The sequence below is a fragment of the Phocoena sinus genome, chromosome 16 (genome assembly GCF_008692025.1).
Source record: "Phocoena sinus isolate mPhoSin1 chromosome 16, mPhoSin1.pri, whole genome shotgun sequence".
NCBI lineage: Eukaryota > Metazoa > Chordata > Mammalia > Artiodactyla > Phocoenidae > Phocoena > Phocoena sinus.
In genome coordinates, this window is record NC_045778.1 from 51945241 (window position 1) to 52017329 (window position 72089).

Below are 72089 nucleotides of genomic sequence, written 5' to 3' on the forward strand. Positions count from 1 at the left end.
GCAGTAAGATCCTTTATTTTAATATATTTATTTATTGATTTTTGGCTGCATTGGGTCTTCACTGCTGCGCACTGGCCTTCTCCGGTTGCAGCGAGGGGGGCTACTCCTCGTTGTGGTGCGCGGGCCTCTCATGGCGGTGGCCCCTCCTGTTGCGGAGCACGGGCTCCAGGCGCACAGGCTTCAGTAGTTGTGGCATGCAGGCTCTAGAGCGCAGGCTCAGTAGTTGTGGCACACAGGCTTAGCCGCTCCGCGGCATGCGGGATCCTCCTGGACCAGGGCTCGAACCCATATCCCCTGCACTGGCAGGCGGATTCCCAACCACTGTACCACCAGGGAAGCCCAGTAAGGTCCTTTTATGCTTAGATGGGCAGAGTCAGTGTCCATCGCTCTCTACCAAAGAGTCCTTGGTGACACACTACTTCTAATCTTTAAGATCTGGCCCTCTGCTCACTGCCCTCTCCCCCTCTTCCCATTTAATTCTGGGAGAGTTATCAGAAATTGAACGCCTTCTTTGTGACATGCCTTCTGCGTGCACTGTTACTAATCCTAATAACAACAATGCAAAGAAGGTATTACTTCCACTTTACCAGTGTGGAAAATGAGGCACAGAGAAGCTAAGCAACTCGCCCAAGGTCACACAGCTAGTAGATAACAGAAATGATATTCCAACAGGTCTGATTGCTGCTCTCAATTAGTAAGTGAAAGTTACTGGAATTGAGATCAACATTTCTCTGCCATTTCACAGACTCCTGGGGGTGGGTGAAGCTCTTCAACATCCTGTAAGGTAATGTTTTCTTTTTTTGTGTGTGTGTGGGGGGGGGAGGTTATAAACCAATTGTAAGAAATACATTTTATATTGCAACCCTGAACACACACACACACACATACATATCCAAAGAATGGAAACAAAGGCTTCACAAGGCAACAGCTACTCTTATAGGTGCAGTACAGTCCAATTTTGGATTCAAAACTATTTTATTCTTTAAAATTCTGCTTGACCTACTAGACTGATTTTGCAACCCACTAATGCAGCTGAGTTGCTGCTTCAAAAACCCTGCTCTATTGAGAAAGCTGCTTAAACTGACACCAGTTTGCATGTCTGAGTGTAAAAGGAGGCAGGGCCAAGCTGGATCTTTTAAGGCTCATAATAATCATTTGTTTACTTGCACGATGTGTGTTTCCTAGGTCACCAGCCTGAGGGGAAAACTGGGATCAGAACCACAGCACAGGCTGTTCTTCTCTCTCTGTGCTTTCATCAACTCTCCCAGAATTGCCAGCCCCTCCTCAAAGACCCCTTTCAGTTTCTGAGAATGCCAGGGAAAGTCGCACATGCGCTCCCAAACATCTTCATTTCCCTTCTCTGCCGCTTAGGCTCCCTGCTGGGATCATTTGCCACTTCCTATGTCTGTGGGGCTGTCACTACTGTGGGACAGTAAGGGTGAGTTGCTCCTGGTGGAAAATCCAGTGATTCTGGTGATGTCTGAGCCATGGACCTGGATGGAGATACTATTGGTCTCATATCTCTATAGCAGCTCTGGATGCCAGAGCACTGTGTGTGGTCCCCATGGCACCCACAAGCAACGCCATGGTGCCCACCAAACTAGAGAGAACACTCTCTGTTACAGGGATCCCAAAGTAGATTCTTCTTACGCCTTCAAAATTACACATGTTCAGGGGCAATGGACTGAAGAAAAAAAATTTCCATCCCATGTTCAAAACCACCTTCTTTTTCTCCAGCCCTGGCCCTTATCCTTGGACCGAGCTTGGGGGCTCCTACTCTCACCCAAACTGGGAGAGAGTTCTTTCTTCCCCAGGAGGATTCTTGGTTCCCTCATGTGCAGAGACTCTTGGCAAGGCCACAGTCTGTCATCCTGCACAGAAGTGCCTGCTTCTTGGAGTGAATATACACTTGAGATAAACCCATTATTATTTGAGAAATTTGCTTTCCAAATATCAGAAGTTCCATGTTCAGAATTCAAGTCCCATTGCAATGATGACGATGATGATGATAAATCTTTCGTGTAACAGACCCCATGCTGAGCACTTTAGATACAGTATTGTCCTTCATTCTCTCAACAACTTTATGTGATATGTACTGTTATACATACTCCTCATTTTACAGAGGAGAAAACTGACCTAGAAAGGTTAGATAGCTAGCCCATGGTCACATGGCTGGCCAAGTGCAGAGCCAGCCCTGGATCCCCTCAGCTACTCCTCCAGAGCTGGAACTGGGCAGTGAGCCTGCCTCAGCCAGGCCTCCCAACCTCCCTGGGCCTCCTTCCAGCTCTGCTTTCATCCTTTCTAAGCCTGTCTCCCAAGGCCCCCCCGTAATGCACAGGTGGGTTGCCAAAACTTATATAAAGGCTTCCAAGCTGGTGGAAAGCCCTAAGCTTCTACCCTCCCACTTCCCACACCCTCTCTGTGCCCTACCAGGGCTTCCCGAAGGAGGGCAGGGAAGCTTGGTCAGCGACAGGGCCCCCTCCCCAGGCCCCGCAAGACTTCAATATAGGGACTCCCGTGGTGGCGCAGCAGATAAGACTCCACGCTCCCTGTGCAAGGGGCCCGGGTTCGATCCCTGGTCAGGGAACTAGATCCCACACGTGTGCCTCAACTGAGAGTTCACATGCCACAACTAAGGAGCCCACATGCTGCAACTAAGGAGCCCACGAGCAGCAACTAAGACCTGGTGCAACCAAATAAATAAATAAATAAATAAACAAAAGACTTCAATATAGCGGCAACCTGCCCTCCTCTCACTAGTTCCCTCCTCAGTCCAATTCTGGAACCTGTAATGTTTCTCTTCCCTAGATGAACATCAGCAATATGTTACTACACAGTTCAAATTGTGCCTGATCTTAGCGGGTGCTTTAAGTGAATAGGAAATTCAAGTCTGGGCTTTAAATGCCATAGCAAAAGAAAAAGTTATTGTCTTTTCAGAATGCCCATTGTAATTTCTCCTTAAAGAACCGCCCCCAACAACCCGCTATGGTCCTTTTTCCACTTGAACCGACAAACTGAACCGCCAGATAAATACAGCTGCAAAGTGAAGTTATGGCTATGATTTCTTTCCCGCATTCATTTGGTCTCCTGGCTTAACCAAGTCAAACATGAAAGACTGCTCACCCTTTCCTTGATGGCATCTACAGAGCACAAAGCCAAGGGCTGATCAAGCCATCTTGATAATCTGATACATTTGAAAGTGTATCAGAGGGGAGGGAAGTATTCTGTTTGCCTACACAGGTCAGTTTAACCAAGCATCTGCCAGAGTGTCACCCCATGCAGAGTGGTGGCCCTGCCACTTTTCATCTGTGTGACTGACCCCTCAGTACCTCAGTCTCCCCATCTGTAACACGCAAACACGCAGTGATTGGAGCCGAGCACTCTGAGGTCCCTAAAAGATCTCAGAGTTTTTATTCTATAGTTACAAAACATATCACTTACAAGTCAGAGAACTTAGGGCGTAGGTGATTGTTTGAATAAAAACCATCTTCTATAAAATTTTCGTCACATAATTATTTCACGGAGCAAGTTTCCACTGTGCACTCAAAGCAGGATTCAGTTTACAAACATCTGACTTGCAGCCAACTTTTGTGACACTTTTACTGTTTCAAGTGGAGCTTGCCCATAGGTCATGGTTTCTAAAATCACGGTGATAGACTCCCTTCCTCCATAGAGTCCTAGACAGCGAAGCAAGAGTAGAATGCATTCTAAAATCATTACTTCTCTTAGACTTAGTTTTTTCTTTCCTTGTTTTGTAACAAAACACACACACACACACACACACACACACACACACACACACACCAACATATTTACAAGCCCCCCAAAACTGGTTTAACGATAATAACCTACTGGTCCTTTTGAAACACAAACCATATCCTATCGCTCTGCTGCCTAAAACTCTGCAGAGGCAACGTTGGTTCTCTGGGTGGCGGCCAGGCCTTTGCAAATGCTGCTCGCTCCACCTGGAATACTCCCGCCAACTCTCTCTGTCATTCCCCCTTAACTTGGAACTCAGCTGGATCATTGCTTCTCCAGGGAACTGTCCTTAACTTCCTTTATGATAGCTCTGAGGAGCTGTTTGGAGTTTCCTGGGATGAGCATGTCCCGATCACGGCACGCCTCCGCGCCCTGTGGCTGCTCATGAGGGCACGCTTGTTGTTCACGGTGCTGAGCAGGGCGCTGTCCAGGCACTGGATTCACCCAGAGGTCTCTCCCTTCATGGAGCCTGCAGTCTTCTGGGTAAACAGACAGCAATCAAATACGGGAATGACCATGACTGCCACCGCCCTCCTGTCGCAGAGCTTCCAGAGAAGTAAACGAGGGGCGAGCTCCCTACAAGAGGGAAAGGTTAGACCATCAACGCCTCAAGCTCCATGCAGGATGAGTTTATGTCATAATCACATATTTGCTTAAATAGTCCTTGTACTCCTTTCAGTCTAAGAAGCTGAGAGAAAAAGGACTGTGGACTGACATCACTGGCCAACGGTGCCAGCCTGAGGGATGGCCGCCTGTGGCGTGGTAAGAAGACCAAGCGTCTATTCCTCCATCCTAAGCATCTCCACGCCCACATAGATTATACCTCCCTGCTCCAAAGCCAGGGCCTCTTGTTTTTCTCTTGTTTAAATGAGTTTCCTTCTCTAAGGGTACATCCTCTTTCCCATGATGCAGGACAGTAACATAGCCTACCATTTGGATTTTTTAAAAATAAATTTATTTATCTATTTATTTAATTAGTTTTGGCTGCGTGGGGTCTTCGTTGCTGCACGTGGGCTTTCTCTAGTTGTGGCGAGTGGGGGCTACTCCTCGTTGCGGTGCGCGGGCTTCTCCTTGCGGTGGCTTCTCTTGTTGTGGAGCACGGGCTCTAGGCGCGCGGGCTCACTAGTTGTGGCACACGGGCTCAGTTGTTCTGCGGCACGTGCGATCTTCCCAGACCAGGGTTCAAACTGGTGTCCCCTGCGTTGGCAGGCGGATTCTTAACCACCGTGCCCCCAGGGAAGTCCCTACCATGTGGATTTAATGTTTGTAATATTTATGGAACATCTGCATTATCATGCCCATTTTACAGACAGGAGAACAGATCCAGAGGCACCATCAGCTAGTTCATGGCAGAACTGGACCCTAAAAAGCCAGGTCTCTGGCTCTTAGGTTGGCATTTTCCCCCACCGTATCTCAGCCTCCTGGGTTCAGCCAGACCTTTCTAGAGCCCTGGAAACCAAAGTTGGCTGCCTCCTGCTGGCAGGGAGTTCCTTCCAGGCTTCTGGTTCCAGCGCTGAAGAAAGGGGAGTGTGAGAGGTGAGGAGGGCGGGTTATACACAGAGGCAGTCAACGAACTGCTTCTATCTCCCTCCCTCACCATGGGAGGAGGGAATGGCTTACATATGGGGGGGGGGAGGGGGCGGGGTGGATTATGAAAATCAATAATTTATGACAGTTAAGTGTCAGAAAAGTATTTACTCACATTCATTCCCTGAAAGTCACATTCTCCATGTGTTCTTGCTTGTCTTTCAGCGATGGCATCAGTCAGGTGGACTCAGCAAGAAATACCAAGGTTTTAGCCAAAAGCTGCGAAGGGAGAGAGTTTCATTTCACTTCCTATTTCCAGCCAGGGCTGGCTCCAAAGCTAGCTTTCCTTACTAGGTTGTTTGCCACATGAAAAGCAAATTCCCAAAGGTTTCTGAGATTGCTGAGATCCGATGCAAGATGACTGCTCCCACCCACCGGCCCACCCACCCACTAATAAGACATTATGCCATCCTATTTTTGGTAACAATTAAAGGGCTCCCGGTGCAAGCAGAAAGCTGTTTATTTTCTGTTACATCACTTCGCTTTGCCTTCGAAGGCTGGTCTGTGCTCAGTGTTTTCGTGGTGATGCAAGTCCGCTCTCTCCTCGAGCAGTTGGATCCCTCCCATCTCGCAGCACCTCACAGGTCTCTTCCCCGAGCAGTGCATCGCTGGAGCGAGGAGCAGCTCACGAATCAGCTGCAGGTCCCTGTTTTGAAAAGCAGAGAGACAGAGGCAGAGGAAAAGGGTGGACTCTTATGTGACCTGGTCTTAAAGCAAGACAATCACCATCTGAATTCCAGAAGCCCTGTTCATGTTTGGGGATATTTTTTCGACTGCATGGAATCAGAGAGAAGCCAAAGGATGGGAAATGCCTGCAACCCCCTGAAAAGAATTGCTTATTGCCTATGTCTCTTATCTGCGCTTTTGCTGACTGAGGGGAAGAAACCAGCGAAGCCAAAATGCCCTGCCGTGTGTACTTGTACCAAAGATAATGCTTTATGTGAGAATGCCAGATCCATTCCACGCACCGTTCCTCCTGACGTTATCTCATTGTAAGGCCCGTAAGCATTTTGGTATCTAATTTACAATTTAAAAATTCCAGCCGATGTATTTGGGGCTTTGTATGTATTGGTAGAAGGGCATGGGGAGAGATTCCTCTTGCACGCTTGGCCATTTGACAGGGCTAACATTTTGCTGCATTTAGAAATTTTGATTTTTATTAGCTGCTACAGAACATGCTTAGATATCTTCCACCCCTGAACATTATTATGAGAAACCTGTAGCAGATTCATCTCTCCTACTTCATCTGGGAAGGAACAGTATCGTATTTCATAAAAAATAGTGTCAAATAGTGACTGCTTTGCTAAACTGGATTAACATAAGGTTTGTTCTGTGTGTGTGTCTCTTTGTGTGTGTCTGTTTATTGTTTTGTTTTGTTTTCTTTCAGATCCTTTGTGAGATCTGGTTTTACTGAAATCTCAGAAGGGAGTTTTTTATTCACACCATCGCTGCAGCTCTTGTGAGAAATATTTATATCATGACTATTTTTAATATAGCATATATTTGGATAAACCCTCTAGTAAAACGATCTCAATATTAATTTTGTCAAATGTGATTATATTTCTGGAGAGGAAAGGAATATCAGTAAAGTGAGGTAGATGGGTTTGTTTGCGACTTGACACCAACGGTGCGGATTGATGCTTGCAATTGTAAATTTGCTAACCTGTAATGCTAGCTACTTTCATGGCTATTTATGAAGTTGTTGGAATGTTGCAACAATGATCTTCATTTCATTCCACCCTTTTACTTTCATTTTTGACTTGGGAACTTTGGTTATTTTACCCTGGAGTTTCTGAATTAGTCAATACAGAACCCAGCATAACATATGCGCTCAAGATGTTGTCCTCGGGGACCTGGGGCAGGCTGCTACTCTGTATGATTTACCATGTGGGGAAGAAAAATCTCAGTTCTTTCTAGGTAATTCCTTAAAATATTCATTCTCAAGTGACTGCTTTCTAATCTCATCTAATTTATAACTCATCCCTTTATAAGGAGGGAAAGAAAATATTAATATAGGATAGTGCAAAGGATTAGTCTTTGCTATGTGTTTTAAGTTAGCCATGAGGGAACCATATATTCAGTCTATGTCTGAAAATAGTCAAAAAATAATATTTGACTAAGAAATCAGATCTCTCCACAGTCATAATGTAACATGGATAATTTGTTCTGACGTGTAACGTTTGGCCATTGGAGTGTTAGTTCTTAGATCAGGACCACATACGGGGGCAAGAGGTCCCCCCCAACCCCGTTCTCAGGTGTCAGGCCACAGACTGGGTTGTAGTTACCGGTTCCAGGGGGGGAATCAGCCAAATGTCCATCAACTGAGCTGTAGTTATCTTAACTGCATGATCCTGGACCCAAGTTTTTTTGCTTGTTTTTGTTTTCTTGCCTTAATTGGCCATTTTGGCCGTTTGAGGTTTTATATACAGAGGCAAACAGCATGGATTTGAAATGCGAGAGACCTGTGTGTAAATCTCACCCTACCACTCCCTAGAAACTAAACGTGAAATTGTGTGCAAATAACTAACTCTCTCTGAACCTCAGTTTCCTCATCTGTAAAATGGAGGTGATGACACCTTGAAGAGTTATCAGAGATAAATAAGATTTAAGTAGATAAAATGCTTGGTATAGGATGTGACAAATGGTTACACATTTTATAAATGGTAGGGTTTTAACTTTTTACATAAAGCTAAAAAAGCTAAATAAAAAATCACTTAATCTATTGTTTCGTCTATATGAAATCCCCAAACTGGTTTGACTATTTCATTTCATAAACCTGATCAGGTGTTTTGACATTATGTAATAATGTTGGCTACTGTCCTTCTACTAGCTAGTGTCTTTGAATGATTAACAATTGAGCAGAATATTCCTAAGTGATTTATCTGTTTGACTGATGGCTAATAGTGTGATTAGGGGAAGTGTTAGTACATCAAACAAATTCAAAAAAGACAGTCTTTAGCACATAAAGGGGCAAAGTCTTCAGTGCTGGGATCCTTCCGTAGGATAAGAATTGCTTGTATGTGAGAAAGTGATCAGTTGTGCCTATGTTATTAATTGTTAAATACATAAACGGCTCATTTTAAAAGCATCCTTTTGTTGAGCTAAGGCACCTCTCTCTCCCCAGGAGAGTTAAATAGATCAGTCCTTAAAATTCGAGAAGTGTCAGTCGACACATACTACTCAAATGCCAACACTGGATGGGCATTAGCTGTGACACAGAAAGCCTGGATCAATCAACCTCATCAGTTAGCACCTCTCCACTTTGTGTTTCTGCTGGGTGGATCCGGCCTCAGCAAACACAGATGCTGGACAATGTTATAGAAATAGTTACCGGCTGCCGCAGGGTAATGTGATTACACGTATTTAGAATCACAGAGGAAAGCCAAGGAACTGGTTTTTAAATAGCCCACACGGAGTGTGTGTGCCATGCCCCTGCGTTCCATGCTCTGAGTTCCTATGGAACATGCCAGCCCTTATTTCTAAAAGCAGTTCAGTTTTCAGAAATAACAAAAGGGCGAGTAATTCTTGCCCTGGATGTCCTTACTTAACTCACACTGGCTAACCTCAACATGGCAGATCTGTGCCCGTGCTGATCTTATGCAAAATTGTCCAGGGTCAAAGTTTGTCTCTGATCTCCAGGATCCTGTTTCCTAAAGATTTTGCTCCCCATTCTTCCTGTCCAGTGTTCTCTGTTTCCTCCTGTCGTCGGGAAAGGGTCTAATAAGCGCATTTTCACTGAGGAGAAAATAAATGAAAAGGCTCCAAGTATGAATAGTGCCATAATCATAACAGTGGTGGGAATGCATGGCTCACAGACAGAAAGAGTTTTTCTGTAGGACAGGGCCATCCACTGCCCTGAAAACCCCACACTGGAACATGAAGACCCAGGGGTCTTATTTGCCTTTGCATGACTTTTGCCATCAGACCAGACCTGGATCACACCAACCATTGCTTGGGGTTTGCAATGAATTCTAATGGTATTCGTGACCGCGGATTACCAAACTGACCTGTCATATCCTGTGAAGGGAGAAACTTCAGAATCGATTCTGCTTGATTGATGTACAAAGGCAGTTGGTTTCTTGCTAAGTGGTGGAAAAGAGAAAAGAAATGACCCATTCATGTCGCCCACCCTAACAATCTGATAATTTCATTATGGCCCCAAATGCTTTTTCAGACCTTCTGCAGAAGGCATGATGAGAAGTACTTTTTGAAATGTCAGCCTGGGGTACTGAGGGAAACAGACGTAGTGCCTCCTTAAGTTAAATATAATGTTTTGGGGGAAAAGATCCTGGTAGGCCTTGGCTGGCAATGTGTGTTGGAGAACAAGAAAAACAAAAGCCCACACTCTGTAGAGAGGAAGAATAAAACTATCCAATAAAAATTCATCAGATTAGTTATACAATCCTATTTTTTTTAAAAACACCTATGGTTTTAAACAACAGCAACAAAACCTTTCCCAAGCAAATGTAATTTCATTCATGTTTCCATAGGCCTGCTGTGAAACATAACCAGTGGGAATGATTATTCATTCTAGTCTGTTTTTAGTGATAGGAGCGAGTGGTACTTGTAGCGAAGGCAATTTACAGAAATGTGTTTTCACACAGAACAGTCCTGTTCTTCTCAACCACAGACTAAAATCCCCACTGATGTAGGCTCATTACAGAAGTAAACTTTAAATTTAAGAGCATAAAATGTGGCCACATTGCCATTTGTTGATAAAATTTTTAATAAACTAAAGCTATCCAACTCTAAAGAGAGTTCTATTTGCAGGGAGTAAATTACAGGGTTAGGTTAGTATCTTGCACACAAAAAAAATCTTTATATAAGAATTTGGTGTAACCAGAAAAAATGCTATTTATTCCAGTGAGATTTGATCTTGTCTGAAGCAACAGAATTGATCCCTCTGGGGAAAAAATATCATCATTTCTTTTATTAATCCACAATCAATACATAAATATATAGCCCATAAGAAATCAAAAACTAAAAAACAGAAAAGCAAACAGCATGAACATGATAAATCATAAGTCCATCCTTACTAAGATTTTATCATTCAGTTCTTCAAAATATGATTTGTCCAGGGAAAAATATCCATAGCCTCTCTCACCTTTACAGCGATGAGCCTCTTTTTCTATTCCTCCTTATATGACAAATGTAAGAAACATTTAGCAATCTTTAGTGACAACTCAAGCCAAATCTATCAGCTAAGAGGGCTTCTGGAGGAATTATTGGCTGGTTATGGATGAGCATGTTTTGGTTTGTGCCCAGTTGATGGCCCACAAGGGACCAAAAAGTAAAAATTTCAATCACCTAGGCTGTTTTGTCTACAATCTGCCCGATGACCCATAGCTCTGATTTTTAACTTCTTAATTAATTAATTGTTGTGACTGTGCACACAGCCCTGTACAACAAATGTTTTCTCTGAAAGTGTATTTCATTCTCTCAATTATTCAAGCAAGAAACTTAGGAGTTACCTCTCCCTCATGTCCACTTTCAACAGGAAACAGCATGAGAATCTGCCATCTCCTCTTCACCCCAGGACCATGGCCCTAACTGAGGCTGCAATCACTGTTCCACAGGCTGCTGGGGAGCTTCTGCACTGGTCCCCCTGATTCCGGTCCCTATTCTCCCCACCTCCATCAGTGTTACCTTCTTGAAGCAGATCTCATCATGTCACCCTCATGCTTGGAAGCCTTTAATGGTTCCCTAGAAACAGAGAAACATCTGAACACCTGAGTTGGTATTAATAGAATTTGGCTATTTGTCTAGGGTCATCTCTCGCAGTATTGATCGCACACACACATACACACACACAGACACCCACACACTGTAAGATCCATCCATACCAGCCTGAAGTACCTCTATTTTCTCAAGCTCTGTAGATTTTACTGATGTCTATAGTTCTTTCTGTCATTTTTAGAGCTAACTGTGCTTGTGTCTGCCCTTGTTTCTCACGGAGGATTCTCAATAGCCAAGGTCCTAGAAAAGAGCCTGGATGTTATAAGCTTACTATATGTTTGTTGAATTCAGTTCATATTTTTATAGATTTTATACTAGAGATTCCTGTTCTCCTATCAGTAGGTAGTCTCGGTCATGTACCTGCTCTTTTGTATGTTTTGTATACACAATCAGATTTCATGTGAATTAATAGTGTGGACGTCTGGAAAGTGGGCTGAACCAAAAAAAAAACCATGAAGAGATATTTGTTCATGACATGATGTCAGACTTCTTCAACAGATATTTCCAGTGTACTGGAACTTAAAAGGCAAAGCATCCAAAATCTTTCTTTAGACCCACCTGCTGAATCCCTTTTGTTTCACTCTGATTTCCTCTAGGTCTTTGACAAGTACAAAATCATATTTGCCACTCAGGTTCTCTCCCAGGTTTGACTAGCCTCTCTCCTGTGAAGGTTCAAAGTCCCCCTTCATCCAGTCTGACAGGACATCCAAAGAAAACTGTTGGTTAAGCATTATTAAGATGAAGAGCAAATTTATGAACACAAAGACCGTATCATAAGGCAGCCATGATAAGCTCTCTCATTTTGTTCAAAATGATATTCAATTGATTGGTGAGGATGGTGACTCTTGCCCATTGTTGAGCCTATGGCTGATATAGGCTACAAAATGATCACAGGGCATTACAATGACAGCTGTGATGTCAAAATGGCTAACCCTGGTGAACTGGCAATGTGGCAAGTAGCAAAGAAGATAGGTTTTCTGGTCAAATAGACATGGGTTCAAATCCTCACTGTGCTGCTTCCTAGTTCTGTGATTCGGGGCAAGTTTAACCAAGCCTCATTATCTGCATCTACAAAGTGGGCAATAACCATAGTACCTGTTACACAGGATTATAGTCAGGATTCAATGAAACAGTACACGTAAAGCACTTAGCACGGCTCCTTTAACTCAATAAACATTAGCTTTCATTATAGTTCTGAAAATCACTTTAATTTGAACGACCTTAACATCAGATTAGCATCTGATTGTATAGTTTGGGTTTGCCTACAGTGCTAGCTTTAAAATTTTATTGTTCTACGCATAGGTCTCCATCAGAACCTGCTAAGAAATCTTTCTTCAAATACTTCTCACAAGGAACATGAACTATTTACCTTTCTGAGAATGGGAGGGGAAAAGAGAAGCAGAACCCTTTCACTCTTCCTCATGAAAAAACAACTGGAACCGTATTTTGTAAACATGTTAAGTTTTGTTAAAAATAATTAACACTGGCCAGTCTTCAGATGCGTAGTTTTGTGGTAAGATGGAAAGAAGCCTGAAGTAGAAGTCAGGAGACTTGGGTTTGAAATCCAGTTCAGACAGTAACGGGCTGTGTGACCAAGTATCCCTGGGCCTCAGATTTTATATGTAGAAAATATCAGAGATAGATTAAATTATGGTTCTCAAACTCAAATGCCCAATGGGGGCTGGGGTGATAAGGTAAATGAAGGAAACAGTTGGGTATAAGACAGTAGGGAGTGGTAGTGACTGGGGTAAACCAGACAAGACATGTCTTACCTAAAAATGACATCTTCAGTTTCAACTGATTATTGCTGACCACACATGAATATGCGGTCTTACTTTTTAAATTTTCAGGAGAAAATTTAAATTTGTTCAGGAGACCAAACAAAACATATGTAATTGGCATTTTGAGACCTTCATGTTCAATTAACTAAGGTCTCTTTCTGCTTAATAATTCTATTGTATTCTATTCTATTCTACAAACAGAGTACTGTTTGTAGGATAGAATACATAATATAGAAAATGGCCTTGTTAAAGAAAAGGACAAAATTTATTGTATCAATTCTAACAAACCAGTAAATTAGATTGTTAAATGAAAGAGCCTCATTCTATGGAATTGACTATTATAAAGTTATTATTAGAATAATAATGTAGCTTGGGAATAATAATTTCCCAAGCAGGTCCACTGGGACTTTACCAGGACCTCCCATGATGGCTGATGGTAAAACAATGTTTCAATATCCCTCCCATGGGGCAAGGACTGGAAAGGAATTGTTGAGCCCATTTACATGGCAGGATGACAGGTGTTTGCCTGTGTAAATTGTGATTAAAAAACAATGAGCCTTTAAAAAATAAACAGACTAGAATTTATATGCACAAGTAATTCCTGACTTGCAGAGAATTCCTTACAGGAGATCAGAGATTCTTCCTAACTTTGCTTCTATAGCTAAACACTTCTAGATCTTTGAGAATTGTCTTCACTGCCAGTTTACAAGTCATACAATAAAACCAGGCAAAGTTTTGTTAGGGGACATTTGTCATTTTTGTATTGCCTGATGCCAAGCACTGTTTGTGTCTCATTTTTTATTTCATCATCACAATAACCCTGTGAGGAAGTGTGATTATGTCCATTTTGCAGATGAAGCACTGAATCCTAGACGGGTTAGGTAACCTCGGCGATGTCACACCCCTCATAAGTCGCAGAGCCGGAGTGTAAACCCACATCCTCACTTTTAACTACTTCTCGCTGCTTCCTCTTGAACATGAATAACTGGGCTTAACTTTGCATAACTTTGTTCCCCAAATCGAATCGCCTCTCAAAGGGTCAACCTTTGCCATTAGTGAGGATATGCAGGGGATGTGTCCTCATTCCTGGAGACAATCGTTGACAAGCCCTTTGAAAGAGTGGCCCGCTGCAAGAACATTGAGTTTCCCTAGGGTTCAACTCTCTTTGTATGTGTAAACTCTGGTCTCCTTCCTTTGAAAGAGAGAGAGAGTGAAGAAAAGAGCAAATGGAAAGGGACTTATATACTTTAAAGTTATAGCTTAGACCAATGTTTTCTAAACTCGTGTCCTATAGAACAGTCGTCCTGGAAAAAAAGAAGAGTTCTGTGCTCAAATAAATTTGAGAAACCACTCATTCTATCCCTGCTTGGCTACTCACAATGCACCTTGGCTTAGAAAAGTCTCTGGAATTATTTTATGTTGTTTTCCTTTTCTTAACCTACAACAGGATATTGGGAATCTATGCCTTCGCTGTTTGCTTTATTTATTTATTTATTTTTAAAGAGCTTCTTTTTATTTTATTTTTATTTTTTTTTGTAATACGCGGGCCTCTCACTGTTGTGGCCTCTCCCGTTGCGGAGCACAGGCTCCGGACGCGCAGGCTCAGTGGCCATGGCTCACAGGCCCAGCCGCTCCGCAGCATGTGGGATCTTCCCGGACTGGGGCACTAACCCATGTCCCCTGCATCGGCAGGCGGACTCTCAACCACTGCACCACCAGGGAAGCCCTATTTTATTTTTTATTATTTTTATTATTTATTCATTTATTTATTTATTTATGGCTGTGTTGGGTCTTCATTGCTGTGCACGGGCTTTCTCTGGTTGTGGCAAGCGGGGGCTACTCTTCGCTGCGGTGTGGGGCTTCTCATTGTAGTGGCTTCTCTTGTTGCGGAGCACGGGCTCTAGGTGTGCGGGCTTCAGTAGTTGTGGCACACCGGCTCAGTAGTTGTGGCTCTCGGGCTCTAGAGAGCAGGCTCAGTAGTTGTGGCACACGGGCTTAGTTGATCCGCGGCATGTGGGATCTTCCTGGACCAGAGCTCGAACCCATGTCCCCTGCATTGGCAGGCAGATTCTTAACCACTGCGCCACCAGGGAAGTCCCTTGCTTTATTTATTAGCTTAATTATTTATACCTCAGCTTGTTCTAGAGAGGCTTGCTAACAGAGCTTGGGTGGGTAGAAAGAATCCTGTCTTAAAGGATCCATTAAACCATCTATCTCCATATAAGGAGTGACTCACTGCCAGGCTCTCTACCTGGTCAAGCAGCGTGGCACACTCTGCTTCTTTGGGGACCTCCCAGTGGAGCTCCATCTTTCAGAGGAAGTAGATTATCACTTGCAGCCCATTCAATAGGAAAAAACCCTTGAGCTTAAATTTACACTCTCACTATTTTTGTTTTGGGAGGATTCCCTCACAGCTATTTCCCAAATGGCTAATCCAGCATTTCCCTGGGTATACACCCTGTATGTAAAACTCAATGATAAAAGGGTCCCATTGTCAATAAGATTGGGGAGCTGCATATTTAAATCCCTTTTGAAGAGTCTCAATTTACTTAAGGATAGAAAGATTCGTGTAATTAGGAACCCCGAGTAACTTCATTTACCCACTTTCCCCAAATTTATTTGTCTGTTTTTTTCTGTTGTTGTTCATGTAAAACCTCTCAACCCCGTAAAGGCCTTGTGTTCCAGGGACTACACTAGGGGAACTACTGGGCAAGGCTTTCCTAGATTTGTAGCAGATACTGAGCAGATCTGATAGGACTAAAAAGAGGAAGCACTGTCTTTGTATTTTAAATGGAGACTATAAAACCTACATGACAGTGTTCATTGGAGGATTAAAATGAGTTAATAGATGGCAATCTGATAAAGATGAGGCTTGGCATAGAGTAGGCTTTAAATAAAATTTAAGTCCCTCCTCCTTTGTTTTTTAGGAGCAGGGAAATACAGACTGAATTTACAAACAACATCGGAAGGGTGGGCTGTTGACTAGTTATGCCAATGTCTATAAAGGAAAAGTTTTGACTATCCTGGGAGGAGAGGTAATGAACTATAAAACCAAAGGGGTGGGTCCATGCTCAAGCCTTTGCTAGTGTGCGTGCCAAGAACATTCCCCAGGGAATCCCTGCAAATCTAAAATCTACATTCTAAACCTGGCGCTGCTGCTGACAAAAGATGTGGCCTTGAATAAGTCACTTAATTCTGCAGGCCTCAGTTTTCTCACCTGAGGAATTGAATGGTATATCTCTCTAGGGTGCCCCCCCTCAGACTTATGAGAGCAAAAGTAAGGTTACTCTCCATCAATCCAGGTCAAAGAGGTGGTGGTCTACTTAAGGATCAGCTGAATTACACTGAAAATGTTTTCCAAGGATGAAAGTCAAAAAGAACTGTGACATAATGCGCTCATATGTGATGTTTCCCATTTTAATGCTTTCCTATCTTAAGAGCATATTTTAAAATATTCAGATGTAAATTATTCACGTGGCACATGCACTTAGAATGTGTGCATTTAACTAAAGTTAATCATCAGCCTATTATTATTTCATTCAACCAGTCCTATTCTTTTGGATAAAGGAGAATATTAGTAACAGCTCGCAGGTCTGAATCATTTAAGCAGAGGCAGCTCTAAACAAGTTGGCCAGCCCCTCCAGCTACGCCCTCGAATCTTCCAACAACTGTAACCCATGCATCTTGCTCTCTCATTTACATATATATGCACATATGCACACACAGGCACACATATGTACTTGGAAGTATGTTTACGCAACACTGCCCACGGCTGCCTAATTCCCTGGACAACGCTCATAACAGCTCTCTTAGGTAGGTGACAATCTCACTGGACCTCAGTTTCCCACTCTATATAACTAAGGTCCTTCACTAGAGCTAAAAGCTCTTCCAGCTCTGATATTTTATGTCTATGCTCTTTGCTGAGCGATTCCTTGGCAGAAGCATTGGAGACATGCTCTTATACATTATCTCATAGAATTCTTAGAATCTTCCAGGAAATCTTTTTGTTATTATCATTCCTATTTTAACAGTTGTTGAAATAGGTTTACCTCCTTGATGTACCATATACATACTAAGTGGCAGCCACAGACTTAGAAACCAGATTCTCTATTCTATGTCTAATCAGTGCCATCTCTAAGTGACAGCCCAATGCTGGCTGCCCACTCTTCTTCATCCAGAGTAGCCCTTACTGAGGGGGGTGGTTTATGGGAGAGCCCCCTAAATCATCCCCCCCCACAGCTGCAAGAATCTGCTTTGGGCTGGAAGATAAAATGCAGACCACTTGTGGAACAATGACAATTCTGATGGCAGTTAAGATGTCACGGGTGACTAGAGAGAGTCTGAAGAAGTGTCATTAGAGCCAGGGGGCCCTGATGTGACCAGATGAGCAGTCTGGTTTGAGACAAGGGGAGATTTTCCCAGCAGGGTTACTCCTCCCATTCAGCCATCTGCAGACCTGCCTCCCCACTATGCCCCACTCCTCATGTAGAGGCCATGCCTACTCTTCCATGAATGAAGCCTGCAGCGCTACAAGCCTGACGCATACATCTTTCAAGCTAGTTTAGGCCCCTCATTTGACAACATAGAGAGGAGAAGTGATGTGCTCAAGACCACAGAGGATTTATGGCCAAGTGGGAATGAAGACCCAGGCTTTGCAATTCCCTCTGCAGCATGTTCCTTCCCTGGTCCCTAGAAGAGGTGAGAAGCCAGGGCAAGAAACCGCCTCAGCAGCCCATCAGCCTTGGAATCGACACATGTCCCTCCTGCCCAGTTATTCTACTCTTGTGGACCCCCAGCTGGATGTTGGGCAGCCTTAGTCTTGACCTTCTAATGTAGCTAGATCCTCATTCTGTGATCCTCTGCTTCTTCCTTTACTTCTCTGTTGCTGATCCCAGCACTTGAGCTCCATGCCAACCCTATCACACACTTCTCTACCCCTTTTGAATTAAGTGCTGCTGGTCCTAGCTTTTCAACTAGGAACCCCCTAATAACCTTTCAGCCTTGGTGTTAATTTATTGCTTATGGAGAGGTGCGACCCACTCCTACAGACAGTTGAAAATAGGTAGTCAGAAGGAAGAACTGGAGCTCAGGGTTAGCAGACATTTTACAGATCTCATCCTCTGGTCTCAGTGCAATATTAATTTTAAATTATGAAAGCTTTAAAAAAAAACTATCATCAACAGGAAATTTTAAGAATATTATTCTAAATATTTGTTGAAATCAAATATGCAATTTTAAGAGATTACATTTAAAACTTACTGGATGCTTTACGTAGAGGTAAAGTTATTTCTAAATATTGATACTTTCATTTTAAATCAGAAAGAATAAAAACATTTAAAAAAAACAAAAAAACATATGAATTGAGCATGAAACAATACATATTCTAAGGAGCTCAAGAGAAAATAAATAATAAACAGAAAAAAAATAAATTAGGAAGCAGTGGGAATAAGTAAATCCAAGATTTCATTTTTGGAAAAACCCAATAAAATCGCAGACATTTGAAGGAAGTAATATGTACTCGCAAGTGGCGGGGCAGGGGAGGGCATTAATTATTCAACAACAGGCTTTGGCAAATTTGGGTAAATATCTAGGCAGGAATCAAGGCAATGTCTCACCTCACATCATAGATAAAAGTAAGTCCCAAATAAATTAGAGTCAAAAAAAAAAAAAGCTTAAGGAGGGAGGTTTAGGTAATATTTCATTAATATCAAGGTAGGAAAAAACATTTTAAGAATTACAGCAAAGAAAGAATATATAATAGAAGTTGATATATTTTGTTAAAATGTAAAACGTCTATATGTTAAAAATCATGATTCAAAAGGCAAATCATAATCAGTAGAGAAAAACTCAGCATCAAATAAGAAAGGAAAAGAATAGGTAATATCCTTAGTAAATAAAAGGTGCTTAGAAAGCAACAAAAATGGTCAAAGGACATGATTTCATAGAAGAAGAAACAAAAATGATAATACTAAATGTCAGTAAGGATGTGGTAAAAACAGGCGTTTTTATATTCAGAATTGAACATGTAATTTGATACAAGTTAGTAATAAACTAGAGACATACAAACCATATACAATCCAATAATGCTACTTTAAAAAATCTATCCTAAGTCTATTCTAAGGAAAGAATTAGAAATATGGAAAAATACTTGCATGAGAGGGTGGTTATGGTAGTGTTTATAATAGTGAAAATTGGAATCAACAATAAAAAAGTTAAATCCCGATATCTCCATCATACAAAACTTACTCATCTGTTAAAATTATATATTGAAAATGTATTGTCCTGAGAAATTATTCTTTTTTTTTTTTTTTTTTTTATGCGTTACGCGGGCCTCTCACTGTTGTGGCCTCTCCCGTTGCGGAGGACAGGCTCCGGACGCGCAGGCTCAGCGGCCATGGCTCACGGGCCCAGCCGCTCCGCGGCATGTGGGATCCTCCCAGACCGGGGCACGAACCCGTGTCCCCTGCATCGGCAGGCGGACTCTCAACCACTGCGCCACCAGGGAAGCCCCTGAGAAATTATTCTTGAAAAAATAAGTACATGAAAAGGAGGACACAGAACAATATAAAAATTATTATTCCAATTTTATAAATCTATACATGTATATATCATATATTTATTATATATACACATATTCACATCTTTAGGTAGTATGACTACAGTGATCTTTATTTTCTTCTTTAAGCTTTTCTTTATTTTCCAGAATTTCTACACTGAGCATATAGCGTCCTTAAGCAGAATACACCGAACCGCATTCAGATTTTTAAAATTCTTGACTTGAAAAAAATACAAGTTGACATGATCTTAATGTGACTTTAAGGCTGCTAACTTTGAGTAATTAATTCCTTTAAAAAAGGAATTTTGATTTAATTCTATTTCTTAAATCTGCATAAGCTGAGTAGTGTTATTATGGTTGTCTACCAGAATGTGGATGTTGTATCACTACGTGATCCGGGTCCTATACTGACAGACCACCCAGTGCGTGGAAAGGGCAGTAGACCAGGAGTCTTGGGCCTCATGACCTTGGTCAAAGCTTTTAACTATTCCTCTAGGCCTCAGTTTCCTCCTGCCAAACAGCTATTAACACCTACTCTACCACTTTCACAGAGTTGGTTCAAAGACCAAATAAGACAATGCAGCAGGAGTCTATGAAATACAGGCTATTATGGAGGCAACAATCATCATTTAAAGAATGAGCTATTGCCTGCAGGGTATTGACAGTTGATATGTATGGTCTTAAATGTCTTTCTTGATAAGGAAATACACACTCCCTCGGTTGCAGAGGAAGAAACTCCTCCCCACACCTCCTACACTCCGTTGTTTTCGTACTGCACTCATGAGACTGATGGCTAAGAGACCTAAGGGCACAGCCCTTGGGGGGAGGGTACAGAAAGGACAAGGTGCATCCCTGTGTCCACCTCCACCAAAATTCTAGGGAACAGTGCCTGCCTTTTTCCCTCTCTAAGAATAGAGGAAGTGGCAGAGACCTCAAATGTTCCCACAGGATCAGGGGCAGATGGCAAACTCTACATTATCTCTGCACCAACCTACTGGATGGCCACTTGGCAAGTGTATGGATAGAGATCTCTGATTTGCAGCTCAGGGTAACCAGTTCATTCAGACAGTACACTTATCCCCACCCACCCCTCCATGTGCTACTTTTGTGAGGGCAGTTGTCAAATCTGAGTCATATTATTGTGGACTCCTGCTGCCTGTAGTTATGGAGACGGGACAATCCACAGCACCTCTGTGTACCAGAGCAACTATTCCAGCCACACTTGCCGCAAGGAGCACAGGCCCCCTCGGTCACCACAGGTAAAGGAAGGCTATTGTGGCTCACAAGAAAGTTTACCATATGCAGCCCTGGTTGTGTGTAAGAGACACCTGGGGAGCTTTTAAATCTCTCATGCCCAGGCCACACCCCAGGTATAGAATTTAACCAGAATCCCTGAGGGCGAGAACCCGGTGTCAGTATTCTTAAAGCTCCCCAGGTGATTCCAAGTGCAACTAAGATTGAGAAGCACAGGTGTAGGATCTAACACAGATCTGGGCATCTCCCTGCTCCAGCCTTCACACACACTGCCCTTTGTGAGGTCTCCTCTGCATTCCACTCTCTTCTGAGTGTGCCTTGCACAGTCTGCCTGCCATGGCATGAGTTAGCATGCCATGCCTAACTCAACCCTAAGTCCTCTTTTCTCCTTCAGCTCCTCTGCTGGCTGGTTCCATCTGTTTGTGATTCCAAATCCCCAAGAAGGGGTTCATCTTTAGCCCAACTCACCTTTTTGAACCAGACTAGCTGGGCCATGGGATGCTGACTGACCTCAGGACCAGCTACTCTGGATGAAGAACGGAGTCCTTCTTGGTCTCATAACTTCTGAAAGGGGACAGAGGTCATGAGGTATAAAACCTGGCCACCCTGGTCTGCCCCAGATCTGTTTTGTGTGAAGATGGGGTGGGGTGACAGAGTTTCCCTTAACAGGGACTTTGGGATTCTTTAACACCTCTGGCTCAATAACAAATCATGATACTGAAATCAAACATTTACAAAGGAACCCATACAAATTAAAGATTGGCATTTTACCCCCTTTATAGCACAGGACCTTTTTAAGTTTTTTTAAGTATATATAGGATAATAAAATGGATAGCCTGCTCAACTATTTTTAGAATGTATGTATAAATTTACAAATCTTTGTCCATGGAATCCTTGTCCAAAGAAAATTACAATTGAATTTAGAATCTAGATATTAGAATATCTAGATATTAGAATCTAGATATTAGAATTTAGATACTCATTAGTATCTTAGCCAGAGGGATTTGTTTTAGCTTTTATAAGAAAACTTTTTATTGAAATATAATTTACGTAAAGAAAAGTGTGCATATCCTAAGCGTACATCTTGATAGTTTAAATTAAGACTTAATTTATTTTAGAGCAGTTTTAGGTTCACAGCAAAATTGAAGAGAAGGCACAGAGATTTCCCACAGACCCACTACCGTGACACGTGCATAGCCTCCCCCATCACCAGCCTCCTCCACCAAGGTGGTATGTTTGTTACAACTGATGAACTTACTTGATCGCCCAGAGTCCATAGTCTACATTAGGGTTCAGTCTTGGTGCTGTACATCCTATGGCAAATGTACAGTGACATGTATCCATCATTATGGTAGCATACAGAGTATTTGCACTGCCCTAAAAATCCTCTATGCTCTGCCTATTCATCACTCCCACCCCTGCCATGATTTTTTATAAAGTTAACACCCTTATAACCAGCACCCAGGTCAAGAAACCAAACATTATCATTACCCTAAAGACTCCCTTTGTGCCCCCTTCCCGTTACCACTCACCTTCGAGGGTAAACCCTATCTTGACTTCTGCCAGCATAGATTAGTTTTGCTGGGTTTTGTTCTTTATATAAGTGCAATCATGTGGGAATTACTTTATTGCATTCTGGCTTCTTTCCCTGGACTTAGGTTTGTGAGACTCACCCATATTCTTGCGTGTTGTTGTAGTTTTAGCCAGAGGTTTTGATCCTTACGAGCTAGTTCAGCAAACACAATTCAGCCAGGAAATATGCTCAGGGCTGAGGACACAAAAGTCAACAAAGATAAGCCCCTGCTGTAAGGAACATTCAATCTAGTAATGATCAGAATTTAATGTAAAGTAAATCCCTCTTTATTTAACAAATGTTTATTCAGTGTCCACTATGGGACAGGCACTATTACAGGTGCTAGGGATAAGCAATGAACAAGCAGATAAAAATTCTAGTGGAAACCCTGTTTTAGTTCCCTGACATGTGCGGGCTAATTCTGCCCACTAATATCTATATCCTACCCTGTTATGCATATGATTCAACATAAGAAGAACTAGTGTTAGAAGCCATTTCTTCCAGTGACTTGGAGTGTGATTTTGAAGTCACTGGTCCAACCACGGGACAGTTTGCAAACCAGTGAGCATGGGAGGTATTTCTCTGTATCTATTTCTGCCTTATTTCACTCTCTCCATCCTTGATGCTGCTTATACAGAATGAAATGAAAATCTGGAACCCAAGGAAGACTTTGGATGGTAGCTTACCTTGGAGTAAGGCTGCGTAATCCTCTTGTTTCCCAGAACCATGAAGTAAGAAGAGACAATTGCCAAAGTTGCGACTGAAATCATGAAACTTTGAATTTGTTTGAATAACTATGGGCATCTAATACGTATGACTATTCGATAGTGTTGACTCTTCAGGGTCTAGTGAATCACTTGAGTATAAAGCTACGTATGATGTTGGAAGGAGGAGGGATAGAAGAGAATCCAACATCATTCCAGGAATGATAGCTTAGGAAGAAATGCAAGAGATCATCTGGTTTTGTTTGTGTTTTCCCCCATTTTTACAGAAATTTTCAAGCATATATAAAAGTAGGGATAATAGTAAAATTCACTCCCATGGACCCAGCCTCCAATTTCAGAAATTACCACCTCATGCTCAGTTCATCTCTAACCCACTGCTACCCCCTCCTCTCAATATTCTGAAGGAATCCCAGATGTCAAATAAGTTATTCACAACTGTTTAGAAAGTGACATCTACTAGTTTTAATCCCCTTAGTTAACAGGCTCAGAGAGGGTAAGTCACTAAGTTGGTTAGTGGCAGTTATTTTTAACCCCTACACCTCAAAAATAAAAGTCAAAAAGTTTACTAACAGAGAATATTGGACTCTACATAGTACAATTAAACAGTATGTATGAGACATGAGTTGTCAAACTATGTCAAACTTCTGGTCTGTCCCATGACCACGGTCCCATTTTAGACTCTAAGTACAAGTGAAATATGAGGTTCTCCCATATGAAAACCTTAACATGTAGACTAAATGTCACTTGAACTCATTATAAATTTGTCATCAGTACATGAAAAATTTATTTTCAGTTTTTATCAACACTTTATCTAATGAATTCCATAAATTAATACTCATTCTAAAAAAATAACTTTGTATTATTTGACCTATAATCACCTCTGTTAAGCCTCCCATTCAGAAAAAAAAAATTCTTCGGGAAATTCAACAGGATGTGGGGACGGCTGGTTGATGTTCCTTTTCATCAGTTATTTTGAAACCAAATCCCTGTGGATTTTGAAATTGCAAATAAATTTGTCCAAGTAAAAGTATTCCTTTTCAACTATGTAGTAATAAAATGGGTCTGAGACTCTTCCTAAGCCTCATGGTTTCCCATCTTCAGCCTGTTCTATTTTCAAAGTAGGAGGTTAGTTGATTTTTATTAAGCCAGTGTCAGTGGCTTATCTACTATGAGATATCACAGCATAACTGGACACGGAGCTAGTTTTCTAGGTTTCCCAGGCTTGAAACCATGACACCATTATTTGGCCTGGTCAGAATGTTCCAGAAGTTTCTAGAACAAGAGGGAGAGCTTCTGCTAGTGTCTTTGCATGGAAACCTGCAACATGTTGATTTGGCTGTCGACTGCCATACTTGCCCTATTGTATCTCAAAATGTTACCCAGGGCATGTGACATCCATCCCTGTGAGGAGTGGGGCACAAGGCACCCCTCAATGAGCATTTGATGAGATAATTGACGGTTAAAAAAAAAAGCTGCAAAAATTACCTGAATAAGTAACACTGTAGAAGGCAGACATCCAGACATTTTTCCATGCACAACTCCCACTCGTTTCTCTGAGAGATAAAAGCAGCAAAGATTGACAATCTGTCAGTTTAACCGTTTCATTGTGAACTTTTTCTGGGCAGGTTATTCACATCGAACTCATTTGATGTGATCAGTGATGATGCTTTTATTGGTCTCCCACATCTAGAGTATTTGTAAGTAAAATAATCTTTTTTTTTTTTTTTAACATAATGATTCAGTACAAGGGCTCTGAGGTTCCTACAGCTGTCTGACCCAAAATATTATAACCTATTGCAGATTCATAGAAAACAACAACATCAAGTCCATTTCAAGACATACTTTCCGGGGACTAAAGTCTTTAATTCACCTGTAAGTATGAATGTTGCTATTACTTTTTAAACTTGCCAGTGGGCAATGCAACTTGATAACCTGTGGTTAAAGCACCCACTTTGTGGGTATCCATGAAAATTTAAGAAAGCCAAATGATTTCTCTACATGCACATTTGCTTTCTCTCCCTGACATCAGCCAGTGTGTGTCCAGGAAACCAGTTACTATTAATACTAGCCCAAACCAGCAATAATTAGGAAAACAATCTACTGCAGAGAAATTGTGTGACTGAAATAACGTTTGTAATTATCTACATCATTACTCACTTCATGAATTGACTATATAGCTTAATTTGATATTCTGTGTTCCTCTTTCTGTACAATCCCTGACTTCATATACATTTAAACATATACTGGAACCACAGGCCATGTCTACACAGCACCTGAACAACTTTTTTATAAGAGAAATATTTATTCAATGGATGATTAGAGCTACATCAGCTGTTCTTAACGGGACAATTTTACCTCCCAGGGAACATTCACCAATATCTAGAGACATGTTTGATTGTCACAACTAGAGGATGCAACTGGGATTTAGTGGGTAGAGGGCAGCAGTGCTGCTGAACATCCTGCAATGCACAGGACAGCCTCACAACAAAGAATTATCCAGCCTAAAAGGGCACAGTCCTGAGGCTGGGAAATCCTGAGTAACAGGAACCAAATAACTCTTTCCCCTTACCCTCCCCCACCCCCTACACACACACACACACACACACACACACACACTCACAGACAGATGTACTTTTAAGGAAACTAGAAGGGCATGGGAAGAAATGGCACTAACATTTGTTAAGTGCCTACTACTGTGTTGGCCAGTGCGCTTTACGTGAATTTTCGTTTAATCCTCTCAACGATCCTGCCAGAGTCACACAACCCCCATTCTAGAAATGAGGAAACAGAAGCCTGGAGGGGATATGTGACAAGTGAACTGAGTAGTTATGGAATTATGATAACATCAACTCAATAGCTGAACTGCTATGGCTACTCATCCATTCAGGGACTGTTTCTCAAGTGCCTAATATGTGTCTCTTTAGTGTTAGATAAAGATGCAAGTCATCTACGCATCATAGTCATTCTGTCGATTTTTTTTTTTTTTTTTTTTTTGCGGTACGCGGGCCTCTCACTGTTGTGGCCTCTCCCGTTGCGGAGCACAGGCTCCAGACGTGCAGGCTCAGCGGCCATGGCTCACGGGCCCAGCCGCTCCGCGGCACGTGGGATCCTCCCAGACCGGGGCACGAACCCATGTCCCCTGCATCGGCAGGCGGACTCTCAACCACTGCGCCACCAGGGAAGCCCCATTCTGTCGATTTTAACCTGTTGCCTCACAGTACCTCATTTCCAGCTCTGTTCTAGACCGTGGGAGGTAGCAGGTAACAAGGCAGATAAAAATGCCTGCCCTTTGAACCTTTATTCTAGGGTGTCTACGTGGTCATCATGCTGCCTCTACTAGTCCCTGTCTCTACTGCTGTTTGGATTTGTAGCAACAGGGAACTGATGGCCAGATGTATTTTACGAAATCACTGCACCTTTCAAGGCTTCTGTATATAGTCATTATAAAATGATGAGGAAAATACTGTTTATAAAATAAACAGTTTGCAACACTGCTTTTCACATCAGTGTTACAATGTGCTGCAAACCTGGCTGTGTATGGTACGAATGCTATGCCATTTGATTACGGAGCCAAACACCACCAAGCCTAATCTTTCAGACAAAAATAAATAAAAGAAGCGAAGAAATGGAAAGATAAATGGAAGTTCATGACTTCAACTTGAAATCTACTTGATTCACATAAATCCATTCAACATGGCCTGTGTCTAATGGCTCAGCATCACGAGGGGCTGAAGGAAGGATGTAAGACCCTGGTGTTCTCTCTGGGAACCTGGACATAGCCTTGCCGTGCCCCTTAGTTCAATCGAGTATATCTTCTCTCCAGCCTAAAGTCCTACCTCACCTGGAGGGAAGAATGGAAAGAAGGGAGGGAGCGAGGCAGAAAGAGAGAGAAAGGAATGAATGGGGGAAAGAGGGGAGGGGTGAGGAAGGGAGGAAAGTGGGGAAGAAAAAAATTTATACAACACCCTAGTGAAGAACATTTATTTTGTTTGACTAGAGCCTATTATGCCCATCAAATAAAATGGAAATATAAATTTGGGTCATTATGAGGCCCCTTCTTTAGAGGTATGAAGAGTATAAGAAGAAGGCACTGGTACAGCATGTGCTTAATACCTAGAAATTTTCAAGCTTAAGGGAACACAAAAGGCAGCCTTCAAAGAGAGAGGCGTGAATCTTAAGAGTCAGACAATGAAAGGGAAGTCCCACCTGTCTGACCGGTGCTGGAGGTAGGAAGGAGGTTTTAGGAGGGAACAGGTTAAAGTCGATTGAATATGACCCTTAGATCTCTTGCATCTTTATCAAACACTTAGATTGATTCGTGTGGTATTGCCAATATGAGACTCTTTTGGATCTGCAAAAATGGCATTGCCATATGGTTCCTCCTAAATAGTCTCTAGGATGTGCCACACAAAAATGAATAAAATCCAGCTCCAACCTGGAAGAGCTCAGTCTAGCAAGAGGAATTAGATGAACATATATCTTCTCACTGAGTGCCTTGTCCCCAGGTCATGATCTCCTTTCTAATTATGCTGTTCCTCCAGGTGTAGTTCTCTGCTTCTTCCTTCTTTCCTTTTTTCTTTTCTCCTTTCCTTTTTTCCTTTCAAGAAGAGATGGGTAGGGAAGATTTGAAGCCCAAATGTCCCTCTGACGGCTCAGCACATCAAGTCCATTTTCCATTATTTATCACTTATAAATAAATCTGACATTTGTTTGAGCCATTAATTTTCTTTTTAAGATTTTACAGGTGTTAGGTTTCAAAGTGCACTTTCCTCCACCTCAGACCAATTCGTCTCAATTAAAGGCAAACATTCAAGTAGCAAAGAATTATCACCTCACCCTCTAACCTACAGAAAGAGTTTACAAATCTTTTTCATATTCTTGACCTCATTACACTCTCTTGATGACCTTATGAAAGATACAAGGCAGGCACTATCCCCATTGGCGAATGAGAACACGGAGGTACACCCTGAGTTTAAGCTGCTCCCCAGTTAGTAGCGGTAAAAGTTAGAAGTTTCCCGAAGTCTTTAATGAGACATCTAGTGCCCTCTCCACCATGTCAATTATAACAGGACCAGGGAATTCCCTGGTGGCCCCGTAGTTAGGACTCCGGACCCTCACTGCTGAGGGCCTGGGTTCAATCCCTGGTTGGGGAACTAAGACCCCGCAAGCCATGCAGTGGCCAAAAAAGAAAGGAAAAAGGGAAAAAAAATTATAGCAGGATCAGAAAGCTTTATGGAGCTGGCTGGATCCTTCCACAGGATATCATTTGAGGAGCAAATATGGCTGGGGAAGGAAGAGAAGATCCTGAAGAGAGGAGCCCTACCCTCGCTGTAGTCTCCAAATGCAAATAGTTGGGGTTAGACATACACTTTTAGATCCAACTGGTTCCCACCCTGGCCTAACACTAAAGCTTCTCCAAGGGACTTGCCTGAGCATTGATATAAATTCAGTTCATTCCTAAAGAAGCAATGAACTTATCTCACCTTCTTATACATCTAACTCAGTAGACTTACCTTCTAAAAAGACATTAATAGCCAACTTAAAACTTACTCTATAGACTCCTCTCCCCCTCAAACCAACCCCCCCTCAAAAAAAAAGAGAATTCCTTATATTTAAGTCCTTACAAATCCTAGGACCCTCTCTTGATTATTCTGAATGACTGTAATATTATATATGATTAACTTAAGTGTTTGAATAGCTTATATATTTCAGAAAGGTTTGAATTTTCCTGATGACCATGTATTACTTCTGAAATCAGGGAAAAAATGAATTAAAAAATCATTTATGACCAATGATCACAAAATCTCTAAACATTTTGTACTGGTTTCTGTTAACACCCATGAAGTTTTCGTAAAGGTTCCCTTGGGCGTCACATGAGTGTCCTCGTGGCTAAGGCCCAGTGGAGGCAAGATTCTTTGCATGCATGTATAAAGACATTTGGGGAAAATCTCATCCATGCCTACCTGCTGGGGAGCACCTACTGGCTGCTCACCACTGCGGAGGTGCAAAAGATATATACAGCAGTCCCCAAGCTCAGGGTGCCTGTGTGTCTCCAGTTAGTCAGGCAGGATGTCCTCATTTCGGCCTTTACAATGACATGCATGTAAATATACTGGCTGAGGGGGATCTCTGCCACCAGACTGCCTGGGTTCAAAGCACGGCTTTACCCCTTAATAGCTGTGGGACATCAGGCAGGTCACTAAGCTTCATGGTGCCTCCAATTTCTTATGTGTAATATGGAAGTGATAATAATCATCTGTAAAAATGGGGGTGGGGATAATAAAATACTTAGGAGTACCTAGATCCTAAGGTTGTCGTGAGATTAGGTCAGTTAATCTATGCAAAGTGCCTAGAACAGAGTGTGCTATGCAGTAAACACCATCACGTGGGAATAAACTAAACCTCACTGCCTAACTTCCGCTGGTCCTGGATCAGGACTCCGAATGCTGTAGTGTATTTATCCCCTTTAAACATTTTGTATGAAATTAAAATAACTGCACTTGAAGTACCGCAAATTCAGTGAGACACCAACTCAAGCTGAGAATCTGCACCGCAGGGAGCCTGGGAGCACCCCAGATGGCCGTGGGCGATGCTTTCTTAGCAGCAGACCCCAGTGGCACTGAAACAAACGTGCTGTCTGAGCCAGTCTGGTCTGCCTTAGAGAGAAGACTTTCCAGTAGGTTCCATACTCCATAATTAGAGGTTTTCTCAGGTAAACCATGAAAACACCAAAGTGGAGGGAATGGTCGTCAATTCCATTGGGTAGGAAAGCCTGCCTGCCACTGAGAATGCTTGACCCTTCTCAGCTAGTCTCAAGGCAGCTAGGTGCTCAATTCAGCCGTTTCCCTGGTGTTTTAAAGAATGTTTCTTAGGTAGACTCTGAGTCAGGACCTAGAGAATGGAGCTTAGTGGCAGGCACACTTTGAAGAGCCCTCCTAGGGAATTCCCTGGTGGTCCAGTGGTTAGGACTCGGCGCTTTCACTGCTGGGGCCTGGGTTCGAATCCTAGTCGGGGAACTAGAATCCTCACGGCTCAGCCAAATTAAAAAAAGAAAGAAAGAAAAGTCGTCCTATTGTTTAGGGCTTATTACCACAGTGAGGGCTCAGAGGAGGGAGGGTACTTTGTGAGCATCGTGGAGGTGGGGCAACGGTAATTCACAGGGCTTTGCAATTTCTCCCTAACTCGGTGTCTTGGTACAAGGGCCTAAGAGAAGCATTCTCTGCTCTTTTCTTTGTCTGGATGGATGTCCTTCTTCTTATCAACTCCAGCCTGCCCCATTCATTCATTCATGTAAAAGTAGCTGTTGAGGACTTATATTATGCCAGGCACTGGGGATACAGTGGTGAGAAAAACATCCTTCCAGTACTCACTACAAAGTCATCCTAGAAAAAAATTAACATTGATGCATGTTTTCTCAAACCTCGCATTGGCCTGTTTTCGCTCTCTCCCAATCAGTTCTACCCCTCATCAGTTACCCAGATACAGTGCATTCCTACCCCATAGTAAAACCTAAGGTGGTGATGCTCACTGAGTTTTTTTTTTTTTAATTTTGGAATTCCTTTTTTTTTTAATCTTTTTTTTTTTAATAACCAAAAAACCAAAAAAAACCAAACAGAAAACCCCGCAGTTCACCCATTTCTCCCATCCCCTCAACCCCACCTCTGGCAACCACCAATTTGTTCTCTGTATCTATGAAGTTCACTGACTCTTAACACCTTGGGTATGTGAGGCTTAGAGCTCTGTTCTTTGGGCAGGAAGCGGGAACTCTCAGATTCACCTGCTGTTTAAAAGAACTGCCCAGGGCAGCAATAAAAACATGGTGCCTCTTCCTGTGTAACCCTAGTGGCTGCAGTAATTCAGGACTTGACTCTCATCGTTTCACTCCCACTGTCCTATGACCCAGCCTCCTCCAAGCTCATGCCCTGCAGCCAGTTGCACTTCGTGCTGGTTTCCGGGGGAGGGACGTCCACTTACAAGTTAGCATGAGGACTTCAGGACACATTGTGCCAGCAACTATATTGAGACACATAACTTGAGAGAGATTCTAGACTGGTCCAAGACCCAAGAAATCTCTTCATTTAACCACCATTCAGTAAAAAGAACTATGGAGCTGTTCTCTGGAATAATCTTCTTTAGCAGCGTTTTATTAATTCTGCATAGGCGGACAGTCACAGCAGTTCATTTGTATGGTCAGTTTTCTAAATGTTTCTTGGGCAAAGACCACACAAAAGCCTTTCTCCTTCCTGTCCCCCACCCCCACTCCTCCCAGCTGCCCTTTATTGAGAGTAGTCCAACTACCATCCTGAGTTACCGCATTTACTTTTTCTAACACTCTTATGATATGAGGTATTATTACCTCCACTTAAAAAATGAAAAAGCTGAGTCGCAGAGAAGGTAGATAACCAAAGTCACACAGCCTGTAAATAGTGGAGCCGGGATTCAAACCAAGCTCAGAAAGAATGACTCCAAAGCTGTGCTCTTTGTCACAAAATGGACCATCACTGAGACTGGAAACTTCTGATTCAGTTCCCTTTCTTCTGTGTCGAGGTTCATTGAAAAAAAGCTTTCTAATCTAGTGGTAATTTCTAAAACTCAGAAAAACAACATATATGACTTAAAAATAGATTTTAAAAGTTCTGAATGCTTGCACTTGAGAAATCTTGTATTAATTAAAGGAGGTGGAAAACATAGAAGACTTTTGAGAGTGTTTTAAATGGAATGTGAGAGAATTTTCAAGGGCTTTGGAGGCTGACAGCATAGACTCTTTTGTTTTAGTTTTGTTTTTTTTGTTTTTTTTTGCGGTACGCGGGCCTCTCACTGTTGTGGCCTCTCCCGTTGCGGAGCACAGGCTCCGGACGCACAGGCTCAGCGGCCATGGCTCACGGGCCCAGCCGCTCCGCTGCATGTGGCATCTTCCTGGACCGGGGCACGAACCCGTGTCCCCTGCAGTGGCAGGCGGACTCTCAACCACTGCGCCACCAGGGAGGCCCTTAGTTTTAGTTTTTAATTTTTATTGTGAAAATTAAAACTACTCCTAAGAAGAGTATATAATAGGTACATGTATAATGCTGGTTAAAAATAGAAAATTACCAGTACCTAGTACCCTTCCCTGTCATACAGTATCTGCTCCTTGTTATGTGCACATTTCTGCAGTATGGACACATGTCCCTTTCCTTGATACTATCAGGACTGTTTCTTACTTATTACCCTTGATTAGCATCAGAATCATTTTAGTGGTAAGTGAAAGAACAAATAGAAAGAGAAGGAGAAAACAATTCCTGTGATAATAGGGCAAGAATTGGAAGAAGGGAAAAGGAGATGATTAAAGAGGATGAATGGATGGATGGATGGATGGATGGATGGATGAATGGATGGATGGATGGATGGGTGAATAGATGGATATTTATAAGGAAGCTATTTTCTAAGGAGGAATGAATGAATGGAGCTAAAGGGGAAAAAATGTAGAAAAAGGGGGAAACAAAAAGAATGTGCTGGAAGGGGGATAGATCAGACAGGCCTCCAAATTTGAGAGCTGTTGGAACTAAGAGTTGGAGGTTGAGCTGCTCTCTATAGCAAGTGGGGCGGTGGGGGGAGGGAGGAGAAGGGCAGCCTGAGTGAGAGGAGAGAGAGCACATGGAGACCATGGACATAGGGAGGCATCCCTTAGATGGAATGCCTGAGTGTGTGATGCTCATACTCAGTGCTAAGTAGAAAGACCAATGCCCAGGCATCATTCTGTTACTCGTATTTTGGAGGGTTTGCTTGTTTGTTTGTTTAATACCATAATACATAAGGGGTCATAAAATGCATTTATTTCATTTATGACTACAGTTTACATCATTCTTTTTTTTTTTCCAGGAGCCTTGCAAACAACAACCTCCAGACTCTCCCAAAAGACATTTTCAAAGGCCTGGATTCTTTAACAAATGTGTAAGAGGACCTAAGAAATCACTGATTAATTAATTAATTTGCAGTCGTTAACAAAGAAGCCTGGTGTGGATTATTAAATTTTTTAATTGGCTTTAAATTAAATGAGAATTTTTAAATTTTAATTTTAAATTGGCTTAAAATTTGAATTTAGTTGGACTAATGTTTGAGTCTCCTATGGTATTTACCACTATATTCTGAAAATATAGTCCCAAGTTTGCCTTTGACAAAGTGTGTGCCTGTATGGCAGGGACTGATGACAAGGGACTTGGAGGGGGTAGGAAGAGGAGGGCTAGATAGAGGTTTCAAGATGCCTTTTTTTTCTCATGAGGTCCAGGAAATGGGGCTACAAAGGAAAAACATAAAGAAGTCTGGGAAACTGACAGAATAAAGATGAAAGTTTATACCCATGGGTTGGTCTGTCAAGAGAGAAATGGAGCAGGAAGTGGGAGAAGGGAGGAAAGTTTGCCTTTTCTCTCATTAGACTGAACAACAGCTCTAGGCTTAATCCCCAAGGAATTTGGCTTAAGCCCCAGGAAGGGAATGAACTTAATTATTTTTGACCCTTTTTCAAACAAAAGAGCTTTCAAACTTTGACTTTTAAGCCTCAGAGTGAAAGATCTTTGTAAGGAATTTGTGTATTTTGTAGTAAGCAAAGCAAGTAATATATGCCTAACCCTTTCAAAAGCAATTTAGCTTCAATAAGTGCCTTCCAGAACATTGGAAAGGTATTTAAATGTCACAAGGTAGAAAACAGGAACAAACAAAAGATGTATGAAAACAAAGGAGTTCTTATTTTTCAGGTACTTTGCTACAGAATATATATTCAAAACAACTTTTCTCCAATAACAAAAATTTGAGTCAAGAATTTTCTCCTAAACCTAGGATTTAACTTCAAATCAGTAAGCTATGAAAAACTTCCTTTGTTCCTTGTAGTATTCCCCCCACCCCTCCTCCACGCCTATTACCCCAATTCCTGAAAGATGGTTTATTTCCAAGAGAGTGTCAGAATCAGGACACTTCCAAATAGTCTTGGACAGACCACAGTTACCGCTCTGGTTTACAATACCCCAGAAAAGTTGACACTCATTATTCTGGGTCAGAGTATTCTTGAGATATGAGGTGAGTCCAGAGAATGTCTTGGAAGTTAGATGATTCTCCATAGCAGACTTGGGGATACAGCGGATTTGGGGACCCTCTGGCCCAACCTTGTGTCAGCCTATACCCCACACTAGCAAAAGAAAAAACACTTGAAATTGGCTCAGTCTCTCCAAGGAATCCCATAATGGGTTTGGCCTCTTGGGCCTACCTTGATATGCCCAAACCAAGAATCATCTAAGAAGTGCAAGGATCCATGCCGACTTGCCTTTTAGTAGATTTCTTGGTTTCTTGAATTACCCCCAAAACACATTTTTAAATGCTTCAACGTTTAAAAAGTACTCATATGCTGTGTGAAAAGTAGGTGGTACCTATCTTAGGAATTTTGTGTGACCAAGAATGGTTTTAGGAAAGAGATAGAGTTTTTGAACAGAAGCAATGCAAATAAACAGAGAACTTGGTGAGCTGGGATCATATGTGGAAATTTAAACTATCTATGCTGTACAGTTTATTATGGACATGAGCTATTATTGTATGTCTGCACTAACTCGGCTGTGTCGAAGTCATTTCCTATTAAAATTGAATTTGTAGACCATGGAATAGGATCAGGGTTAATTATGCCTGTGAGGAAGAAGAAAAGCAAATAGCTTACTCGATGTAATTAAATATGGTACAACAATCACTACATCTTTCTTTTAGACCTGTGCTGCCCAATATGGTAGCCACACATGTGATCACCAAACACTTGAAATGTGTTCCTAGTGTAAATGAGGAACTGAATTTTAAATTTTACATAATTTTAAAAAATTAAATACAAAACTAAATTTAAATTTAAAAACTGATTCTCTGTTCAATCATTGGAAGAGTTTTAAGTATGTTTGGAACAACTTGGGTGTATAAATCTGTTTTTTTCAACTGTAAATTTTGTTAACTCTAAATACAAATCATGAATTTCTGCTGAAATTTTATTTTCCAAATTGAGATATACTGTAAGTATAAAATACACATCAGACTTCAAAGACTTAGTATACAAAGAGAATGTAAAATATCTCATTAGTAATTTCTATATGACTATATGTGAAAATGATAAAATTCTGTATGTATTGAGTTATATAACATATGCTATGAAAATAATTTCACTTCTTTCTTTTTAGTTTTTTAATGTGTCTGTAGAAAATTTTTAACTACATATGTGGTTCACATTGTATTTCTATGGACAGCACAGCTCTAGACTGAGCTACCTTCAAATCCAAGAGGGAATAAGTTATAAGGATGAGGTTCCATTGACTGGGGTGGCCTGCAAGGGCACACTGTGGTCATTCTCTGAGCCCAAAGTGAATGGTCAGTCAGGTTGAAGGTAGATTATGGGACATTATATAAAGCCAGGTGAGGTCATTCTGCACATGTTAATTGCTAAAGTAAAAGTCATGCCTGGGAAGGAAGGGCCCTCGTATATCAAAAGCAGCTGAAGTTTGTCTTTCAGGGACCTGAGAGGTAATTCATTTAATTGTGACTGTAAACTGAAGTGGCTGGTGGAATGGCTAGGCCACACCAATGCAACTGTCGAAGACATCTACTGTGAAGGCCCTCCAGAATACAAGAAGCGCAAAATCAATAGTCTCTCCTCCAAGGATTTTGATTGCATCATTACAGGTAATGTATTCCAAATCATTCCACCTCATATAATTAGAATAAGGGCTAATTTTTTACATATGCAGGAACTGATTCTTTAAATATATATATTAAAAACCAACTGAGCAATTTAAAAATATTATGAACCATTAAAATTCATGTGTTTAAAAGCAAAGTAAAATTGTCATTTCACTGTTTCTCTAGAATAAATATATTTCTTGTGGACATTTGAGATCTAGCCAAGGAATGAGGCATCAGCACAGCTACTCATCATCATTTTCAATTTTTGCAGAGTTTGCAAAGTCTCAAGACCTGCCTTTTCAATCACTGTCCATAGACACTTTTTCTTACATGAACGATGAGTATGTAGTCATCGCTCAGCCTTTCACTGGAAAGTGCATTTTCCTTGAATGGGACCACGTAGAAAAGACCTTCCGGAATTATGACAACATTACAGGTACGAAAAGCCTGATCGTATTTTAAGTGGAAAGTTAAGCCACTTGGGCCAAGGGCAACAGGAAAAGATGAATGATATCAGGGAATTCTTTGGGCAGGTTGAGAATCATTTGAATCCCAAATCTACCATTTACTGAGTGCCTGGGATTGTTCCCTAAAGCTTAATTTCCTCACTTGTAAAATGGGAATAATAATACCTAACTTTCAGTGTTGTTATAAAACAATGGGAGCATATGTTCAAGAAACTTAGCATAGGACCTAGCTTAGTAAATATACAATAAAAGGTGGGTTATTTTTCTTCAATGAAAAAGTACTGGACTAAGAATTATGAGTTCTAATCTAGGTTCTGCCACAAGCTAACTGGTCAAGCCACTCACCCTCACTGGGCCCCTCTTTTTAACTATAAAATAAGGAGGTTATTTTAGGTCAATGACTCTCAAACTTTACGGCAAAAACATTACTTCTGCAAAATGTTCATGGGAGATCTCCTGCAGTCCCCTCAGTTTTCCAATGGATTGCAGCAGGGCTTTGTGAAATCTAAACCTTAGTTTTGTGTAAGGTTCTTCTTACATGTGTACAGTCTGTCAATTGCTTTGAATGAATCTTTAGATGAGCACTTAAATGAAAAATGAATCATGTATTTGCAGACTTTCAGATGGCATCATCTAGTCTAGGATGACGAATATGTGTCATATATACAGTCACTATCCCCTCCCTCACCCCAGACAGACGTCGCTAATGTATCATGATGCTCTTTCTTGCAGAGGACAGAATCCTTCTTAACACAGTTCTCCAGGCAGTCACAATCAATCAATCAATATTGGTATATGGTTGAAAACTAGTGGCCATCTCTCATCTAGTTCCAACCCTCATTGTACAGAAGAGAAAACTGAATCCCAGAGAAGTGATTTTCCCAAGGTCACAGAATTACACAGCCTTGAAAAGTGTCACAACTAGAATAATTTTGCCTATGGATGGAGCCAATTAATAGAAAGAGTTGATCTGGAACTTATTACCTCAAAGCCCTTAGAGCTGCAGTCAGAAAAAGCCTGGGACCAGATTTGCCCGGCTCTCTTTGGATTTCCTAGAGCCAAGCTCCCTCTATGAGATCAGAATCTATTGATAAATGTTAAACTCTTAACAAAGGATATTGAGCTAGGCTTCTGACAGACTCCCATGTAGTTTTCTGAGATTTCCCAAAGTAACATCCAGGAGCTTCGCCCATGACTGTACCCGTCTTTCACTTTTCTCAAGGATTTCTCTTCCTTCTTTTCTGCCGCCAGTGACCTAAAGCTTCACAAGTGGCATCTCTCTCCTTTCTCAGGAGAAAGTCAGTTTATTCTAGAGCAAGAAGCAGTTTATACATAGAGCAAACCAATTGCAGGTAGAGCCGTGGGCTGCCCAGACTACCGCTCAAAACTTTGTGAGGTTCTTCTAGAACCTTGTGGAATGCTGGCCAAGTTGGAAGTCCTTGTACAGCTAACTGCCCACCCCAGGTTGGGTTAAAAGCATAGAGATGCTTGTAGCCTTGGGTTTGAATCCCCACTCTGCCTTCTCCTAGCAGCACCGAACCTCTCTGAGCTTCTGTCTGCTCATCTGCAAAAGGGAGGGTGATAATATTTATCTTTTAAGATTGTTGGGAAATTTAATGAGATGATTTGGCAAAGCAAATTGGTGCTCAATAAATGGCAGTTTCCAACTCATGATATGTCAGAGAAAGCAATGCTTTCTTTCTGTAAGAAGCGAGAGGAGAGGGAGTTCCCTGGCGGTCCAGTGGTTAGGACTTGGTGCTGTCACTGCTGTGGCCACGGGTTCAATCCCTGGTTGGGGAACTGAGATCCACACATGGCTTGGCCAAAAAAAAAAAAAGTGAGAGGAGAAAACTCAGGCTGTAGCCATGTATCCTGAACGTCCTGAACGTCTAGTACACGTTGGATGTGACATGACAACTCAGTTATTGATAACAAGGCTCCATGAGGTACAAAGGCACAGAACTTCGGGATCCCACTGCCATTGGACCTGATTAGGAAATTGGCCTTTTGCCTAATCAACCAAGGAAATGATTTTGGTGGCAGTTGCATGGCTTCGGCATGTGTATTAACATGTCCAAAAGAGGATGGCCATCCTCCTAATCTCTCATTTGTCTTTTCCAGGCACGTCCACTGTAGTGTGCAAGCCTATAGTCATTGAAACTCAGCTCTATGTTATTGTGGCCCAGCTGTTCGGTGGCTCTCACATCTATAAGAGAGACAGTTTTGCAAATAAATTCATAAAAATCCAGGATATTGAAATTCTCAAAATCCGAAAACCCAATGACATTGAAACGTTCAAGATTGAAAACAACTGGTACTTTGTGGTTGCTGACAGTTCAAAAGCTGGTTTTACTACCATTTATAAATGGAACGGAAATGGATTCTACTCCCATCAATCTTTACATGCGTGGTACAGGGATACTGATGTGGAATATCTAGAAATAGCCAGAACACCTCAGACACTCAGAACGCCTCATTTAATCCTGTCCAGTAGTTCCCAGCGTCCTGTAATTTATCAGTGGAACAAAGCAATACAATTATTTACTAACCAAACCGACATTCCTAACATGGAAGATGTATATGCCGTTAAGCACTTCTCAGTGAAAGGTGACGTGTACATTTGCTTGACAAGATTCATTGGTGATTCCAAAGTAATGAAATGGGGAGGCTCCTCATTTCAGGATATTCAGAGGATGCCATCGCGAGGATCCATGGTGTTCCAGCCTCTTCAGATAAATAACTATCAATACGCAATTCTTGGAAGTGATTATTCCTTTACTCAAGTGTATAACTGGGATGCAGAGAAAGCCAAATTTGTAAAATTTCAGGAATTGAATGTTCAGGCACCAAGATCATTCACGCATGTGTCCATTAATAAGCGTAATTTTCTTTTTGCTTCCAGTTTTAAGGGAAACACACAGATTTACAAACATGTCATAGTTGACTTAAGCGCATGACACACGAAATTCTGTGGCTGCCATCGGAAACTTTCTACAGTATACGATCCGGATGAACTCAATGCATGATGACTCTTCTTATCACACTTGCAAATGAATGCCTTTCAAACACTGAGGCTGCTAGAACCAAGCACTACCCGTAATCTCCATCCTTTCCTGTCCAGTCCAGTGGTGTGGGAAGTTACCTTTTATAAGACAAAATTGAATTGTGTAACTGTTCTTTGCAGTGAAGATGTGTAAATAAGCGTTTAATGGTATCTGTTACTCCAAAAAGAAATATGAATATGTACTTTTCCATTTATTTATTCATGTGTTCAGAAACAACTGCCAAATAAAATGTTTACATTTTCTTTCATATCCCAAAGGTAATTATTTACAGGAGTTATTTTATTCTTGGTGATGGTATGTTGAGGAAGGAATTTTATACAATAGGGTTATATTTGGATCAAGAATTTATGGTGTGCATAATGAGTGAAGATAAACACTGATACTGATTACTCATCATTTATTAATAGGACGATCAGTTGAGTTTGAACATTCAAAGGTGTTTCTAAAGGGCATGGCTTTGGGGAACATTTTGAGGTGAAATGGTGACAAATGGAAAGAAAGGTAGTGAAATTTGCCTGTTACAAGAAGGCTAATTTGACAGTTAGACCCATCCTTTTCTATCTGATAGTTCCAGCTAAAAACATCATTCAGACAACTTAGAGAAGAAGCCAAAGTCAAGATTTTGGATTTTTAAAGCCCTATTCCGGGGCTTTCTAAATGTTTGACTCTGGAATCATCTGACAGCTGACAGAGATTGTAACCTTACAGCACTTGTCTCAGATGTATCCCATATGAAGTCCTCTTAATATGACCAAGGATGCTTCACTTCTAGACACCAGTTCTGATACGTTACTGACATACTGCAGAGTGCCTACGAGGCTCATATTTGATTTTCTAAATTCCTGCTCCTGGATCACATGGTATGTTAGCACTTAGCACAATGCCTGTGATAGAGCAGGCTCTTAAAAACTACTTTCGAAGATGCACGTGTCCTCCTGTCATAAACTTAATAATAAACTTCATGAGGCCCTTTGATCTAATCAGTCATACTGATTTGAGTACCTATTAAGAATGGGGTATCATTCCTCTGGTTTGGGGAGGAAAATTGAGGAAAGAGGAGGGCATAGTCTTTGATCCGTGGGGGCTTAGAAGACTAATGGGGGGTTAGGACACAAAAAACTACAGTTAGCAGTGAGTGCCAAATTTCACCTGAACATTCTGATTTTAAGTATCGGGGGAGTAGCCACAATGAGTTCCTGCAAGAAGTGGTCCTTGTTTGAACTTAAAGGGAAGACATGATTTCAAAAGGGGATCAGGGCACAGAAGATATTCTTGGCATGATGTGGTTCTGTGTGCTGCCTTCACAGAAGGGATCAGAGCTCCCTCCAACTCATTGTTCCCCAGAATCTTTTGCCAAATGACTAGGGGCGTGGGGGCAGGTGGGACAGACAGCAACTCCACTGGCAGCACATGCCTGGAGAACTTGAGGCGTCAGAGGTACACATAATAGTTACATAGTCTCTGGAAAGCAACACCTTGGGGAGTTATGCATAGAAACCAGACTCCTTTACCACATGGGGAAGATACTAACTCTGACATCAGGGTTATGGGGGGACAAGAAGAAGACTTACCCGCTCCCAATCCTACACATAGGGAGACCTGGCCTTTGAATGTCTGACTTTCTTTGCTCCCTTGTCCTATAAGCAGCACATATGTGTTGGAGAACACCTGCTTGGTACAGACTGGGTTTAAGTCCAGCCCTGCAATGTCCTGATTTTGTCCACAGGCAAGTGACATGACCTCTCTGAGCCTCAGTGTCTTCATCTGTAAAGGTACAATGATGCCTACTCAAAGGACAACAGAAGGATTAAATGAAACAATGCACACATGGTGGACTGAATTTTACAAATATGGCCACAACAATATCTCCCAGCCTACTTGCTCTATGAGAACTTCCCCCAACCCCATCAAGAGGTGATGCCTAATTCCCCTATCCTTCAATCTGGATGGCCTTGTAACCAACAGAACGTGGTGAAAATGATGCAGTTTGACTTTTGAAGCTAAGTCATAAAAACAATGAAGCTTCTGCCTTGTGAAATTGGGACAATCCCTTTGGGAGGCCTGAGCTGCTGCATAGAAAGTCCTATTAGCCTGAGGCTACCATTCTGAGGAAGCCCAAGCTTTGGTCGACAGCCCCAGATAAGGTCCCAGCCAACAGCCACATCAACCACCAGTCCTGTGAGTGAAGATGGCTCCAGGTGATTTCAGCCCCCAGCTGTCAAGTCACCACAGCCCATCAAATCTTCCCAAGTGAGGATCCGGAAATCATGGAGCAGAGACAAGCCATCCCTATGATGCCCCGTCCAAATTCCTGACCCACAGAATCTAAGAGCATAATAAAATCGTTGTTTTAAAAGGCCAAGTTTTGGGGTGATTTGTTATACTGCAGTAGTAATCATGTAAAGAATAGCATGGGAAGTGCTTAACACAGAATGGCACAAGTTAGCACTCACCAAGTGCTAGCTATTACTAATGGGCTCCACACTCAGAATATTGTATGCTTTGGGGTCATGCTCTACCTTACTGTTGTAATATAATTCATCATCATTTCTTTTTTTTTTTTTTAATTTATTTTTGGCTGCATTGGGTCTTCATTGCTGTGCTCGGGCTTTCTCTAGTTGCGGCGCACGGGGGCTCCTCTTCCTTGCGGTGCAGGGGCTTCTCATTGCGGTGGCTTCACGTTTTGGAGCACCGGCTCTAGGTGCGTGGGCTTCAGTAGTTGCGGCACGCGGGCTCGGTAGTTGTGGCTCGCAGGCTCTAGAGCTCAGGCTCAGTAGTTGTGGCGCACAGGCTTAGTTGCTCTGCGGCATGTGGGATCTTCCCGGCCCAGGGCTCGAATCCGTGTCCCCTGCATTGGCAGGCGGATTCTTAACCACTGTGCCACCAGGGAAGTACCTGTCATTTCATTTTTAAAGGCTATCTCCTGTTTTCAGTACGTTCCGACTCTGTGCCAGGTACTCTGCTGACTTCAGGGCTGCAGAGATAGTGGATCTAGACTCTGCCCTGTTTGTTTTCATAGAAGCATTAGCTGTTTAAGTTAGCAAACCAACTGTCTAATTTACCTCGAAGCTGAGACCCTGAGATGTGAAGCAAGCTAGGTGAGGTAAGCTACGGTCCAGGCCTCCTGACACTTGGCCCAGTCCCTTCTGCATCACATGGTGCTACCTTTCAAAACCCTCCCATTGGAACCTGGGATTGCAGATGGGGAGAGAGGTGAGGAGTGAAGAGGTTGACCGAGAAAATAAATTTGAGAAAGACTGAGAAGGAGGACATATGGTAGGGTCCACTTTTGCAGGAATTGACCAGTGTTTTCTGAGAGTTGCCCTCTCTCCCTGTAACCCTCATCTACTCTATACTATGCAACTCTGCCCGCTCTCCAGCCATAAATGATTGGACCTGGAGTGAACTCTCAATCTAGGTGCTCAATCCAGAAGCTGGGCTAGGCTCAGCCTAAGCCAATCCCTTCTCCCTCCTGGATATCTGGAATTAGGACAGCAGAGTCTGGGCCAATTAGCCACAGGCACCAGACTTGTAAGGTGATGATCTTAAATTTGGTTCCCTCGAAGCAGCGGGATTTACTGAAGGAGTGCTCTCAGGTAAGGGAGAGAGAGGCGCATAGGGCAGGGGAAGATGTCAAGCAAAGATGTCCTTTCAGGAGAAGTCCAGCTGCAGCCTGACCCCATGTGGAACTCTAAAGCATGAATGGTACTACAGAGTGTGTCCTGCCTTGAAGCAAGGAATGTGGACATTTATATCCCTCATCTGACAGTCAGTGACCGAAGAATGTGTGGCATAACCTCTCAGGCATCTCCAGCTGAGAAGGTTGCAATTGGCTAAGGGTAATCCTGCAGAGAAGGGTACCAATGTAAGCAGTCATTAACCAACACCCACACTGCAGGATGGGTGCACCAGCCTAGCAAAGGGCACCTGGGTGGGTGACCGAAAGCATACGCTACAATGATGGTGGCTGAGGCATTACTCTGTTTTGGAGCAGCCATGATGGTCCATGAACCAGAAGAGCAGAGGGAACTGGTCTGAAAGGTGAGAAGAGAATGAAGCAGACACTCAGAAAGGAGGGGTGAGAAACTACATAGTCAAGAGAGAGGGAGGGAGTGGAAAAAGAAGGAGGGAAGAAGAGAGAAAGGGGGTAAGAAAAGGGAGAGGGAAGGAGGGGAAACGAGAGAGTAAAAAGGAAGGGAGGAGGGAGAGTGGGAAGAAGATTGGGAGGCATGGTGTCCCAGCTTGGGTCACCTGAGAACCAGACTCTGGGAAGTTAATGTACATGTATTAGGTAGTACCTTTGAGACCAACACTGGGAAGGGAGAAGGAATTAGAATTTGGCAAAGAAAGCAGCTGAACTGTGATGCAGTTCTAACAAAAGCAACCCTGTAGGGAGCTCTAGAGCTGAGATGTCCTTTCTCAGCTGTCCCAAGTTGGAGCAAGGGGATCAGACCTTTATAGCTCCGTTGGACGTGGGCTGTCCCTGGAAGAAAGCATGGCCTTGGGTGAGGCTGTTTTTTCAGCCAAGGCAATCCCCAAAGAAGGCAGACAGTAGAGACCCATCTTCTGTTAGTACTCCCAGAAGCTGGGAAAATAAGTCCTTTATTCCTGAATGAGGATCAGCATCCATCCCAGAGGGAAAGGAGTGAGGAGTAAGAGTGGGAGAGAGGAGATGGGGAGAAGCAGCCCTGATTCCTAGTGATTGTTCATTTTCCACTCCATCCCTCATGATATCCAATGGCACTCCCTGTCCTTGAATTCCTTGAGATACCTCTGTAACCTTCTTATAACAACCCACCACACACACACACACACACACACACACACACACACACACACACATTTTGTCTTGCTTTAGGTTAGTTTGTGTGGTTTTCTGTATTTGCCACAAAATTATCTTCGACCAAGTCAGAACACTTAGGCACAATGTACTATAAGGTAGATACAGTGGTGAGTACTAGATATTTCAATCTCTTTTCTCTCTGCTATTCAAACTGTATAATTTCTATTGCTCTACATTCAAATCCACCGACTCTCTCCTCTGTCATCTCTGACCACAAATTTCTTTAAAAAGTAGTATTATTTCAACTAGCTCAGAGCTTCTCAACTTTCTAAAAATATTTTCAGTGTTTAAAAAAAAAATTGGACCATGGAAATTTTAAAATCTCCAATGTATTTTAGACCAACGTATTTCCATTTATATTGTGGACCAATATTTTTGGAAATTAGAATAAAAATGAATTACTAGAAAAACAATCACGCGCTTGGTTATTGTGGCAATGTCAAATTGCTGTAAGAGTTTCTCAGCGCTTCCTCTCAAGTTCTGGACTTATCTCATCCCAAATGGATTCCACAGTCTTCTTGGACTGGCAATGGTCCTAGAACCACATCTACAGGTAAACTGAACTAGTCAATGAGAGCTCAACTCACTCATTTCAGCTCTTGCAGTTATATGTCAATCTTAATGTGGAATGTAGACGCATTTTCATACGATTGTTATCAAGGGCATCAGGGCATCCACAGAAACCACAGGCCCAGGAAGACCTACAATGGCCCTATAAAGTTCTGAACGTGGAGTTCAAAATTTGACCCAGCTTCTTCTCCCACTCTAGCATCCTCCACTTCACCCACCCACCTGTTACCCACACAACTGGCCAATCCCTGCCTATCTAAGCACTTACATGCTTCCGTGCCCAGGCTGCTGCAACCACCTACAATGCCCTTTCCTTACTCTTTTACCTTTTGAAATCTTAGTCCTTCTCATCGAACCAATTAGATAGGGTTTCTCCTTTCTCTGGCTTTCTCAGCCCGTTGCTTTCACCATGAGCAAGACTCACAATTCATTCTGCATTGCCGTTTGGTTAGTTGTTGGTATGTCCATCTCTCCCACCAGGTTACACATCCCTGAGGGTCAGGACTGTCTCCTAGGCAGCTATGATCATTCTATGCCACCCCACCCTCAATCTCCTAGAACAGTCCCACTTTTAGAGAGAACACAAAGTTGATGGGAATGAAATAGATTTAAGCCCAGCAGCTTCAGCCTTCATGTTCACATATCTGAGAAGCAGCCTCATTCCCTATTCCCTGTGGTAAATTTCCAGTCCCATGGATTACCTCGCCATGGATTACCCCAAAAGAGCAGGCCCGCATAGGCCCACCTGCTCCCCAGGGGTAACCAGGGTGAGATGGGAGGTAAAAGAGACATAATTTCTTTCCAGAGTCATTAAAAACACATACTGCAGATCTACCTAAAACCTAGTCCACAAAACTGAAGGCTAGGAATTTAATTAATGATTTAATTTATTTAATTAATTTATTATTTATTTCTTTAATTTAAATAATGATTTAATTAATCCATGGAGACCCTAAGGATGAGAAGTTTGATACTCCTGGAAATTCTATGCCCTTTACAATTTTTATCCCCAGGTAAGGATCCACATCCATGGTCAGCACTACTCAGAGATGCCAAGGGGAAGCATCTTGCCTAGATGAAGCTTTGAACAATAATTCCCAGCAAAACTGTATCCCAGAAATCAGTCCTCTTAATAGTACCCGATCTCAGGACAACTGTCCTTTGTCCTTTATTTCCCTGACCTTGTCTACCCACACATGTTTAACAATTCTACCTTTAATTTAGGAAATATTCTTTAATATTTTAATTTCATTATAATAATGGGTGTCATTTATTGAGCACTTACTATGAGCCAAGTAATATACTAAGTGCTTTACCTGCATTATCATTTTTATCCTTTATAGTTCTATATAATAGTATTATTTTACAGATGAGACAGCTGAGTCTTAGAAAAGCTAAGTAACTTGCCCAAGTCAAATAGCCAGTTAAGAAGCAAAGTCAAGATTCATTTGGATAGTATTCATCAGTGACACCATGCATTGAAGTGCTTAAAGACAAAACATATTAAAACTTCCAAACTCTGTAAACTGCCAGATAGACAGATATACCACTCAGGAACCTAGAGTGTTCCTAGTAGCCTCAGGCTATCAGATACCTACACCTATGGACACAGCAAGCGCAATTTCATTGAAGATGTTTATGGATCACCTACTATGTGCAAAACACTATGATAAATGACAAAAACAAAACAAAAATGAGCAAGAAATTGTCCCTACCCTTAAAGGATTTGCACACCACTGGGGCTATTTCTAAAAGGCAGCATGCAAAAACATAAAAGAGGCAAAAGTAAGATCTATAGGAAAAGTGAGATGTGACCCATGTTTTCTCATTTTTGCCTGTAGGTCTATCCTGATGGTGCCCACGTCAATTCTCGCTTTGGGGCAGTAGACACAGTGGTTAACAGAATATGTTTTAGACTCAAGCAGACCTGGGTTTGCATCTCAATGTGGCCACTTATTAGTTCTGTGACCCTCGGTAAGTTAATCTTGTCTGCAAAATGTGTATAATGATTACAGAGAATGGGTTTGTAGTGATATGTGCCCTTATTTTTTTTAAGTGTATAATGTTTCTCTTTTTTTTTCTAAAAGAAGACAGAATCAGGTTCAGAAGGGGTTTACTCTATTGAGGCTAGGTGACTTTGGTCAAGCTTCCTCAATTAGCATAAGTCATTCTCAACTAATAGTGGTCTAGTGAGGAAAAGCATAGTCCCATTTCCTGTCTCCAAACTCTGTTCACTCTCAATGGGTGTATCAGAATTATCCGTGGGTGTATTTCTAAATACACACAACCATTTCTCTACCCCATCTTCTGATCCCTGAGGAGACACGGTGGTCAGGATTCTTTTGGTTGTCAGTTGCTGAAATCCAACTGAACTAGTTTCAACATAAAAATGCATCTAGCTTCAGAAAAACCTAGACCAGAAACTCAGGTGATATTTTCATTAGTCTGTCTTTCTCTGACTCTTGGCTCTATTTTCCTCCATGTTGACTTCTTCCTAAGGCAGTCTCTCCGTTCACGGTGAAGAGACAGCCACCAGCAGCTCCGACATTGCCTCTTGCCAGTCTAGCCACGCCCAGTAACAAGACCTCTTTCTCAGTAGTTTTAGCACAGGTTGGAGGATGATGCTCAATGGCCAGAGTGCCCACCTGAAGTAATTGTTTTGGCTAAGGATAGAGTGCTCTGACTGGCTAAGCTTGGGACATGTGCCCACCCCTGGAACCCACGGATGAGAACCACGTGGAATGAGAGTGAGGTAAGGGTGATTCCCTAAAGTAAAATTAGAGTGCTGTTAAAAAGGAGGAGAGGATGCCGCATAGGCAGAACAACAACAGGCATCAGCAAGAGGTGTGCTCTCTACTGAGATCCTCTACTTAGAGAGACAGGGTAACCAGAGGAGAAGCCACGGCCTCAGATGTGTTTAGAATCCCTTCACTAAAAGGTTTCAAAGAGCCCTTCCAGCTCTTATTTTGTGAAACTTGACAAAACATAACCTCCCATCTTTGTCTATTATTCATGATGATTCACTGGTACAATTTCTATATACATTTTTAAATGGTGTTCTCTCAAATATTCTGTTTTAAAATATTTAAACAGATAACCTTTATTTTAAAAGGATGTTTTCCCAAGTGAAGTCAAGCTGCCAATTCTGATTTAGTGGCCACCCATGCCTAGGAGATGAGACCAAGCGTTCCTAGATCATTTTCTCTTCTCCTGGATGTGTTTCCACTTCAGATCAATCTCCATCTGGCGAGGGCAGTTCTCTCCTTGCTCTAATTACCTTGAGGTTGGCTTTGCAGATTAAAATCTTAGAGGCTCCTTGATGGCCCAGGACTTTCCCTGACTAAGCTTTCCCATAGGTATCTCGTCATCATCTGGAAATTATCATCGGCCAGTCTCAGCAGAGAACAGAATATAAAGTGCTGGCTTCTGTTAATAATGGTTCCCCAGACTTGAGGATATGGGGAGGGGGAAGGGTGAGCTGTGACAAAGCGAGAGAGGCATGGACATATATACACTCCCAAACGTAAGGTAGATAGCTAGTGGGAAGCAACCGCATAGCAGAGGGAGGTCAGCTCGGTGCTTTTTGACCGCCTGGAGGGGTGGGATAGGGAGGGTGGGATGGGGGGAGACGCAAGAGGGAAGAGATATGGGAACATATGTATATGTATAACTGATTCACTTTGTTATAAAGCAGAAACTAACACACCATTGTAAAGCAATTATACTCCAATAAAGATGTAAATAATAATAATAATAATAATGGTTCCCCAATCTGGATGTCCCCCAGAATCACCTAGAAAGCAAACTAACTATACAGATTCTGGGGCCCTCACCTCAGACCCACTAAAACTGAACCTGCAAAGGCTGGGATCCAGGAATTTTTATTTTTAAACATCCCTTAGGTGATTCTGATGTTGATAGCTCATTCCCAGTCCACTAACTGGGACTTGGGGTCCCCTACTCTAAATAACCACATTGGACTGACCAGTGGCATGTCAAGAGCACCAAGCCTATGGCTACAAAAGTTGGCCCCAAACTCTAGCACGTGCTAGCTTTAGGTATTACCCTGAGTGAGACATTTAAGTTTCTTTTGGCCTCAATTTCCTCTATAACTTATTGGAACTGGATCAGGTCATCCTGAAGGTCTTTCCAGCTCTGAAAATTCTGTAGCTCTCTGTTATAATGGGGGAAAAAAAATTAGCTTGGAAGTTTGGAGATCTGGGCCCAGTTCCAGCACTTTTATATTTTTGTGACCTTGAGAAGTCATTTTCATTCCCTGGGCCACAATTTTCTTTCTTTAAAAATGAGTTTGTTGTAGTACATGAGTTCTTTATGTTTATAATTTAAAATAGCTCTAAGATAACAATTAAGCCTTAGAGAATCCTTCAGGATAATCTGCTGAGATGTACAGTATGAATAAGCTGAGGATGATCACAGCTTCCTGTTAGCTTGGATTTGCTGGGTTGAGGATCTGCATGCAGCATTTGGTATGTTGGTGTTTAATGGATATGACATTTCACTGCACCAAATGGGAATGGAATATTTTTAGCACAGAATTCATCAAGGTTTAGTAAAAAGGACTTGTTCTCTGAATGGAGTGTGAACAAGCAGAGATACTATTTTAAAAGACCAAAAATAAAGGCCCCTTCCCCTCCACTATCACAAAATAGTCATATGTGCACTTATTTTCACCACAAAGCTTGAAGAACTTACTCCTTTCTGTATCTCCTAAAAGGCAGTATTCCATCTAGTGCAATAACTCTGCCAGCTCACACACATTCCTCCTGTATGTATATTGCCTGTGAACTTATGTTAAATAGGCTAAAAACACTGTTAATCATTGAAAGCTACCACTTACTGAGCACTTACTCATGTGCTGAATGTTTTACATGTATTTTGTCATCCAAGCCTTGCAACAATCCTATTATCAGTGTTTTCTAGAGAAGGAACTGCAGTTGAGAGAGGTTCAGAAGTCTACCTAAGGCATATAGCTAGGAGACAGCAGAGCCCAGATTCAAATCCAGGTCTGTCTTTCAGACATCGAAAACAAACTTGTGGTTACCAAAGGGGAGAGGGAAGTGGGGAGAGACAAATGAGGGGTATTGGATTAACAGATACAAACTATTGTATATAAAATAGATAATGAACAATGATATACTGTATAGCACAGGGAATTATGCCCATTATCTTGTAGTAACCTATAATAGAATATAATCTGCAAAGATACTGAATCACTATGCTGTACAACTGAAACTAATGCACTATTGTAAATCAGCTACACTTCAATTAAAAAATAGCTAGGTCTACAGATGAACTGGTTTGCAGGGCAGAAATTGAGACACAGATGTAGAGAACAAATGTATGGACACCAAGGGGGAAAAGTGGTGGGGGGGGTGGGATGAATTGGGAGATTGGGATTGATATGTATACATTAATATGTATAAAATGGATAACTAATAAGAACCTGCTGTATAAAAAAATAAAATATAATTCAAAACTTAAAAAAAAAAATCTAGGTCTGTCTGAAATCAGAGCCCTAGTGATTGACCACTGTACTTGCATTGATTGTATCAGTCAGGATAGGCTGGGGTACATGCAATCCTTTGGTAGGGCTCAAATATTACTTGCCTAAAATAATAAAGACTCCTTTCTTATTCATGCTACTGAGAGCACTATTCCAAGTCAACATAATCTTCATATACTGATGCGTGCATTGATGGAATAGCCACTGCTTGGGACATTACTATGTAACTGTATCAGAGGGGAAAAATCCCCCAACAAAGCATGCCCTGGCTGCTACTACTATTTTTATTGGAATTCCTTTATTCGATTTTTTAAAAACTATTTTCATATAATACCTGAATAACCGTTTTAAATAAAAGTTTTCCCAAAAATGGAGATTAAAGGGGACTAAGCTCCCTTACTGCCCGACCCCAGCCAACTCTTAGAGATGCCACTATTGGTTTGATGAGGATTTTGCTGTCTCATCCTCCTAATCGAAGGCCAATTTGCCCTGTAGTCATCAATGATATGGGGCAGATGTTCATGCTTACAATATTTACACTGGTGTGGGGGAAGAGTGCAGACCACTTTTAAATACACACATCTGCTAAAATGCTCTTCCATGGCAAACAAAAAAGGCTACGTAGTAGGTGGATCCTCCCAGAAGTACTTCCCAGATCCTGCACTGCTAGCCTGCATTAGTGTACTGGGAAGGATCAGCACAAGACTGAAGAAGTCTACACTCTAAAATAAAATTTGACTTGTATTAATGGTCCCTAATAACCCAGCATGTTGGGGTATCTAAACCTAGGCTCCTTTATTTCTAGGATACCCAATTTTACCCCCAACAGCATCTTTCTAAATCTTTTCCCCTTTGCTCTCTGTTTAAAGGGTCAACCTGATGCTGATATTTGAAATTTCTGCAATGCTCAGCTACCACTTCAAGGATGCTGTAGCAGATAAAGCATAGCAATAACAATTATAATATTACTCTGCTGTAGTGAGTAGTCTCGCGTTTAGAGGCCCCCAAATAGGAACTATCGCAAAATGTGGGAGCAAGGTCAAGAGATATTACCGTCTGACAACAAATTGAATGAGAGGCAGGGCAGAGGTGATGAGCTCAGACATTTTCTGGTCATATTTCAGGGCCCTTCCCAGAAATAACCCATTATTCTTTATGATGGGTGCCAGAATCATTCACGGGGCTTATGAGATAAACTCTACCCGGAAGCTGCAACATGGCTTCATGCCATGCTCCTTAATAATAAGAGGGTCTGGTACCTGTTAAGGACAAATGAGGAAGGAGAGGTGGAGGGTAAGAATTGCAACCTTGGTGGGGAGGGGGATGTGACCCAATGGTTAACAGACAGAACAAGCCCACTGTGGTCAGAGAGGGCAGCAGAACCAGACTGCCCTTGCAGGCGGCCCCAGACACTGTGTGGCATCTACTGTGGACATTTGAGCTCCAGGGGATCCGGTCCATGAAGGGTGGTCCCCGGAAAAGTTGCAGCTAAAGTGGGAAAGGAGGTTTGGGGAAAGAGATTTCCTTTCCTGAGGCTGTTCTGGAAATTCCAAGAACAGAGTCCAGGGGCTACCAAGGTTCAAGAACTAGAATAATAATTAAATTTTTGCTGAATAAACTTTGCCAAGGTCCTGCTTCAGCCTGATGAGGAAGGCAGCAGAGGCCAGAGGAGGAATCTGCAATTGAGGAAAAATATTTAAATAGCATCTTGCTTTAGTATTGTAAACAGAATTTCTCAGTGGGAAAGCAGCACCCCAAATCTGTCCTTCTTCAAGGCAATGTTCTCCCCTGAAATCAATACACTGGCCTGCCCCCTGAGAGACTGGATTAATCCTCCAAAGCCCGGTCATCCCAAGAGGAACCATGAGAACAGCAATTTGGATCATGCAAAGCTGAAGACTAGAACATAAACTCCTAATGACTCAGCCAAGATATAAGCAATTAATTAAATTCAGCCTGAAACAACCACCTATCCTACCTAGCAGGTCTGAACAGACTAACCATTGCTTTGCCTGTGTCACCAATGTCCACCACCTCCACAACAAAGAGAGATAACAGACCTCCTGCCCTCTATCTTCTTCTCCAGAAGGTGAGTTTTCTCACTCAGGTGATGGTGAGCATGGTGAGGGTCATGTACACATAGAGGGGGCCTGCTTGGTTGCCTCCCTTTCTTCTTGGGTTAAGCCAGAGATGACTATGTGTAGTTGAATTTTACTGCCCTTAAATACAGCAAGACCCATCAAGCCCCGTGTGTGTAGGGTCAAGTACCAAGTACCACTCAGAGTTATTGCTAGTTGAGATGACTGTCCCAGTGGGTCAGGACAGTAAAGGAAATTTTTTTTTTTTTTTTTTGCGGTAAGCGGGCCTCTCACTGCCGTGGCCTCTCCAGCCGCGGAGCACGGGAAGATCCCACGTGCCGCGGACCGGCTGGGCCCGTGAGCCATGGCCGCTGAGCCTGCGCGTCCGGAGCCCATGCTCCACAATGGGAGAGGCCACAACAGTGAGAGGCCCACGTACCGAAAAAAACAACAAAAAAATGTTGCTTGCCTGTGTTCATTTGAAACAAGTCTTCCTTGAGAATGGGCCCTATAAATCATAGTTTCAATAGAATTACAGGACAAACTAACATAATTCTGCCTCTTCCTTTGAATGAGCATTTGCATAATCCAAATAGGTTATTCTGAACCTCGTGAGGAACACGGAAAATTACCCAACACACAGGATCTCAAGTTACCCCCAACCAAGCAAACCGGAAGACAAATAGTTATCAAAACCTTGCTATTTCTGATCTTCCCTTCCTTGGTATCACACCTAAAGCTTTCTGGAATCATTTTTGCTGCTTTAAAGCTGTTGGAGACATTTCCACTCCATCTTGCTTCGAAAGTTTCTTTTTCTGGAGGCCTTTGGCTTTAACGTCTCGTTACTTGCCTCCGGCTGCCCTTTAAAACCTCTCACTGTGGGCTTCCCTGGTGGTGCAAGCGGTTAAGAATCCGCCTGCCAATGCAGGGCACACGTGTTCGAGCCCTGGTCCGGGAAGATCCCACATGCCGCAGAGCAACTAAGCCTGTGTGCTACAACTACTGAGCCTGCGCTCTAGAGCCCGCGAGCCACAACTACTGAGCCCACAAGTCACAGCTACTGAAGCCCGCGCATCTAGAGCCCGTGCTCCACAGCGAGAGAAGCCACCGCAATGAGAAGCCTGCGCACCACAACGAACAGTAGCCCCTGCTTGCCTCAACTAGAGAAAGCCCACGTGCAGCAACGAAGACCCAACACAGCCAAAAATAAATAAATTAAATAAATAAAAACAAAAACAAACAAAAAAAAACCTCTCACTGTGGCCTGGGCTGATGTTTCCTACCTTCATGTCTCCCCCACATGACAGAGCTGGTGTTCTTGGTTCAGTTCCTTTTTCTGTCCTAAAGGGACCCTTCTAGCTTCCAGAACTGAAGGCATTTAAAGAGGAAAACAGCCACAAGGCCCAAAGGCGCTTAGTTAACTAAGTGTTAAATATGCACTAGGTTTTACACCAGAGTATGAGGCATAGGATCAGGAGTGGCTTTTCCTGCCAAAGAAGGAAAACGGAAAGAAGAGGTAACATCAGCTGGAGAAAGTCTCCTGGTTACAGATAGAAAAAAATGTTGGTATCTGAGCTGCTGGGGTTCTTTCTCCTGCCATCTCCCTCTCTGTCTGATTTTTTTTTTTTTTTCTTTCATCGAAAGAGGATAAGGGCAGAGATAACTAGGAAGAGTTGGAATTCACTGGGGAAATTACCTCACAAGCAGGCTATGGAAGAGGGCACCACAGAAACAGCTCCCCACGTAACCATGGTGACGAGCTGAGGCAGGAAGGGGTGGGAGGGAGGGAGCAAAGAGCCAGTGCAGATAGAGGGCAGGAGGGGACGCAGGGAGGGGAGAAGACACCCAGGTCAAGGGGGTGAGTGACGGGAACTCTGAGTCTTTTAAGCTAAATTCAGGTTTTTAAAGGAAGAAACAATTAATTTATGATTGCAATTAATTGAGAAGGCAGGATGCACGTTATATCATGGGTTCTTTTTACGTTTAGACAGGGTTTTTAATGTTTCTTTGGAGTTTAGCTACTGTAACAAAGCAAGATTAGCAGTGAACAGTGGAAAGTTGTGGTTAAATCGGGGGTGGGTGTCGGGAGGGTTGAAGAGGAAGGCAGACAGACCTAGAGCTACCTAGAAGCCCAGAGACCACGCGTCATCTCGCCTGAGCACAGCACCCGGCTGCCTCCTGGTGGTGGCTGTCTTACGGAAGATCCGCTCCCTGAGGCTGAAGCAGCAAAACCAAAGCCATCAGTGCAGGATGGCTAGGTTTAGCAAATAAAAATACAGGATGCCCAGTTAATTTTGAATGTCAGATAAATGGCGAATAATCTTTTAGTATGTTTCTGTTCCCTAATATTTTAGTGTGTTTGACAACCCTAAGAAGGGTGGCTCTCACTGATTAAATATCTTCTTGATCTCTCATCATCATGTATTTAAAAAAGGAAGGAGGGAAGGAAGGAAGGGAGGAAGAGAAAATATGAACCCCAAATGGTTAGTTTCTCTCTAATTACCTATCCACACTCCACCCCCTCTTGCTCTTCTGTCTCTTCACCATCACAGGACACTTCCTAACCAGTCCCCACAATATGTCTTCAAAAAATCAAGTCAGAACAATCAAACCAAACCTCTCCGGCTCCTACAAACTCAGAGTGTCTTTGCCTAGGCGCTAATAGTGTATTACAACACCCCATATAGCCTCACCCGTGAGCCTCTGAACTGACCTCACTACTTACCTTTCTTGCAGCTGCCAGATCTACACCTGCTGGTTGACCCCACCTCTGAGCTCCCTGCTTGCACTTTTCTCAGGCCCTTGTCTGTGATTAGGACACAATTCTTAAGGTGTAGACTAGTTAAGTGACAGGTGTCAATAAATCCTGTAATGGGGCTTCCCTGGTGGCGCAGTGGTTAAGAATCTGCGTGCCAATGCAGGGGACACGGGTTCGAGCCCTGGTCCAGGAAGGTCCTACATGCATTGGAGCAACTAAGCCCATTCACCACAACTACTGAGCGTGCGCTCTAGAGCCCGCGAGCCACAACTACTGATCCCACTCACCACAATTACTGAAGCCTGTGCTCCACAAAAAGTGAAGCCACCGCAACGAGAAGCCCACGCAGCGCAACGAAGAGTAGTCCCCGCTTGCCGCAACTAGAGAAAGCCCACGTGCAGCAATGAAGGCCCAATGCAGCCAAAAATAAATAAATAAATAATAAATTTATTTTTAAAAAATCCTGTAACAGTAACATTTCAAAGAAATGTTTCAAAAAAGAGATCGATGTCTGTGGTTCCGCACATGGTGAGTGGTCCTGGTGTTCTTTGATGGATTTTTCTCACACATCCCACTGCAGGTCCCAGCCCCCAGCCCTAACCTAACACCACTATAGAAAAGACCAGAAGTAAGACAAGAAATTGGCTCACAGATCATCTTAAAACTTCAGTCAGATCATGTCGTTCTATTTAAAACCCTCCACTGCTCTCTCATTACATTGAGAATAAAATACAAAATGTTCACAATGGCCTGTGAAGTCTGTATGATTTTCCTCCACCCACACATCTCACTCTTTTCTAAGCTCACTGCCGGCCAGTCACATGGAAGCACTTTCTGTTCCTGGAAAATGCCAGGTCTTTTCCTGCTGCAGGATCTTGCACTTGCTTTCCCTTCTGCCTGGAATGCTGCCCTCTGCCCAGATCTTTGGTTGGATAAATCATTCTGATCCTTCAGAATGCAGTTTTGGGGGGCTAAGAATATTCTATATTATACCTCCAGATTTGTATGCTTTGCTCTATGGATGTCGTGTCTCAATAAAAGCTAAAATATAAAGTGGGCCACCTATAGTAGTTCACTACCACAACACCCTCTTTATTTACTTCTGGACGGTGATCACAATCCGGTATTCACGTTGATGTGATTGTTTAATGTCTGTCTTCCCCCCAGATCAGGAGTTGGCAAAATGATGGCCCACTGGCCAAATCCAGCCACCATCTGTTTTTGTAAATTAAGTTTTATTGGAACTCAGCCACTCCCATTCATTTAATGTCATCTAAGATGGCTTTTGCATTATAGTGGCAGAGCTGAGAAGTTGTGACAGAGATTGCATGGCTCCACAGAACCTAAAATGTTTACTATCTGCCCCTTTCCCATAAAAGTTTGCCAACCCCTGCTCTAGACTGTAAGTTTCATGAAGGCAGGAACTGTATCAGTCTTCTCTATCTGTATGTTCAGGGTCCAAACTGTGCCCGACACAAACTCAATGAATGTTGGCTCCCACTGTGCCTCCTGCCAGCTGACCTCCAGTGCCATCTCTTAGTTTGCCCTTTCCCTCATTGGAGCCTGGCTCCTGGCCAGTTGCCCACAGATTGTAGGTTCTTGCCACCTGCCTCCCCCCCTAGTCCTGCCTCCTTGCTCTGTATCTCCAACCTGGTGTTACCTGTCCCCTGATGCTGAAAAGTGATCTGATCACAACAAATAATCCTATAACCCAAAAGCTTCCTCTGCTGTTTGTGGCCCATCAGAACCATGTTTTGTAATCAATGATTTTGTGGCATCCCAATCCATTCTCTCACAGGAAGCACGCCTATTTAAATTTCAGTCTTCTATTATTCAGCTTTCTGGACAACATATTTACTTAGGTCTTTTTCTATTATAAAAATGATCCATCCACATAACATGAAATTTTGGAAATAAAGAAGAAAATAAAAGGAAAAAATCACCAAGAGACAACCATTTTTAACACTCTGGTGTCATTTCTTTCCATTCTCCTTTCTATCTTTCTATTTTTTTTTTTTTTAAAGCACACTTGTATGAAACAAAAAATGGCTAAGGGCAATTTTCTCTCTTGCATTCTGACAAGCATTTTTAAAATATTATACATTCTTTGTAAATTATTATTTTTAGAAGCTGCACAAAATTATATTGAGTGGATATATTTATGAAATATTTCCCTATTGTTGGGAAATATTTGTAATATATCCAGATTTTTATAACCAAAGATAATTATGAACATCTTTTGTGCATGAAGCTTATTTTCTTCCTTTTGTATTACTTCCTCAAGTAAATTTCCAGAAGCAGAATGACTGGATCAAAGGATAATATATATTTTTTGAGTTCAGATACATATTGTCATTCTCACTTTTTAAAAGGCATGAAAACCTCTAGATAATGCCTCAAAGTAAATACACTCATGATACTATTTCCTGTGCTCTAAATCCATAAGAATGAGGGATAAGATGTCAAAATATGTATTTATATGCTTCTCTCAAAATACAACAGGGCTTCCCTGGTGGCGCAGTGGTTAAGAGTCCGCCTGCCAATGCAGGGGACACGGGTTCGTGCACCGGTCCGGGAAGATCCCACATGCCGCGGAGCGGCTGGGCCCGTGAGCCATGGCCGCTGAGCCTGCACATCTGGAGCCTGTGCTCCGCAACAGGAGAGGCCACAACAGTGAGAGGCCCGCGTACCGCAAACAAAACAAAACAAAACAAAACAAAAACAAAATACAAGAGGAAAATCTCAGCAGCTCATGTAAAACTTAAACAATAAGCAAAATGTTAAACCACAGGTGGAAGCAGCTGGAGCCAGGCAAGCAGGGCTGGAGTTAAATACCTTCCCAGACAGGCCTAAATGCACCTCTGAGCTGGGCTTCCTACCCAAGAAGAGCGGGCAAGATAGCTCCACCCAGGCATGGAGAATTGTAGCAGAAATACACTACTTGCTCAGGGCCAGTGTCCACGGCAGAGTCCCTTCTGCTCTGTGCCATACGAACTGTGGAGAGCTGTCACTCCAGAAATGGGGAGCTCTGAACTGAGCTGTACACATATGACATGGGTTGAGTCTGGTTAACCCATGAGATGGAGGCTAAGGCAGCTAAGAAACTGCCTCACAGACAAGGGACATGTGAAAGAAAATTCCCATGCAAAATGAGCTTTCCAGGAAAGGTTTGAAAACACACTTAGCACAATGAGAAGTAGTCCCAAAGGAGAGATTTATATCCTGAGGTGACAGAGATACAAGAAGAATCTTAAAAGAACTTTGAAATGAATCTGCTTAAAATCTTCAAAAAAATAAAAGAAGATAACATCAATAAAATCAGAATAGATTATGAAACTGGAATAGGTAAATAATTTAAAAGAGCATTAAAAAATTATCCATCCCTCAACTTAAAAATAAAACCATCCCTTAAAGGAACTGTACTTCACGACATTGACAGAAGAGGGTGATCTTGAACTAGGAATGACAAATTACTCCAAATCCATAAAATGAAACAAAGCAGCATAAATCAACACAAAGCTACTCTAAGGGGAAAAAAATGAGAATAAAAAAATATTTTTTTAAAAAATTTATTTATTTTTGGCTGTGTTGGGTCTTCGTTAGTGGGTGCAGGCTTCCTCTAGTTGCAGTGAGCGGGGGCTACTCTTCATTGCCGTACGAGGTCTTCTCATTGTGGTGGCTTCTCTTGTTGTGGAGCATGGGCTCTAGGCACACGGGCTTCAGTAGTTGTGGCTCGAGGGCTCAGTAGTTGTGGCGCACGGGCTTAGTTGCTCCACAGCATGTGGGATCTTCCCGGAGCAGGGCTTGAGCCCATGTCCCCTGCATTGCCAGGCGGATTCTTAACCACTACACCACCAGGGAAGCCCCGAGAATAAAAAAATCTTAGGTGGAGAAAATTCTTACCAAAAAACCACAAAATTCCAAATGGATTAATATCACCAAACAAGCATTTGGAAATAGGAAAAGCCACTTTAAATTCAAAATTCAAAATCCAAGAACAGAAATGGACAAAGTGATAGGTAGATAGATAGATAAAGTGATTGAGCAATCAACTGAATAAACTTGGGGAAAAAAAGACAAAATTATTTTTGGAATGAAGGCTAAATTTTAAGTACCCAACAGAGAATAGACTCAAATGAAATTTTAATAAAGCATATTGAGGAGAGGCAGAAAAGTAAACAAGAAAATAAAAATGAAATAAAGAACTAAAAAGATTCAGACAGAAAGTGGTTGAAATGGAAGACAAAGAAAATTAAGGATACAAATCATTGGAACTCCTGAAGAAGACATGTAAAACAATGGAATACAATTTATATTTAACCCTATAATTCAAAATGGAGATCTATATCCTGTTCATGTACTGGAAGACTCAATATTTTAAGATGTCGATTCTCCCCAGATTGAACTATAGACTTGTCTAGGAAAAACTCCCTGTGTCTCCTTTACCTTTATACTCACTGACACTTCTGACATGAGATGTGTGGGTTTATTCCCACATCACCCATTTTCCAAGAGCAACTGGGTGTCCTACAGTTCAGTTCAATCTGACACTATGTACCTGGAGTGGGCGTCAGATTCCCCTAAGTTAAGGGCTCAGTCCCACAAGACTGTCCGCACTTCAGATGCCAATCACAAGGCTCAGGTTGTCCCTGGTACTTCTGACTAAACAGCTATAAATCAAAGTTCCCACAACCACCTCCCTGGATTTAATAATTTGCTAGACCAGGTCACAGAACTCAGGGAAACATTTACTACTACATTTTCCAGTTTATTATGTAATAAAGGGTATGGGACTTCCCTGGTGGCACAGTGGTTAAGAATCCACCTGCCAATGCAGGGGACACGGGTTCAGCCCTGGTCTGGGAAGATCCCACATGCCGTGGAGCAACTAAGCCTGTGAGCCACAACTACTGAGCCTGCGCTCTAGAGCCCTCGAGCCACACTACTGAGCCCGTGTGCCACAGCTACTGAAGCCTGCTTGCCTAGAGCCTGTGCTCCGCAGCAAGAGAAGCCACCGCAATGAGAAGCCCACGCACCACAACGAAGAGTAGACCCCACTCACCTCAACTAGAGAAAGCCTGTGCACAGCAACGAAGACCCAATGCAGTAAAATAATTAATTAATTAATTTAAAAAAATGAATCTCAACTATTGCTTTACATTATATATAAAAATGTATTCAAAATGAATCATAAACCTAAACATAATACCTAAAGAAGTAAAATTTGTAGAAGAAAACACGTACCAGAAAATATTTGTGACCCTGGGGTAGACAAAGATTTCTTAGATTAGGCACAAAAAAGCACAAAATATAAAAGAAAGCTGATAAATTAGACTTCACCAAAATCATAAATTTCTGCTCTTTCAAGTACAGCATTAAAAAAGGAAATAGTCAAGCCATGTAATGGGAGAAAATATTCACAATACATACATAAGACCAAGAACTTTTATCCAGAATATGAAAAGAACTCTTATAACTCAATAATGAGAAGATAGACTACTTAACTTTAAAAATTGGAAAGGAAGAAAGATTGGGATGGAAGAGTCTCAGGCAAGCTGTCGAGGAGCTTTCAAGCCAAAGTCACACTCCTCTTGATGGAATGGGCTTGCCTCAGTCCCTCTGCTGTGCTCAATCATTGGAGCAAGTAGCCTAGGGAAGCGGGACTCAGCCCACTGGTGGTGGAGATAGAGGGGCAGGAGTAGGGACCGGCTTGCAATTTTGCTCTTCAGTAGGAAATCCAGTGGCACATTTTCACAGCCACCCCTTCTCTGTCTCTACTTTCTGTTCTTCTGCCTTTGTTCTCCCAAGTATCATTTTTCTCTGAGCCTCTATCCCTCCTTTACAAAATCAGAGATATGATCATCAGATCTTCAGCATTCTCCTAACATCTGGCAAAGATGAGGAATTCCAGCTTTGTGACCCCCTGAAACTTTGCAGCAGAAAAACATTATTCTCACTGTTGTTAGGGCCACTTCTTTTCTCCAGCCCCACATCCCCTAGCATGGTGAGTCCCTACCTCTCTCAGGGAATTCTGCCCCATTCTTACACTGTAATAAGATGCTAGAATGCAGAAAATCCCACATTACACCATCAGCCAAATCTGTGTGTGTGTGTGTGTGTGTGTGTGTATTCTCACACAGTGTTAAGCTTTTTAATGTCTTAAGCTTTTTTTTTTTTTTTGGAAGACCTAGTGATTCTATCACAAACAGTTTTCTGGAGATTCCCCTGGCCTAAATGAGCTGTTAACCTTTGAAGTTGTTATGGGAACCAGTGTATTTTTTAATAAATTATTGATGTAAAGGAAAGAGAATCAGTGATGCTTATCTCAAAGGAAAACAAATGAGGCATTGGAAGATATGAAAAAATTTAAAAACCTGAACAAATCAAGTAATAAAAACAGCCTTTCCACCTTTACTCAAAACATACCAACGGAAAGCTCTCAACAATTCCACAATTTGGGGAATAAGAGCCCTTATTTCTATGGATAAGGTCAATCCGTACTTGTTGGATGAATGAATGAATGCAGAATGGGAGACAAGGTGACCCTGGCATTGTATTGGGTAAACAGGTCATGCTTTACTACTTGCATGGATTCTAGGAATTAAAGAGGTTCATCACCTGATGATTAGCCACTGATCCCAGTTTTTCATCAGCTCTGTTTCTTAAACCTGGAGAAATATCACTGTGAATCACTCATTCACTTCTCAGAATTTTATTTTCTGTGCTGTGGAAGTCTGAAAGTTAGCATCTACAAAAATATCACCCTGTGAAGCAGTTCAAAAAAGCCAATGATAATATGTGGCTGTAGGACACAGGTCTCCTTTCGAACAAATTTAACCACTGTATCCAGGTATTGCAGCCTCTCAAGCATAAAATAAGATCACATTAATTTTTCATGTCCGCATTTTAATGGCTGGAACCACTGAGCTCTTGCTAGATCTTAGCCTCTTGCAGTGGACACAGGGATGGTGAATCCCCAGGTCTCTGTTCAAGGAAGGACTTGCCCAGCTGCTGGGAGTGCTGTCAGCAGAGAACTTTCAGCTGTCAGCCCCTTCAGGGTCAGCCTAATACTTATACAGATGGTCCCTGACTTAGAATGGTCAGGCTTAGAATGGCTACAGAGAGCTCCTTTGCCTAAGGCTACACTCTTCCTGGGGCAGCTTATACCTAATGATGGATGGGAGCCGGGCTATGTAGTCGCAGCCATTTCGGCCCAACATGGGACAACTCAGATGCATTGGGTTGCCTGTAGGGTTAGTGGAGGCTGGTGGACCTACATATTAGTCCACCTTCTCTCTCAGCCCAGTCCAGCTTCCTTCCCCTTCCTGCCACATGTGTTGATCTCAAGGGTGCTTCCTGTAAACATCCTGCACACTAAACTCCATCTCAGAGTGTGCTTGTGGAGGGCCCAACCTGCAACAACTCCTGCCCACTGCCACCTAGCACTGCCACATAAAATATGGAACTCCCAGTTAAATGTGAATTTCAGATAAACAATGGATAACTTTTCAGTACAGATCTTCCTCGGCTTATGATGGGGTTACATCCAGATAAAGCCATCATAAGTTGAAAATGTCATAAGTCAAAAATGCATTTAATACACCTAACCTACCAAACGTCATAGCCTAGCCTAGCCTACCTTAAACATGCTCAGAACACTTACATAAGCTGAACGTTGGGCACAATCATCTAACACAAAGCTATTTTATACTATAGTGCTGAAGATCTCATGAAATGTATTGAATAGTGTACTGAAAGTGAAAAACAGAATGGTTGTAAGTGTATTGGTGGCTTACCCTCATGATCACGTGGCTGCCTGGAAGCTGCCACTGGCCAGCATCACTATAGCATCATACAGCATATTGTGAGTACAGAAAAAAGTCAAAATTCAGAATTCTAAGTACAGTTTCTACTGAATGCATATTGCTTTCACAACACTGTAAAGCCAAGAAAAGTAAGGCAGAAAGAGAAAAACAAATATCGTATATTAACGCATATATGTGGAATCTAGAAAAGTGGTACAGATGAACCTATCTGCAAAGCAGAAATAGAGACACAGATGTAGAGAACAAATGTGCGGACACCAGTGGGGGAAAGGGGGTGGTGGGATAAATTGGGAGATTGGGATTGACATATATACACTACTATGTATAAAATAGACAACTAATGAGAACCTGCTGTTCTCAAGCACAAGGAACACTCAGTGCTCTGTGGTGACCTCAATGGGAAGGCAACCCAAAAAAAGAGGGGATATATGTATACATATAGCTGACTTGATTCGCCATACAGCAGAAACTAATACAACATTGTAAAGCAACTATACCCAATTAAAAATAAATCGTTTAAGTCGAACCATTCTAAGTCAGGGACCATCTGTATAAGTACATCTCAAATATTGTTTTGGCTCTATTCCCTATGCCTAGTATGGTGCTTGGCTTAGAGAAATGTTTGTTGGATGAATGAGAATGTTAGGACCTTATTTTAAAATAGAATGCCCTGTTATACAAGGAAGAAGGCAGAGGTGGGCAATGGTCTCCTACTTTCCATTCTGCGAGCATTTCTCAAAAGGTCCACAGATAAGCAACAGCCCAACTACCTGAGGATGCTGGTTACAAATGCCGATTCCTGGGCCCCACCAGCTTTAGTGAAGGAGGACCTCTGGGGCTGGTCCCTAGAAATCTTCATTTGTAGCAAGCTACCTGGAAGATTCTTCTGTCCTCTAAGGTTTGAGAAACTTCTACACTGAGAATGGTGGCCTTGAACTAGAAAAAACAGTTTTATCCAAATTGAGCAGGCCTCTCTCTGTGGTCACCAAAGAACTGTAGAGAACAGGGGACGAGCCCTGTCTCCTTCCCTTTCCTCTTGAGTCTCCTTTGGATAGAAAGTAAGTTCTTGGACCAGACTAATCGTCATAATCTCTGGGAGAAGAGTTGTATAAGAATTCAGATCTACTAAATCAGAGGCTCCGAGGGTAATATGGGGAGCATGGGAGGGCCTCAGAGAAGCCAGAGTGGCTGGGAAAGGCATTAGGGAAGAGATGTTTTGAATGACAGGCAGGATTGCATGGGCATATTGGAAAGGTCTGAGTATTCCAGAATTATAGACTCCACAGGCTTAGAAGCAGGAGAAGCATGGCCGGAGGAGACGCTCACTGTTAGAAGGTGCCTGAATCTCAGTGACACGTTGCTTCAGGATCTAGGTGGCAACTTCAGGAACATTCCTCTCTAGCTCCAAACACAGTTTCAAGTTTCTGCTGTCAGATGTCCCTCTGGAAATAAGCAGAGGAATCTTCCTACAGGGTTTACTCAGATCTCAAATGTGTCAACACAAAAACTAAATGATCATCTGCCAGGAGTTCCCAGATTGGTGCCCCAGTCGGCTGGACCCTGAAGTCCAAAAGCTCATGTTCAAATTTCATAACTTTGACCAAGTCCTCCTCACACAACATTCTACTCTCTTCCCCACAGGATGAAGGTGCGAAGGTGCATGGCATGGGTGAGTGGTTTTCCCCAGATGCCAAACAATATCATAAAATTTTCCTCTCCCTCCCATTTTATCATTTAAGGAACAACAGGATTTGTGAGTAAGAGGCATCTAGGCATTTGGCATTTGTGCAAGGTGATTTGGGGCTGATGAAGAATATGCGACCTCCATGGAGGGGTGAGGTGGGGGAGTCACTCTGAGCACACACCTGGCTAGAGCAGCAGGTGCATGTGGGGAAGAGTGAAGAATAAGTTCGGATCATTGATAGCAATTTACCAGCCTTGGTATGCTAAGAGGGACAGTTCATCTTCTCAGCCCATCTTTCTAGACCAACGTTATTGTAAGTCTCAGCTCACACTGTCACCTCCACAAAAAAGCCATCCCTAAGCACCTATTTTATTTTTACTTTTCTTAACATTTATTTATTTATTTATTTGGCTGTGCCGGGTCTTAGTTGCGGCACTCGGGATCTTTGCTGTGGCACGCGGGATCTTTTAGTTGCGGCATGCGGGATCTTAGTTGCGGCATGTGGGATCTAGTTCTCTTACCAGGCATTGAACCCGGGCCCCCTGCATTGGGAGCACAGAGCTTTAACCACTGGACCACCAGGGAAGTCCCGTTAAGCACCAGTTTTAAAATTGCTCCCTCCCTACTCTGACACTCTCCATCACATTACACTGTTTCATCTTGTTTAGTGTGCTGCTCATATATTTAGAATTATGCTGCTTTTTACTTATTTACTTGTTTGCTATCTTTGCCTTCACGAGAATGTAAATTCCATGAGAACTGCGTCTGTCGGTTTTGTCCACAGCTGTAATCCCTCGCCTAGCATTATTCCTAGCATTCCTTAAGTACGCCATAAAATGGTTGTTGAATGGATGAATGAACTTACATTTTTTTTCATTGAACATGATGAATATTTGTTAATCCATAACAGAAACGTAAGCACAAATGCTATGATGACAGAAGTATCTATGCCATAGGGACCCTTAGTTTGCACTGTTCCTTGGGGCTCACGTGGACTGTTTTGTTAATTCTGAACTACATTTGAAAAGCCACTGACAAGTTCTGTGGAGAAAAAGACAAAAGTTGAGCATTGCAAAGTCTTTACCAAATTGTTGCACAGGGTTTTATGATTCGACATTTAGGGGAAAATCAGCAAGTCAGCCTATACCCAACAGAAATTCAAGAGGTGACAGGTAATAATTACTCATGAACATTACATTTGAAAGCCTTTAGCATGAAAAAAATCTTTAGATAGATGCATGTATTTCTCTTAAATTTTATCTCAGAAAAAGTAGACTTTAATGAGTCTTTCTAATGAATAAAAACTCATTTTTAAAACTAAATAAAACTTGCCACAATCTGCATGTTCAATGAAGTATTTTGTTAAAATTTACGTGGAGAAGAAATCAAATTCAATTAATCACTAAGAAGTCAGAGCTCAGTCAAGGATAAAAGACCTGGAAAGTAGAATCATAAAAGCTCCCAGGTGTCAGTGAAATTGCATACCATTTCCTAACATATAAGATTATAATATTCAAAATTTTAGTTATCTGCATCTCTAGGTCTAATTCTCCTGTTTTGAATGTCACAAAACATCATTTCTTTGACTCTCCAAAGAGCAGAATTTTTCTAAAAATAGGCAAATAGGATCTGTACATCCTTTACCCTTCCAAAGTCTATGCATCTATAATTATGCCCTGCGTTTAAGAAGGAGACAGCTAAATTATCTGTGCCTTTTAAAGAAATGTTCAGGAATTTGGTTGAGGTTGTCAAATTTCTAAGATGATTAACTAGCTTAAAGCAGGCTATTTAAGTTTCTACTATTGATGTTAAAACGTTTGCCTTTGTTCATTTGTTTTTCATTCCTTTCCTTCTAATGTTATTTGAGTTGTGTGTCTGTCTATCACTAGATAATGTGCATCAATTTCAGAGCCTCTGCTGCTTACAGAATTTAGCACAACTCATTCATTCAACAAATACTTTTAAGTGCCTGCTATGGTCTAGATACTGCAGAAATAGCAGTAAACAGAGACGCCTGCCTTCTTGGAGCTTGTATTTTAGTGGTGAAGACAGACAATGAATAAGTAAAATGTAAAGTGTACTCTGGATTAATAAGTAAAATATTAATATTTTACTAATATTTTACTAATATTTACTAATATTTTACTAATATTAATAAGTAAAATAAGTGTACTCTTGCTAGATTGTGATGGGTGTTAAGGAGAAAGCTAAGCAGAGAAGGGTACACGGGAAATCTGTGCACTGGAGGAGGAGGCCGGAAAAGGCCTCAAGGAGAGACGCCATTTGAGTAAAGTTGGGAAGCAAGTAGGGGCACACCAGGCAGATAGAAAGCACTCATATGTATTGAGTAACTGAACCATGGTCAATTAGTTTCTCAGTTCTCACTATGTTTGGGATGTCTCTTCCACTGAGGGGCTGGTGTGTTTATATTGTAGAAATCTTGTCCTTTCTCATAACTCTTGAATGATGTCCTTATTCACAGCCAAAAATAGCAATCCCAGATCAGCTGATATGCATATTTACATCCTCAAGAATAAATGACTCTGCACTGTCAGAAACTGGCTGGGAAGCCAGCTGGCTGGATACGTAGGGGGTAACGTAGTAGCCTGCATTTGTGGGAATTCAGCAACACCACCTGCAGCTGTGTGGATGTGGCACCGTATGAAATGGAAGGGGTCAAAGAATTCCAAAGAGAAAGCAGAAGGCAGAGGTCTTGCTACTGGGAGTTAAGGTTTTACACACAAAAATGGTGTCAGGGAGGGAGAAATTTCCTCCTCGATCCCTCTTGAGTTCTTGTGGCTGGGCTAATAATAAAATTAACAGACATATGAACAGGAGCAAAAGAAACAGATTTTAATCCTGTGCCCAGAGGTCTCAGAGAAATGGGACCTAAGAAGTGGCCAAAGCAGGCAGCTTTTTATACTTTTTAGACAAACAGATTTATGAGGAATTGACAGGACAAAGAAACATTGGGTTTTGGGTGCTCAATTAGCGAAGAATCTAAACAGAGTTTGGGCTTAGGGAGTAAATTAAAGTAACAAGGTTTATTTATCTGGGCTTCTCAGCCCCAAATTCCTTAAGGGTGTCCTTCTACCTCCAGATGCAGGGAGGGCGCCTTTCACGTGAGAGATTTATTTCCTGCTTTTAGGGTGGCAGAGAGGAGGAGTAGCTAGTCCCTCTTGCACTGGCCATTTCTTAAGTAACTTTCATTCAAAATAATCAATGTGCCATTGAGGCACATTTTGGGGTGGCTGACCCTGGGTCCCAACAATAGCAATAAAACTCTGAACTGTAAACTAGTTTCTAGTTCTTGCATGTACATGTGTGGACTTTTCTCCAGCCTTATCTATTGGTCGTACCTAAGCAGCATGTTATTCTTGGTACAAACTACCGCCACCAGGAACTGAATGCCCTCTTAGCTCTCTGTGCCTTTGCACGTGCTCTGTACTCCTGACCCTTAGCCTTCCAAGACTCAAGTCAGAATTTCACCTTTTCTGTCAAAACCCAATGAACCATAACTTAAACTCGGTGCATATCACTGTAGGTGAATTATATCTCAAAAAAATAAAAGAGGGCTTCCCTGGTAGTGTAGTGGTTAAGAATCCGCCTGCCAATGCAGGGGACATGGGTTCGAGCTCTGGTCCGGGAAGATCCCACATGCCGTGGAGCAATGAAGCCCGTGCGCCACAACTACTGAACCTGTGCTCTAGAGCCCATGAGCCACAACTACTGAGCTCACGTGCCACAACTAGTGAAGCCCGTGTGCCTAGAGCCTGTGCTCCACAACAAGAGAAGCCACCACAATGAGAAGCCCGCACACTGCAACAAAGAGTAGCCCCTGCTCACCGCAACTAGAGAAAGCCCATGCACAGCAATGAAGACCCAATGCAACCAAAAATAAATAAATAAATAAATTTATTTTTTAAAAAAAGAAAAAAACTTCATCTCCTCTGAGAAGCCTTCCTGGCACAACCTCCCATTCCCCCCAACCTTCCCCCCACCAGCAAGCAGGTTTGGCCATGACGCCTGGCAGTTCCAGAGACTGGGAGTGAGCTTCCTAGTGAGCCCAGGAGCCAAAGGAGGGGATGTTAGCGCACCTGGTAATAATCCAGGTGGATTATTGCCTTCTTTGCCTATTCCACATTCCTCCTCCCTCATCCTTTCAACTGCAGACAGATAATTTCTGCCTCCTAGGGTTTTGTTCACTGTCGAATTATTGAGTAAAGATGCATTTTAATATTTCCCCCATTTTTGCTAACTTCTAGGAACACTAATTCAAACTTTCCATCATAATTCAGACTTGTCCCATCCATCCATCCATTAGAAGTCAAAGCATAGTTATACAGGTTTTTGAGACAGAGGGCTGTATGTTAAATGACATAGATAGTTTGCACACCCAGATCTGTAAGTACAACGTGGTGGGTCATCGTGACCCCTTATAAGATCAAGAAGGAATGTTATCTTTTAAGAAGTTGTCCTATTGGTGCTAGGAGAATGTTGTTCTTTATGGCTGAGCAGGTATTTCTGCTGTTGGGGGAGGTTTGGTCCAGGCATAATGCAGATACACAATGCATAGTAGAGGCGGGAGGGGAGGTGAAAGGGCAGAGAAAAAAAATTTAGGCTTAAATTTTTCTTGTCTTGCTAGAAAATATGAATTTTATTTCATACTTCCTTCCTTTGCTCCAACCAGACCTTTTTGCTGTTCCGTGAACACACGTAACACACTTGCACCTCCCTCTGTCCAAAGCACCCTTCCCCCTACATCTGCAAGGCTCACATATCTACTTCTCAACCAAACACCCTATCTAAAATGCAAAGCCCACCCCCAGTAGTTCCAAGTCCCTTCACCTTGCTCTAAAGCACATATCATGTTTTATCATTCTCCATAATTTACTTATTTATTGTGTTCATTATCTCCTTCATTAGCTTGTAAGCATCAGAAACGGAAGGATATTTTCTGTTTTAATCACTGAATAGCTTGCATCAGTGGCTAGCACACTTCATGTGCATTAGCAGCCCTAGGGAAAGTTTATCTGAGGCCCCGCAAGTGAGAAAGCACAGAACTACCTCTCTGACTTTTAACTATTAAGCTGTACAAGTGTAAAAAACTCATTTTCATTTTACCCTTCAGTCAACAAAGTGATAAAGGTCCTTGAACTTGCTTAATGAGTGCATGAGAATGATGGCTAATTAATGTGAAGCAGCCTAGCTGCTCTGCCAGTTAGCTGCGAGGATCACCTGAAGAGCTCCTCGGAAGGGGAAGAGGCCTCTCTCTGGCCCCTGCATATATGCCCCAATGTCTGCACAAGCCCAGAGGAGTATCTAAGGTGAAAGGAGAACGGAGACAGCCTCCACCTCGGGGTCTTTGACAGTTTCTGATTGTTCTTCTTGCCTATAGGAAGACTGAGACTTTGTTCCCACTTTCCCAACCTGGGACCCTCATCCTGGACCCTGGTTTGCGGGATTCCTCAAAGGCTGATCCTAGAGCTATTTAATTAGAACATCCAGGCTCATGGGATAACTGGGGCTGTTTCTTGCTCTTTGGAATCTTTCCTGGCCTGGCTTTTCCTGGCTGAATGCTACTCAATCTCTCTCTCTTTCTCTCTCTCTCTCCCTCTCTCTCTTTCTATTTACATTAACTGATGTTCTGGCCACAAATTGAGAACAGATTTTACCTGTCAGACTGGGTCTGAATCCAGATGAACCACTTACAGGCTGATTGACTTTGAATATGTTTCTCAACCTTTGAGACCACTGAATTTTACCTGAGCCCTGAGAAAACATGGAGGGTTAAGAAGTCCCCCGCCATCCCTTTGTACTCCAAAATCCCTCCATCTTTTTGTATTCCAGGAAATGGCTATCTCAGACAGGACAACCTGACCTTGCAGCTTCCAAGACCTATCTCCACCCTTTCCAGGATTCCCAAGAGGCATTTCCTTATTTATCTGCTTCTATAAAACTCCAGGCCCCTTCCCTTTATTGAGATCATCCGTGTTAGTGAACCTTCTCCCTATTGCAGTAGGCTGGGTAAAACTAGATCCTTAATTGTCCACTACATTTTGTCTTTCATAGTTTTAAGCCTCGATTTCCCATCTATAAAAGGAGATCATCATAACTACTTCTTAGACTTGGTTGAGGGTTGAATGAAATTATGTATGTGAAGTTTAGTAAACTCTCAATAAATATTTTGATGGGATTATTATTCCTGTTAATTCCCTCCAGCCCAGTTCTACCAGGCCTTGGTCCTTAGGTTTTCAATTAAAACTTGCTATCACTACACATTTTCTGTTATTGACAGTATTTTCCTAGAAGATTTTTTCTAGAATAAGATTTTGAGGGGTTTGGCCATGTGTAGCCCTAATCGGTCACTGTCAACCATCAAACACAGCCTTAAAGCATGTCCCAAAGGCTGTCTGAAAACAGCATCTCAGGGCTCCCCCTGCATTCAGAAATGGAGTTCTGAACCACTTCCCCAACCTGCCCCACATTTGTTCTCCAAGATCTGGCCTTGCTTCTCCCTTCACATTTCATTCTTGGTGTTTTTTCCTGTAATAAGCGTTGCATCTCAACTATTCAGCTACATGCTTCTGGGTCCTACTGGTGGTAGAGTAGGGGACTACTTCACTCAGGGGAGAGCTAGGGCTAATCACTCCTTCGCTGTGCTTCTGAGGGATGTTATGCAGATAAGAGTCTCTCAGGTAATAAGAGTTGTCTCTGGGAGTCGCTCTCTTCCTGGTATGGAGACATCTTTATATGGAATATATATATAAATGTAGATTTCCTTTACAAAAGAAGAAATTTATACTCTATTTTTAGGCAGTTAAAGGGAAGTAAAGAGCTCTTCCTGTGTATGCTGGTTCTCAATGGCCTTTACTCAAGATAATCCATATCCTAGAGAGACATATTTTGGAATGGCATATTCTGATAGCCTTCATATGTTTATTGCAGGGTTTGATCCCCATCAGTTGTAGTTCTTTGAAAGTGTGCAGTGTCTGAAGAATTATCCAAAGAACCCTATGTCTGCCCAGGCTAATACATTTTAAATTGATTTAAATATTCATCCATTTCCCTTTTGCTTTCATTTTATTAGGATAATGAGAGCTACAGAGACGTTTTAAAATAGAAGTTGTTTAAAATTCCTTCTGTATATTTGAGCCTAATCAACTGAGTTCTCACTACTATAACTAGCATGGAATGCTTCACAAATTTGGAGATCAAACATGATCACATCTCTACCACTTTTCTAATTATTTGCTTGAGGCCCCATCTGCCTTACTATCAAGAAGCACAGTATCTCCTACCCTAAATTATCTAAGAACCATGGGGGAGAGTGGTGGGTAGGGGTGGGGGCATCTCACTTCAGCCAAAAAGGAAGTCCATGTAGCTTCCACACTCTAATCATGTTTTTTAATTTTCATTTCCAATCCTTTGACATCTTGGGACCTTGCTGATCCTGGATGGCTGCCCCTCCAAGGGCTAGCCAATTCCTAGAGATAGTAAAGACTAGCTGGGATTAGTACTTTTCATATGCCAACTAACCAATCCAGAGCCTACCCCCTCCCACCTACTCTATCAGGCTCTCATCCTCAGGGCCACTATTCCCCTGCCCTAATCACCCCAGGGCC

The 72089-nt window shown here is 42.2% G+C and overlaps 1 protein-coding gene across 4 annotated transcripts; it reads left to right on the forward strand.

Annotated features, from left to right (window-relative positions):
• The first annotated feature begins 5797 nt into the window (after window positions 1-5797).
• Window positions 5798-39445, forward strand: LGI1 (leucine rich glioma inactivated 1). Of its 4 annotated transcripts, none has more exons than XM_032608621.1 (8): window positions 5798-6338; window positions 6734-6805; window positions 24597-24668; window positions 24772-24843; window positions 32830-32901; window positions 35480-35649; window positions 35921-36085; window positions 39019-39445. In XM_032608621.1, exons 1-8 carry the CDS (start codon window positions 5872-5874, stop codon window positions 39054-39056), a joined length of 1128 nt encoding a protein of 375 aa, XP_032464512.1. In that variant the 5' UTR covers window positions 5798-5871; the 3' UTR covers window positions 39057-39445. The 4 variants fall into 4 exon arrangements, with proteins under 4 accessions (XP_032464512.1, XP_032464510.1, XP_032464509.1 ...); XM_032608620.1 differs by having other exon boundaries at window positions 5924-6338; window positions 38238-39430; XM_032608618.1 differs by lacking the exon at window positions 6734-6805 and having other exon boundaries at window positions 5838-6338; window positions 38238-39429.
• The last annotated feature ends 32644 nt before the right edge of the window (window positions 39446-72089 follow it).

Coding starts and splice junctions, on each gene's coding strand:
- LGI1 (XM_032608618.1), top strand. CDS start 5,872: ATGCAAGTCCGCTCTCTCCTCGAGCAGTTGGATCCCTCCCATCTCGCA. Junction 24,669..24,771: donor CTCCCACATCTAGAGTATTT/GTAAGTAAAATA, acceptor AACCTATTGCAG/ATTCATAGAAAACAACAACA. Junction 35,650..35,920: donor TTTTGATTGCATCATTACAG/GTAATGTATTCC, acceptor CAATTTTTGCAG/AGTTTGCAAAGTCTCAAGAC.